The sequence below is a fragment of the Cupressus sempervirens genome, chromosome 3 (genome assembly GCF_028749045.1).
Source record: "Cupressus sempervirens isolate cs-2001-9-10 chromosome 3, ASM2874904v1, whole genome shotgun sequence".
In the NCBI taxonomy this organism is placed as follows: Eukaryota; Viridiplantae; Streptophyta; class Pinopsida; order Cupressales; family Cupressaceae; genus Cupressus; species Cupressus sempervirens.
Window position 1 is genome coordinate 583,422,194 of NC_143120.1, and position 72,089 is coordinate 583,494,282.

A 72,089-nucleotide genomic window follows, 5' to 3' on the forward strand; every position below is an offset into this window, starting at 1 on the left:
GTAATCATTGGATTGTAATAAGATCGGACTTGCTGTTTGGTGGACGTAGCCCAAGGATTGGGTGAACCACGTTAAATCTTGGTGCCTTGTGTTCATTTCTGTGTGTTCTATTATTTTTTCTGTTATTGGTTATATTTGCATGTAGTTTTTTATTTATGTCCATGGTTTATCCTAACAAGTGGTATCAGAGCCTGGTTTTGGCCTGGTCATGGGTTCAAATCTCCCCGGTGCCTTCCCGACCCGCGTAAGCACCTGGTATGTGCGTCGAGGGGGAGATTGTTGGGTGATGCGATGTCGCTCCCCTGCCCACAGGTGGTTAATTATGTGGTGTTCCATGTTCGCTGAAAGTCATGGCTTTTGGTGCAACGGCAAATGGGCCCCACAAGTGGTATCAGAGCAAGGTTGTATTTTAGTTATCCTCTGCAGGAAAGTCTCACGGTTGAGTGGGAGCAATGGCAGATGATGGTAAGCTGAGGGTTGATAGGTTTAATGGGCAGAACTTCCAGTTATGGAAGATGCAAATGGAAGACTATTTATATTAGAAGGATTTATGGAAGCCGTTGGAAGGAAAAGCCAAGAATCAGGGAACTATGTCAGAGGTTGAATGGGATCTTTTGGACAGAAAGGCACTCGGAAGCATTCGATTATGCTTGGCACCATCGGTGGCATTTAATATTACAAAAGCAAAGACGACAGAAGATTTGATGAAAACCCTAGCGACACTGTATGAAAATCCCTCCGCTTCAAATAAGGTATTTCTCATGAAGCGTTTATTTAATATGAAAATGGCAGAAGGTGGATCTGTTGCAGATCATTTAAATGAGTTTAATACTATTACTAGTCAATTATCTTCTGTGGGTATCAATTTTGATGAAGAAATTAGGGCTCTCTTGATTTTGTGTTCTTTGCCTAAAAGCTGGAATGGCTTGGTAATGGCGGTGAGTAATTCTGTTCCTAGATCTAGTACCCTAAAATATGATGATGTGATCGGTGTTATTTTAAGTGAGGAAACTCATAGAAAATCCTCAGGTGGATCTACATCAGGAAGTGCTTTAAATGCACAAAGCAGGGGCAGAACGACTGAAAGAGGAAGTAACTCTGGAAATCGTGGGAAATCAAGAGGAAAGTCAAAGGGGAGGAGGTCTCAATCGAGAGGACCAAATGATTGCTGGTACTGTGGGAAACCAGGGCACAAAAAGAAAGATTGCTAGACTCGAAAGAAAAATGAAGGAGATAAATCAGATGGAGACAAAGAGGCAAATGTGGTAAGTAACAAATCTGAAGAGGATGCTTTGCTTCTGTCTTTAGAAAGTGTTGATGATTCATGGGTTTTAGATTCTGGTGCTTCTTTTCATGGTACACCTCATATAGGTTATTTCATTGATTATGTCCAAGGGGATTTTGGGCTTGTTTATTTGGGGGATAATGAACCCTGTCAGATTGTTGGAAAGGGAAAAATTAAGATTAAGTTGCAGAATGGGAATCATTGGCTACTACATGAGGTAAGACATGTTCCAAAGCTAAGTAGGAATTTAATTTCAGCAGGGCAACTCGGTGATGAGGGTTGTGTAATTACTTTTAATGATAAAAATTGGAAGGTTTCAAAAGGTTCCCTTGTAGTAGCAAAAGGTGTGAAAGTAGGCACCTTATATCTTTGTACAGGTCATATTGTTCCTTCTACTTTGATTGTTTCAGAGAAAAATGAATATTCAGGAACAATTACTGCAGTTGAGCAGGGAGAACAAATAGCTGCTGTAGATTCTGATACAGTGCTGTGGCACAATAGACTTGGGCACATGAGTGAGAAAGGTATGAAAGTACTTCATTCAAGGAAAGTTTTACCAGGTCTAAAATGTGTGAATATGGATTTCTGTGAAAGTTGTGTGTATGGAAAACAAAAGAGAGTGAGTTTTGTAAAGACAGGGAAGGAAAACAAAAAGGAGAAATTAGAGCTTGTGCATACAGATGTATGGGGACTGGCTCAGGTATCTTCCCTTGGTGGCTCTCATTATTATGTTACATTTATTGATGACACAACTAGAAAAGTATGGGTTTATTTCCTTAGACAGAAATCTGATGTATTTCAAACTTTTAAGAAATGGAAATGCTTGGTTGAAAATGAGACTGGTAAGAAATTAAAATGTCTCAGATCTGATAATGGTGGTGAGTATTGTAGTCATGAATTTGAAGATTATTGCTCCACTAATGGTATTCACAGACAAAAAACTGTTCCAAGGACTCCATAGGAAAATGGAGTGGCTGAACGCATGAACAGGACTATAATGGAGCGCGCAAGGAGCATGAGGTTGCATGCTGGGTTGCCCTTACACATGTGGGCGGAGGCTGTCAATACTGCAGTATATTTGATTAATAGAGGTCCCTCTACTCCTTTGGGCTGTGGTATTCTAGAGGAAGTATGGACTAGTAAGAAGGTGAGTTATTCTTTTCTCAAGACCTTCGGTTGTGAAGCTTTTGCTCATATAGACTCTGAAAATAGAACCAAGCTAGAAGCAAAATCAAAGAAATGTGTCTTTGTTGGATATGGCATTAATGAATTTGGCTATAGGCTTTGGGATTTTGAAAATCATAAAATTATAAGAAGCCGGGATGTCATATTCAATGAAAAAGTGTTGTACAAAGATCTGTTGCAGCAACATGAGAAGAAAGAAGATGATTATGTAGTGCTGGATGATACTCCAAAAGCTAATGTTCCAGCCATTCCTCATGATGTGCAACAACTGCAGCAACAAATACCACACACACCAGTAAATGTTAGACGGTCAACAAGGCCAATTAGACCTCCACAAAGGTTTTCTCCCTCTTTGTATTCTATTTTACTTACTGATGCTGGTGAACCTGAAAGTTATGATGAAGCTGTGCAGGTGGATACTAAGATTCAGTGGGAGTCTACAATGAAAGATGAAATGGACTCTTTGCTGAAAAATAAGACATGGGATTTGTGCAAGTTGCCTGCAGGTAAAAAGGCTTTACAGAATAAATGGGTTTACAGGTTGAAAGAAGAGGAAGGAGGTAAGAAAAGATTTAAGGCCAGGTTAGTTGTAAAAGGATTTGCACAGAAAAAGGGAATTGATTTTGATGAGATATTTTCTCCTGTTGTTAAAATGACTTCTATTCGTACTGTTTTAAGTCTTGTGGCTATTGAAGATTTGCATTTAGAGTAGATGGATGTTAAAACAACCTTTCTTCATGGTGATTTGGATGAAGAAATATATATGGCTCAGCCACAGGGTTTTGAGGTCAAAGGTAAGGAGAACTTAGTGTGCAAATTGAAGAAAAGTTTATATGGCCTGAAGCAAGCACCTCGGCAATGGTATCTGAAATTTGACAGTTTTATGCATGAGCATGGATATAACAGGTGTCATTCAGACTACTGTGTTTATTTTAAGAGGTTGGATGATGATAGCTACATTATTTTATGTTTATATGTTGATGATATGCTTATAGCTGGGTCTAACATGGATCATATTAAGGGGCTGAAATGCCAATTAGCACATGCTTTTGCTATGAAGGATTTGGGGGCAGCAAAAAAAATCCTTGGTATGAAGATTTGCAGAGATAGGAAGAATAGAACATTGACACTATCTCAAGCTGATTATGTTGAGAAGGTGTTGCAATGTTTCTCTATGGAGAATGCTAAAGCTGTCAACACACCTTTACCTGGTCATTTGAAATTGACTAAGGAGATGTGTCCCAAGACACAGGAAGAGGAGGATAAGATGTCCAAGGTACCCTATGCTTCAACTGTAGGAAGTTTGATGTATACTATGGTATGCACTAGGCCAGATATTGCACATGCAGTGGGAGTCGTTAGTAGGTATATGAGTCATCCAGGATTTGAGCATTGGAATGCTGTCAAGTGGATTCTCAGATATTTGAGAGGAACATCCAATAAGTGTTTACATTTTGGGGGCTCTGCTACTGAGTTACAGGGCTATGTTGACTCAGATTTGGTTCGGGATATTGATACCAGGCGGAGTACTACAGGTTATGTCTTTACTGTTGGTGGGGCAGCCGTGAGCTGGGTTTCTAGGCTACAGAAGATTAATGCTCTCTCCACTACAGAGGCAGAGTATGTTGCTGCTACAAAGGCAACCAAAGAGATGATATGGTTTCAGTTCTTCTTGGAAGAATTGGGACATCCTCAGAAGGATAATTATTTGTTCACAGATAGTCAGAGTGCCATTCATCTTGCTAAGAATTCAGCTCTGCATTCTAAGACCAAACACATATAGTTGCGGTACCATTTCATTCGGTCAGTTTTGGAGGATGGACAGTTAAAGCTGGAGAAGATACATACCAATGAAAATCTAGTAGATATGTTGACAAAGGTTGTCACAAGGGAGAAGCTAAACTCCTCTTCAGCTTCAGTTGGTCTTTTAGACTAAATGTGAATAAAAGAACAACAGATTCCAGGGTGGTTTGATCCAGTGGGAGCCCCATGCGGTAGTTGTATTGCTACAGGATCAGTCTCCAAGTGGGAGATTGTTGTTTAGTGTGGAGCCTGATCAGTCCCCAAGTGGGAGATTGTTAGATTGTGGTGACTGATCAGGAAAGTACTGTACATACTTCATAAATAGTGGGGTTCGCGGCATCGCCCCGAAATTTTTTTTTTTTGGAAGTAGCCGACATGGTAGCCGACATATGGCCGACATGTTATAACCCTAAAGCGGTTTAATACTTGTATAAAGAGGGCTTAGGGTTGGGTATTTTTTATGTGTGGTGATACGAAATTGGTTCTTGCGGTGGTATTGAGCTGTAAGGGATTACGGATTGTAATCAAGTTGTAATCACTGGATTGTAATAAGATCGGACTTGCTGTTTGGTGGACGTAGCTCAGGGATTGGGTGAACCACGTTAAATCTTGGTGCCTTGTGTTCATTTCTGTGTGTTCTATTATTTTTTCTGTTATTGGTTATATTTGCATGTAGTTTTTTATTTCTGTCCATGGTTTATCCTAACACAAGGAATACAACTTACGAGGAATACTTGGTCAAATGGAAAGGGAGGTTAGTAGAGGATTCATCATGGCTAGCAAGGGAGGAGGTTAACCATCTTGGTTTTCCTTTGAACACTTGAGATGTGATGGAGTCACTTCTCAAATTACCCGGATGTTTGATGCAAGAGCATCCTGGGTGTAAGGGAAATCTCGCATCACCCAAAATTATTTTTCTTTACAATCGTTTCTATTTTAATAAGGACTAGCAAACAAGGTGGTTACTATTTATGGGAGCTTGCTATTTTTAGTAAGTTTTTCATACAAGCTTGGAATGTTCTCATTTTCTACATGAAGGTTCATTTTAGAGTTATAAGCCTACCATAAAAATCTCATTGCTCTAGCTTAAGTATCAAAGAAGTTATTACGGATTTTTTATGGAAAAAATTGTAGAAAAATCTTCAGGCTCACCATTGGAGGCCTTTGAGTGCCTAAACAAGGTCTGCAAACTTGATGGAATGTGAGCTTGTAGATTAGGAGCTGGCATTTTTGAAAAGTGGTTATAATAGCCAATCAGAGCAACGGTTCAAGAATTATGGCCTTTCAAAGTTGGGCTACTCAAAATTCCTAAAATAGTTGTTAAAGATGTATTTGGCTGACTCTATATGTATTGTTAGGGTCTACCAGCCTTAGGTATTAAGTTTCAATGTCTAGAAGCTTCTTGGGCAGCATAAAATTGCCTATTTAAGAAAGCTCTGAACATTGTCTAGAACAACTCTGGGTGATAGTTTGCAGTTTGTCTTGTAGATTATTTTAATGAAGGCACCCATAAGGGTTATACTATCATACTTGTGAATTCTATAATTCTACATTTGTGGTGCAAATAAGAAGTCCATATTTTGTTCTTGCATTTGCTATTGTTTCTTTGTTTTTTGTTATGGTTTATGGTATTAAGGGGAGCACCCTTCATCAAAGTATAGGAGTTCTTTCCTCCATCATGGATAGCTTGGGAATCAAATTTCCATGGTCTACTTAGGAGAAAATGACATGCATCCATAGGTAACATATCATATAAAAATTTATCTTTGTACCTTCCAATTGAGAACTCCAACCATGCTTGCTCATTTATAACACATGTTGGCCTTGTTTATACATGAGACCTTATAAGGATTAGTGTGGAGTTTCCTTTTTAGTTTTAGCTTGCTGACTACTTCCTCTAACACTATGTTGTCAGTAGACCCTAAGTCAATGAGGAATCTACACACTTTACCCATCATTCCACACTTTTCCTAGATAAAGATCTTCTTTGGTTTGCTTCCTCCTTCACAAGCTCTTTTATCAAAGTTCTCATCATGAGGTTTTTTCCTTCTTCTAAATTTAGTTGTACTTCAACATACTTATCTACTGTATTGGACTCATTTTAAACTAAGTTTTTCCTTTTGTCACCTCCTTGTGATGAACTACCTTTGTCTGGACATCTATAAGTAGGGTGCCCCATTTGATTGCAATGGTAGCACTTGAAATTAGCAAAGTAGTTGCCTCTTCCTCCTTGTCCACTACTCCTTCCTCTAGAGTTAGAGTTTCTTCCTCTACCACCTCTACTTGAGCTTCCTTCTTGATGTTCAATGAATTTTACCTCACCTTGAGCTTTTGAATCTAAAATTTTCCCACCATAGCCACATCTTTGACCTCTATTATCCTTGCTCTTAGTTTTACCTTTAGAGGTTTCTTGCTTCCTCTTGCTTTTGTCTTCAATCTTCAAGGCCATTTGATAACCTTGCCTAATGGTTTTGAAATTTACTAGGCTCTTCTCTTATTGAATAGATCGTTTGATGCCATTCAAGTACCTTACATGCTTAATGCTTTCCTCTTCAATTACCTTGGACCTCAAACACAATTTTTGAAATTCCTCAGTATATGTTTAGACATCCAAATATTTTTGACTAAGATTTTGTCTCCTCTTATGAAGCTAAACTTCATAGTCATTAGGAAGGTAGGTGTACTTCACCTTGGTTACCATGCCCTTCTAGGTAACTATGGGACCTTTCCCATCCTTCTCTCATTTAGTTTGCACAAACTTCCACCAAGTAAGACATGAACCTCTTAATCTAGACTTGGCCACCACAAGTTTTTGTGCCTCATAGATACCATCACATTCAAAATGGTTCTTAATGTTGTCAATCCAGTCCACAACAGAATCTAGATCCATTTGTCCACTAAATAGTGGTACTCCTTCTAGAACTTTTCCACTCAATGCTTTTAATGCCTTTAAGAATGACTCTTTAGGAATAATAGGGTCAAGGATTGGAGCTTCTTCTTCCAACTCTATTTCTTTCTCCCTTGCTTCTTTTTCTTCCTTTAGGTCATTCTTCTCTTTGACCCTATTAGCTTTGTCTTGGACTTCACCCAAGAGTTACTCAATTTGAGCTATTCTTTCCCTTAGTGACTTGTGGTCTTCTTCTTGTTCTTCAACATTCTTGGCTAACTCAATGTTAGTCACCATGGTTTTGTCTTCTATTGTAATGTCCCCACTATTAGGGTTAGATTGGAACATACAATAATAGTAAAATATTGATATGATCACAATAAATCTAGCTAAATATTTCATATCCTTAAGAAGAATTAATTATCATTTGCAATTCTCCACCAAGGAATTTAGATCATACATTGACATTCCTAAAAGATGCCCTCCACCAAGCTAGGCTTGGATTATTCTATGACATTCTCAATGAATGACCTCCACCAAGCTATACTTGGATTGTTCTACACCAAGGAAATTTAGATCATACATTGACATCCCTACAAGATGCCCTCCACCAAGTTAGGCTTGGATCATTCTATGACATTCTCAATGAATGCCCTCCACCAAGTTATACTTGGATCATTCTCCACAAAGTACACTTGGATGATATTATGACATTCATAGAAAATGTTCCCCACCAAACATAGTTTGGAGCATACTATGACATTCATAAGGAATACCCTCCACCAAACATAGTTTGGATCATACATATTATGTTCATCCAATATTTTATTACTTTAATTTTTAATTTGATCACACCATCATATATATACAATCTAAACTCACTAAAATGACTATTTATTACTTTAGCATTTGCATTATAAATAGATATTTATCTATTATATGATGTAAGAAATGAATATATATTGACCCCACAACCTCATTAGATTGTTTCATGTACGAAACCCTTCTTGTTTGCTTCCCAACTATTGGCATAGCTCCTCTTACCATGCGATATGGGATCACACTAAGTTAATTGATGGTGATGTTAATCACACCTTCTTCTACAATAATCTAATGTATTGGATTCCAACAATAATGTACTAGCTCCTATTTTCAAATGTCCTTCCCTTAGGTTCTTGACTTATGTGTTGACCTCTTCAAATGGTGTCTTGATTCTCTATCAAGTTTCTATGTGTCCTTTGTATATAGTACTATCAAATGCTACCCTAAGATATGTGTTTTTCTTCCTTTATTTATACCTCTTTTCATTTATACACTCATTGTATGGTTGGGGGTCGTGTCCCTTTGACTCTAGACTAATATATCAACTATATGATAACAATGTTATAAGAATACCATTTATTGAATATTATTAAATCATAACCATTTGTTATTACATAAGTATGATTATTTAAATGTTATAGTCATTTATCAAATATGATCATTTTTTTAATATAACAATTCAATATGATATCTTCTACTATGTTAATGTAACTAATTGGCATTATAATGATAAATGAAACACAATGATTTACTAAAAGTGAATTGAATACATATTTTTATAATAATGCTTAGTTTTAGATCCATTATATCTCATTATGGGGCTATGATAGTCCACCCTCCTTGAATTTTCTTGTCCTCAACAATAAAAATTCTTCTAATGAAGGTCTAATAACTTTTAAGGTGAACTCTTGATTTGAAAGGGGTTGTTTCCATCTTCTTGAGTGATAAATGTCACACACTCTTGCTCATCAAATCTTGTCTTTTTGTTTGGGTTTTCTTCATCAAATGTTATTTTATTCAATTGTCCTCTTTTATATCAATTATTATGCTCCCATGTTTCTTTACATTTGAATCATAATCCTTTCTTTAGTAGATCATCTCTTTTTGGAGACTGATGACCAACATCCCATGGTTCATGGCACAACCGACATTTTGTTTCCTAATTGTCCTTTCTTGAGTCCTTATTTTCAAAAGATGTTTTTAGATTCTTGGGCCAATTATATTATATCTTCTTTGCCTTTTGAATGGCTTCTTCTAAGCTTCAGGGTTCAAGGAGTTTTACATAAGCTTTAATGGTATCTTTAAGTCCTATAAATAAATGAGCGAGTTGACTCTAAGATAGGTTTGCAACCATTACAGATAGGTCTTGGAAATGACTAGTGAATTCTTCCATTGTCCTTGATTGTCTAAGGCTAGTGATCTCTTGGAAGTACCATTCAAGGTCTTATTGATCAAATCTATTCATTAATTTTTGTGTAAATTCATTATAGGTGGTAATCTTTTTGAGCCCTAATGAATTTTGGCCATAGTGCCACCATTTGTGGGTTGATCCTCTTAAATGAAGTATCACGAAATTAATAGCACCTTTTTATGTCATAATAATAAGGATAGATATGTATCTAAGTTTTGGACCCATGATTGAGCAGTGTCTTCTCCTAACCCACTAAAACACGATAATTTTACCTTATTTACCTTCTTCTCAAGGTCTTCATCTACATGATGTTTCTTTCTATTTTCCACAAGTTTAGACTTATAATACTCTTTAAAGGGAATAAGTTGTTGAAGATTGGGTTCCAAGTTGCCATACATTTGTGTAATTTCTTCCATGCTATTAGGGGTCATTCCATTATTTGCGACAAGTTCTTCTCTCAAAATGAATAGGGGAAATGTTTCCTATAGGACTGAACTTTTGCAATTAGGGTTCATTTTCCTCATGGCTAGAATGATGATCCCTCTATGAGTTAAGTCTCTCATTTTTGCTATTATCATTGCTTAATTTTTTTATAGCTTTGAGTAGTACCTTATTTGAGTGTTTAATCCTTTCAAATTTGTCATTAGTTTGTTCTATAAAGTTCCTTACTTCTTGGGCTAGTTCCCTTGCCATCATTCTTTAAGGTATGAGGATGCATGGACTAACTGGTTCCACAGGATGGAAATATTATGCTCTGATACCACTGTAATGCCCCCACTATTAGGGTTAGATTGGAACATATAATAATAGTAAAATATTGATATGATCACAATAAATCTAGCTAAATATTTCATATCTTTAAGAAGAATTAATTATCACTTGTAGCAAATGTTGTCCACCAAGGAAATTTAGATAATATATTCACATTCCTACAAGATGCCCTCCACCAAGCTAGGCTTGATCATTCTATGACATTCTCAATGAATGCCCTCCACCAAGCTATACTTGGATTGTTCTCCAACAAGGAAATTTAGATCATACGTTGACATGCCTGTAAGATGCCCTCCACCAAGCTAGGCTTTGATCATTATACGACATTCTCAATGAATACCCTCCACCAAGCTATACTTGGATTGTTCTCCACCAAGCGCACTTGGATCATATTATGACATTCATAGCAAATTTCCCCCACCAAAAATAGTTTGGACCGTACTATGACATTCATAAGGAATGCTCTCCACCAAACATAGTTTGGATCATACATATTATGTTTATCTAATCTTTTATTACTTTATTATTTAATTTGATCACACCATTATATATATATATATAATCTATACCCATTAAAATGACTTTATTACTTTAGCATTTTCATCTTATAAATAGATATTTATCTATTATTTGATGTAAGCAATGAATATATACTGACCCCACAACCTCGTTATATCATTGCATGTATGAGACCCTTCTTGTCTGCTTCCCAACTATCAACATAGCTCCTCTTACCATGTGATATGGGATCACACTAAGTGAACTAGTGGTGATGTTGATCACACCTTCTTCTAAAATAATCTTATGTATTAGATTTCAATGATAATTTATTTTATCCTATTTTTGAATATCCTTTCCTTAGGTTCTTGACTTATGTGTTGACCTCTTCAAATGGCATCTTGATTCCCTATCAAGTTTCTACGTGTCCTTCATATCTAGTACTACCAAATTTTTCCCTAAGATACATGTTTTTATTCCTTATTTATACCCCTTTTCATTTATACACTCATTGTATGGTCAGGGGTTGTGTCCCTTTGACTCCAGACTAATATATCAACTATATAATTACAATGTTATAAGAATACCATTTATTGAATATTAGTATATCATAACCATTTGTTATTATATAAGTATGATTATTTAAATATAATATATTAAATATAATTTTTATAGTCATTTATCAAATATGATAATTTTTTTAATATACAATTCAATATGATATCTTCTAGTGTTAATGTAAATAATTGGCATTATAATGATAAATGAGACACAATGATTTACTAAAAGAGAATTGAATACATATTTTTATAATAATGTTTATTTCTACATCCATTATACCTCATTATGGGGCTATGAAATCTACTGTTCAACTTGGTGTATTCTCTCCCACTAATTCTGTAGGCTTATCTACCACAAGTCTAATCAACTCAGGCTTTGATACCAATATAGTGCAAGTGTTCCAAGGGGTGCTTGCACTTCTCCTCAAGAGACCTAGCTTATCTCTTCTAGGCACCTAGTCCACCTAGGTCCTTGATTGGCTTAGATAATTAACTAATAAAAATCCAAACTCTTTTCCAAGAGTTTGATCATTTGTGATCACCCTCAGAAGACTAACACACTAGTTTAGTACTCTTCTCCACACACACTTAGAGAGCTCTAAGTGCAACTTGCTCACAAACTTTATCCTTCATTGTAGGGTCATCCATAAACATGAGATCACTCCATTTTCTTCCATTTGTGTCCATTTGGAAAGATCTTTAGGCCTCTTCCTTAATGATTTCAAGTTTTTGTCTCTAAGAAGCGTAATTAGACCTAGTTTCAATTAGCCATTGGAATTGACTAATTCCTCTTTTTGGTAATAATTCTCCAAAAAAAGTAGTAAAAAAATTCTAGTTTTGAGCACCCTTTTGGATTTCCTAAAAGATTATGTAGGTCTTGAACTCCCAATTTTTCTGTACACCTAATTCCCATTATGTAGTTCAAATAGGATTAAAAGGACCATTTCCTAGGACTAGACTATAAACTTGTTTGGAAACTCACCCAAATGGATTGATAAGACCTCAGCCTCTAGGATATATTAAGAAGATGAAAAAGACCATGAGCGTTAAGATCAAATATCCATTTTAAGAAAGTTTAAGCACTAGAGACATAGACAAAGTAAAATGTTGAAATTCCCCCTAGCAAGAATCAAAAGAAAAATGTTTCAACTTGATGTTTTGACTCGAAGAAAAATGTATTTTTTTTGAAATTTTGATTTTTTAAGTTTTTTTGAGATTTTTTTGTATTTTGGAATGAAAACACACGATGGAAGCATGCAAAAGGAAAAATTCCTACGACTTAATTTGATCGATGTGTCCCCTTTTGTTCCAAGTGGGGAAGATTTTAAACATTCAAACACATTAAACATACCAACAACCTATTCAGGTTTCTACTAGGATGCACAAGCTCAACTAGGGGTTGTCCTCGATATATATAAGGTATGTGAGGCCTAAATATACAAATGAAAGAGAATACTACCAAATAGTTGGGAGGATACAATAACCCAATCTCCACCTTCACTTACCAAAGGTATAAAGTTCTTTGGGGCTTAGCTAAGATTGATAATATTACTACTTCCAAGAGGAATTTCTTTAGATTCAAGCTACACTATTTATACTCTGGTAGAACATGAGAGTTGGAGTCATCCTTTGGAGTCATCCCCTAGAGTGATCACTTCTCTAGGTAGCCCCCCTAAAAATAAAAATAAAGATCCCTTATTTATGTTCCCCTCAAAATCCTTAACAAGGATTCAAGAAGAAAATATAAATAAGATAACCTTAGGTATTAAAAGACAAAGGGGTTTTTTTAAAGCCCAAATCCAAATGTGAATGATTGATACTAAGCCCTCTTTCCAATGTTGGGAAGACAAACCAAACATGTTGACAAAAAAAAGAAAATGATATACTCAATATTTACAATGAAAACAAGAAGATTTAGAATGTATTCACCTTGATTTCATGCATCACAATTTTTTTTTCCATTTTTTGCTCCTTTGACCTCCAAATTTCCTTCACAAACTTCAATCAAGTCCATGAAATCATGAAGAAATATGGAAATTCAAAATAAAAAAATTGAACTAGTTGATTCCATACAAAATGACAACTTATTTCATGGATTTGACTTTGTATGCTATGCTTTTGGCCCCAATTATGAAAATGAAAAGAAGATAACTATAGTAAAAATTAGAGAACTTTTCCAAAATGTAAGAATTCTAGCAATATCTCTTAACTTGTGCCCTAGGGACCCATTTTCCCAAAAGAAACTACTTTTTGCAAATCAAGATTTTGATTTATTTTATTGCATATAAATTCAAACCACAAAGGAAAATAACCTTGTATAATTTAGAGGCATTTGAAAAATTTGTTGGTTTGTGATCAAAATTTTTTTTTCATTAAAAATAAAGAAAAATTTATAACTCAGACAATCCAACTCAAAAAATCTAAATTTTGCTTGATTCGTCTCTGATCGATCACCAACCTGTAAAAAAAATTCAGATTTGAATCCCAAGCCATTTGGACGATATGATCAAATCTTTCAAACCCTAGGATTTTGGCATTCAACTCCACAAGGTTTAGCCTTAAAAATTATGTGAGAACCATACAAAACCACTTGATTAGATTTAATAAGTGGCTTTTTATAAAAAGAATTATTCTTATCCTTAAATCCCACTTAATCTAATTGTGCAAATAAAAAAAAATTGTTCTTATTATTTTAAAAAGGGAAAATTTTTGTCTACACTTGAAATCACACTTTCCAACTACACTTGAAATCACACTTTCCAAGGTGGGTGGAATCTTTATTCTCTTCCACACATCTTTTTCCTCTTAAACATCACTATTGATCTTTCTTAAGTGATATTATTGTGCAAAAAGTAAATATGAGATGCATTCTCCACCCTTGATTTTTCATCTTAATCTCTACCATCCATTTATCTTTAAAATGAGGCCCTCTCCTCACTATCTCATCTCATAGTCTTTTATGATATTGTTATGTTACAAGTTTTCTTGGCAATTATGGAGCACTTGGAGCATTCTTTCATTCTTGCATTTTAGCTAGTCTTCATTCTGTTGGAATACTTTAGCTAGCCAATTTGGGAAAAATCTCCAGTAACATGTTACCAATTTTTAATCTTCTAAAGTGAGCCCTATGAGGAGCCAATCTTATTAAAGGTTACAATGCACACTATTATATGTGACCTAGTTAAAGGATTTCAATACCCTATAAGGAGTGAGCCTTGTTAGAAGACTTTAGGACATTCCATTAGAATGCCACCCTATTAAAGGATTTACTAATGGTTGTTAGGTTAACCTTTGTTCAAATTATTTATCCAAATTGATACAATTGTTAAAGAGTAACATTAGGACTTGATCTGATAATGAAAATAACTCACTTGCATATTATAGATCTCACATTTTGTCCTCCATTTTGCATGGAATTCATCCTCTTCATCTCTAATAGATTGTTCACCCTTCAAGAATTCATCACCTTAAGCCTTCTTTCTTTGTATGCCAACTGCAGACTCTTTCATTCGACCACCATATGAAGCAACACCCTAGACTTCTTGTCTTTTTTAGGTTCTCGCACATGACACAGTTGCTTCTAGCCTACTATTTCCTTATCTAGAGAATTTAGGTCTTTTTTTGCTTAACCACAATCATCCATTCTAGGGTTAGGTTAGATTCATTGAATCTACCCATCTTTCCATTTTGTTCCCTTTTGGAAACTTCCTCTTCAATCCTCTTTGAATTCACCTCAAAATGGTTTGCCTTGGTTTTTGTGCTACCAACTCATAATAATTATCTTCCACATGCTTCACACAATTCAAGAAATTAACTTTTTCAGCTTAGATTCATTAAATCTTTGATCTAACTCATTTTATTGGCACTTAGCAATAACATGTTGTTTGCTTGGAAAAAACTAACTTCTGATGCTCGGTCAATACTAGGTTGCTCAACATCCACTAAGTCTTTACTGGTGCTTAGTACATACTAACTTTCTTTACTTGGCACCAACTATATTTCACTTGCTCAACACATCCTGAACTTACTGCTTGACCTACACTAACTTTGTTCAGTTTGCACTATTTGCTCAGTTAGGTTTGGCAAACACATTTCTTTACTTAGCCTTCTTCAAGTCTTTGTTCAAGTACCCTTTCATTATATCCTTAAGTAGATAAATAATACACTATATCATCAATGTCTTGCTTGGTCTTAGTGCTTCTTTTATACACCATGTAACTCAACCTTTCTCTAATTTCTCTTATTATCCTTTCTTTTCAAATCATCTTCATCAGTCAAACAAATGATAACATTCAGACCAAAGTAAGCAATTGTCTTACCAACAAGTAGTAAGTTTGACATTACTAACAAAATAATGATTGTTCCATGATAGGTTTCACCAATCTTCTTCACTCCAACAATCTCCCCCTTTGGAATTGATGGAAAACTAATACCAATAACAATACCAAAAAGAAACTTAATACCTTGTATTGAAATCTCTCCTTCTATTAGTATGTGTGCCTTACTCTATATACTTTGATCTCTTCCTCATATTTCTCACTCATTTGGTCTTGTTCCTCTTTGACAATCTTTCTGCTTCCTTCTCTAATCTCTCTGATATTTCTTTGATTTCTCTGATATCTCTCTCTCATGTATATTATTTAGGTACAACTCTCTGTCTTTCTCCCTCATTGACAACAATTCAAAAGACTTGTCATCTATAAATATAGATATAATCAATTTATGTTCTCCCTCTGTCACCTTGCCTATGACTATAAATCTTCTGTTTCAACTCATTCTTTACTTTAGGTAGGTCCTAAAGTAAGATCCATTGCATCAAGTTGTAAAATATATCATTCAACTCAGTTGATGCATGGCACTACTCTTTCTTCTTAAGTATCCTTGGACAGGGGTATCACCCCTAGTTTACCTCTAAGATATTCATGTGCATCATTAGGTAAAGCCTTCACGAATATATTAGCTATTTTTTCTTTTGTATTCACATATTCCTTTCTCACTTCTTTGTCTTGAACCAAATCTCTCAAGTAATGATACTTTATTTTAATGTGATTTTTCTTTGTATGCATTATAGGGTTATTTGATATGTTTATAACACTTGTATTATCACAATAGAGTACCATAGGTTTAATGATTTCTTCCTTCATTCCTTTGAGTAACTATTTAATCCATACCATATTTTATGCAATTCACTACAACAACCACATATTCAACTTTAGTAGTCGATTGTGAAATACAATTCTATTTCTTGCTAGTCCAACAGAATAATCTTTTTCCTAATAAAAATGCTCCACTACTTTTACTTTTCATGCCATCAATGTTTCCAACCCAATCAGGATCTGTATAGGTTCTCAATTCAAACTTGTCATTTTTCTTATAGTATAGACCATAGTCTTTTGTCCCTTTCATGTATCTCATAATCCTTTTAACAAACATTAAGTGATTCTCCTTAGGATTTGTAGAAAACCTTGCAACAATCCCAAAAACTAGTGCAATATTAGGTCTACTATGAACTACATATTACAATTTTCCAATCATAGACCTATACAATGTTTGATTTACTTTAGCAGAATCATTAGTTTTGGATAGTTTGTCCTATCACCATAGGAGCACTAATAGGTTTTGAATCTTCCAAGCCAAAAGTTTTCAAGATTTCCTTCACATACTTGGATTGAGTGATGTAAATACCATATTTCATCTGATATACTTGTAGTCCAACAAAGAACTTTATTTCTCCAAACATAGACATCTCAAACTCTTTCTTCATTTCATTTGCAAATGTCTTACACAATGCATTTTGTTTACCAAATATGATATCATCAATAGATATTTTAGCTAGTAAACTTTCTTTACCTCCCTCTATCTTTAAATATAGATTGTTGTTATCATTAGCCTTCTTAAAACCAATATTCACACAATAGTTGTAAAATCTTTCATACCATGCTCTGTGAGCTTTCTTCAAATCATATAAACCTTTGTGCAATTTGCACACCATGTTATTATTATTTGGATCAACAGATCCTTTAGGTTGTTCTATGTAGACCTCCTCTTCTAGTATACTATTAAGAAATGCTAACTTAAAATCCATTTGGTAGAATTTAAAATCTTTGTAGGAAGAGTAAGTAAATAGAGTTCTTACTCCTTCTGATCTTACAACTGGGGAAAATGTCTCTTCGTAGTCAATTTCTTCTTCTTGTGCATATCCTTTGCAAACTAATCTTTCATTATTCCTTGTGACTTCAACATTCTCATCTAGTTTGTTTTTGTACACCCACTTGGTTCTAATAACATTCTTGTTCTCTAGCCTGGACACTAGTGTCCATGTTTTATTCTTCTCAATCTGATCAATTTCTTCTTTCATGGCTTGATTCTAGTCTTCATTCTCTAATGTATCCTTTACTAACTTAGGCTTATGTATACTTAACAAACATGTGTCATTTATCAACCTATTCCTTTTCACTGGTCTATCTTCTTTATCTCCAATTATCTGTCGAGTAGGATGATGCCTTCTGACATACTTTGACAACCTTGGGTCATTTCTCCTTTCTATAAGGGGTCTTTTAAGAAGTTTAATTTTAGATTCACCGTGCACTTCTCTATTAGGTAACTTGTCATTCCTTTCATGTAAAATGATCTTAGTATCATAATGTACCTCAGATTATGACTGCAACTCAACTCCTGAATGCAACTTGACACCCATTGTATGTGACTTAACAATCATTGATTATTGTTGATTAATAACTTAGTTTGCAGATTTATCAGCCTCAATAGGCATGTCTTCATAGTAGCACATAAAGGTTTGATAATTTTTAAGTTCCTTCTTTGGTTTATCTTCATGCACTTTTGTATATTCATCAAACTTTACATTTGCAATTTCCACAACTTTGTTAGTGTTAGTATTTAAATAATTATAAGATTTACTTCTTGTGGAATAGACTAGGAATATAACTTCTTCACTTTTAGCATCAAGTTTTCCATTTTTGTTATCCTTATGAAAGTAACACTTGCTTCCAAATACCTTAAAATATCTAATAGTGGGTGAGTATCTATAGCATAATTCAAAAGGTGTGAAATTTATACCTTTCTTGACTTGTACTTGGTTCAAGGTATAGATAGCTGTACTAACAACTTCTCTCCAATATTTAAAAGCAAAATTCTTCTCCATCATTAGTGTTCTAGCATAATCCATTATAGATCTATTCCTCCTTTCAACATTCCCATTTTGTGGAGGGGTCTTAGATGTAGAAGTTTGTCTCTTGATTCCTTTGTCCTTATAGAAGTTTTCAAATTCATTTGATGTAAACTCTCCACCTCTGTTAGATCTCAGACATTTCAAGCTTTTACTAGTTTCCTTTTCAAATCTTGCTAGATACCACTTAAACATTTGAAAATCTTTATATTTTTCTTTTAAAAATATTATTGTCATCATTCTGTAGTAACAATAAACAAATAGGATAATATACTTGTTATCTTTGTAGGTTTGCACATCAATTGGTCCACATAAATTAGTATGAACTAATTCCAATTTTTTTTTTGAAGTACGAGTCTTATTTTTTAAACTAGACTTTGTCATCTTTCCCAACTGACATTTTTTGAAAATCACATTATGAGGTTTCTTCAGTTTTGGCAAGCCTTTGACTCTTTTCATCTTACTGATGCTAACCAAATTGTCAAAATTTACATGACATAACCTCTTGTGCCATAGCCACACATCATCAAACTTTACAACAAGATATGTAGCATCATTCATATCAAGATAAAATAGATTACCTCTAGTTTGATCTCCACTTTCAATTAGTTTTCCATTAGTGTCATAGAACTTAGCCTTTTTGTTATCAAATTCAACTTTGCATCCTAAACTATTAAATCATGAGACACTCAACCTACTATAGTTAAGTCCTTCCACATAGCTTAAGAATTTTTACACATGATCTTGTTTGTCAATTTTATTGATCCTTTTCCATTTATCAAATAGGGTGCATCATTACTGAGTCTAACACTATTTCCAATGTAATACTCAAGGGTAATGAAATTAATTTTGTCTCTGGTCATGTGATGTAAACATCCACTATCAATGATCCATATATGACTTTTGTTCACATAGGATATCAATGCAGTTACCTCATCTTTATCAGAATCATCCTTCATAGCAACATAGACAACTTCATCATCATGATCTTTAGATTCTTCATTGGATTCTTCTTCAACATTGTAACAAGCCTTATTTCCCTTGTTCTTGAATCTTTTGTTACTGTCATCTTTCCTACCTCTCAACTTGTCTTCATTCTTACTGTTTGACTTATTAGGACTTCTTGTTACAATATGACCAACCTCATTATACTTAAAGCATATGATAGGTAAATTACCTTTGTATTTTCCTTTGCCTCTATGAAATTTCCTAGCCAACAGTGCTTCTAGTTCTTCTAGCTCTTCATCATATGTATCATTGTCACTAGCAGTAGGTTTGACCTTTTTCTATTTTCTATCTTTAGGCTCTTTTAGTGTTAGCTTAGCTTTGAAAGAAAATTCAACATTCCCAGATTTGAAATTATCAAAATTTGAAAGTTCAAAAGCAGTGAGTCTACCAACCAATCCTTCAAGGGTCAAATTACTACTAGGGGTACACCTTAGTTCTTGTATATTATAGACTGTAATAGCATAGATAGGAAGTAGATTTCTCAATACTTTTTTGATCATAGTCTCATCTTCGATTTGTCCATTAGATCCTCAAATTTCATTAATAATAGCTTTGACTCTTCCACAATACCGGACTACAGTCTCACCTTCTTGCATTCTCATTTCATCAAATTTTCCTCTCAGGCTTTCTACTTTGGCTCTCATCACATTCTTGTTTCCTCCATAGATCTTCTATAGGGAATCCCACATATTCTTAGCAAAATGACATACTTTGATGTCATCAAACTTTGAATAGCTTAGGGCAAATGCAATCTCCAACATTGCTTGATTGTGTTCCTTCTTTTGTTTCAATTTTGTAGCTCAGCTCCAAATGCATCAACATGTTTAGTGGTAATAGCTGACTATGCATAATCTCCAAGCCCTCCTAAATGTAGCTTCATCAAAATTTTCCATGTAGGAAATTTTTCCTTGTTTAACTTGAACCTCTGTTTTGTACATCTTGATCTTTAGCTTTAAGTACCTTCAAAATTTTTCTTCACAAGTACTTGATGCTCTGATACCAATTGTTGGAATACTTTGAAATAAGTAAGAGGTGGGGGGGTGAATCAATTATCCAAGGTCCAAATGTACAAATAAAACTTTTCAGTACCTCAACTTATACTTATGCATGTATTGATCATTCAATGTCTTAAACATACACATATTGTTGTCCTAGGTCAAAATAACTTTGCAGAAATGTAAACTTGCAATACCAAAAAATAAATCACACATTTTGACACAAGGATTTTATGTGGAAATGCAATTTGGAAAAAAACCACCAGTAACATGCTACCAATGTTTACTCTTCTGAAGTGAGCTTTGTGAGGAGCCAACCCTATTTAAGGTTACAATGTACACTGTTAAATGTGACTTGGTTAAAGGATTTCAATCACCTTGTTAGGAGTGAGCCTTGTTAGAGGACTTTAGAACATATGTCATCCTTTTAAATGATTTACCAATGACTGTTAGGTCAACCTTAGTCCAAAGGATTTATCCAAACTAATACAATTTTAGAGAGTAGCAACAGGACTTGATCTGATAATGAAAACAACTCACTTGTAGATTATAGATCTCACATTTAGTCCTTCATTCTACTTGGCATTCATCTTCTTCATCTCTAATAGCTTGTCCACCTTTCAACCATTCATCACTTTAAGCCTTCTTACTTTGTATTCCAACTATAGACTCTTTTATTTGGCCACCATATGAAGAAATATCCTAGACTTCTTGTCTTTTTTAGGTTCTTGCACATGACACAATTGCTTCTAGCCCAATGTCTCTTTATATAGAGAATATAGGTCTTTTTCCACTTAATCACTGTAGTGTCTGCCCCTAAGTCGCATTTTAGTTATCATTGCCAAACTCTTTTAGGCCAATTTTATGTTTGATGATTAGTAGTATTATTTTAAGATTGTCAGATATTGTTTTACATTTAGTTTATTATATAGTGAGATTACTTGGTACTCTATATTTCATGTATGTATGATGATTATTTAGTGTTTTCAGTTATTGATGATGATTAGTTAGATGGTTTATTATCACATGTGTTTTCTTATGGATACTTACCCCATACTGCATGTGTATGGTGTGCGCGTTGTTTTCTTTATGTATGGTGTTTCTGATGTGGTTAAGGAAGGGAGTCATAGTCACTTGCCAGTCGGGATCTACACAATGCACCACTTCTTGCCATTGCTTGTTTAGCTTAGAATATTGTGTTTGTACATGCATGGATTTTATGCAGGTTGCAGGTACTGGGTATCAACTTTCCTGAATTGCCAGGATGAGCGTACCCTATCGCATTATCTCAATGGTAAGAGAGGCGAGGTAAATCTTAAGTCCAAATCCTAAACCTTTAAGCCATTTGTACTAATTGAAAATTAGGACAAGTATCTGAGTTGAGTACCCTCCGAATGCATCAAATGATGTAATTTCATGATTATAACCCTTTTGTTGATTTAGTATGTGTTTTTCTATGATGGGTTTTCGTATGTTGTTTTTACGAGTCTTGGTGTATTTTTCTATTAATTAAGTCTAATTAAAAGATTAATTAATGATTTAATCTAATAAAAAATTAATATGATATCTTTAATATTTAATTATATTTAATTAATTGAGAAATTAATTAAATAAAAAGAATTAAATTTGGAGATAAAAGTTTAAGGATAAATTTAGAACGTGATAATATTTATTTAATTTAATAATAATATTTTTAGAGTTCATTTTTAAATAAATGCTAAATAGTATTGTTATTTAAGTTAATTAAATATTTTATCAATTAAGTTTCTAAAATAAATTAAATTGGAAAAGATATTAAATTGTTAAAAGATTCTAGATCGCATGATGTATGCATGAGGTTAAAATATGAGAAATTAATTAAAAAGATAAAATAAGTGAAAATAAAAATGTTATTTTAATTTCATAAAGTGCACATGAGATTAAAAGTAATAAATTAATTAAAAATAGAAGTCAAGTGGAAAATTAAATAAAGTTATTCAATAATTCATTTAAGGTGCATTAAAAGATAAATCAAAGATTAATAAAGTTAATTTGGAGTTTGAGTCTGGTGAGCAAGGAGTCCTCTCGGGTGAACGCACAATCAATGCCTTGATTTGAGGAGAAAACTCCTTATCACAACTTTGGGGTTCATTTTGAGGGACGACGAATTTGGGAAAGAATTTTGGGAGACATCTTTTGGAAGCGAATTTCAGAAGGGGAATTCTAAGAAATTTTTTCAGAGGAAAGTTATTGAAGGGGAGCAAATTCTCTCATAGGTTTTCAAGGATTTCATATTAGCATCAGGATCAGGTAGGGTCTTGTGTTTTGATCATTGATTATTTACGCAATTTTCCTATTTCTCGTCTTCTTCGTGTCTGTGGATTGTAGACCTGAATTCTCTATGATGAATGTTTAAACATTTCAATATTGAAATTTATCAGATGCTTGTCAATTTAACTTCTGTATACATAGCATTTAAATGGGAAGGGTTAAATCTAAGACTGAAATTCTAAATTAAGAATTTGGATGGTTGATAGTATTTTCTCTATCAGAATAAAGACAGAGACAATTTCAAAATAAAATTATATATATTTATTTGAGGAAAAGATTTGCATTATAAATTTTACATATATATAAAATCAATCATAAATTAATAGAAACAAATATATTTTTTTAAAACAATTAAACCTATGCATGTAGTGGGGGGTGAGGAGATTGATTTAATAAACAAAATTATACTATTGAAGGTATGAATTTAATATAAGTTAAAAGTTCTTAAAATAATAATAAAATATATTATATTGGGGGGGGGGGGGGGGGGGTCGTTGACCCACGCCCCCCTACCAAACTACCGGGTTGCGTGTCGCAGTATGTACTGCTGCGACAACAGGTACTATTGATGCAATAGTACCTTGCGCAGCAAACCCTGTGCTATGCATGTCACAGTCATCGATTTATATCGCTTCAACATTTTATTATATGCCATCCAAATATAATTGGAATTCAATTTTTTTTACTTAAGTTTGAATATTATAAACTTGCATGTAATTAAGTTTTAAAAATGGTTAAACTTTGATTATATTAAACCTTTATTTATTAAATTTATATTATTAATGATTTTTAAATTTATATTATTATTAATTATTAATAGATTTTTATTATCAATTTATATTAATATACAATTATTAAAAGAATTAATAATGAATGTAAGATAGTTTTAATATCATTAATTATTAGTTAATTTAATTAAATTTGATTTAATTAAAATTTACTAATAATGGGATGTAATTAATGAAGTTATAAATCTAACTATTATTGTTGTAAAAATAAAAAAATAAAAAAAATAATAGTAGCAATTTTAATAAGATCATAGTCATTTTTATTTGAAATCAACAATGGTTACTTTTATAACATAGATAATTAAATGATTACCCTTGAATCATTCTTTTAGGAGATTGACTTATATCATGAGGGTAACTTTATATATATAGTTGAGTCAAATAAATGGATGAGATATTCCAAGGAATAAACTGAGAACCCTATGAACCAAAAATGTACATTGAACGCAAACTGAAAACCTTTATCTTTAAACAAATCATGTGAATTAAAATAAGCCAAAACATGAAACTATAATGTTTTGTTGTACTGTCTATGCTTTTGGGGTTTTGGGGTTGATTAGATGTTGACTAGTTTAGGTTGTTACCAGAGGCTCAGGGTTTGTGAATGTGATACTATGATGATTTGTTCTCGATCTTTCTAAACCCAACCATGGTGATGTATTGATATGCTCTATGATGGATGTGTTTACTAGTTGTTATTGCTTTCTAGCTTCTTGAGAGGACTGAGGTGTTTTAAGTGATTTGTTCTTGATGATGTCATGTTGTGACATGTTTGACTTGACCATTTTGGAGTCTTTGATCAGTATTGTGATTTATTTTGGGATACTTCCTGGTTGCTCATTGAGAACCATTGGATATTGTGACTTATCAATGATGCCTTCAATTGCTGAAAGAGAACTGTTGTGATCATTATGATTATCAATTGATGCTTTCCAATTTCTCATGGAGAACTGATGTGATTATTGTGGCCTATCTTTTAGATGCTTTCCAGTCACTTGTATAGAACTAAGGTGATTTTGTGATTTCTATTTTCATGAGCCTAGGGTAGGTTATCTATGTGTAGTGTCGAGAAGTGGCTTGCAATGAGGGACGAGAGACCTGAAGTGGCTCTGGGGATGACTCATTGTAAGTTGTTTGTTTTAATAAGTGAAAACATCTCACCTAAATATTGACATAAATGAACCTAATAAGATAACTATATGTTCTCTCCCATGCCTTGAGTGCTAGTACAGACTAGGATGGGGTAGAGAGAATGCTTGGTTGCAACCTTGCATTCTATAGTATGCCTCATCAGTACGAGAGGATACTAGTGGCTGCAGGATTACTAGGGACCCAAGATTCTTGAGGGATTGCTCGGGTAACTTCCAATGTGATTCATGTGATGACACTTTCCCGCTTGCATAGTAGGTTTCCTACATGTCGTTGTGTACCTCTTGGATTAGATGTCTATCTATGTTGGAACTTTTGAGTTAGTATACTTTTAGAATTTTCTAGACTTAGAGAGTACTTGTGTTTTGTGTTTTGATATCCTGTTTGGGACTTGAGACTATCTCCTCAGTGCAGTGGGAGTGGACCATTTAGGTTCCATGTGGTTAGGTGGTAGTGCTTTTTACTCTTACCATTGAGATCCATCTGTGGTCATCGTGGCTAGAGCATTCTTGTTGGCATTTACCTTCATTATGTTTCAAGATTATTATGATGGATGTTTTATCATTATGGATGTATCATGTATGGTGAATGATTTCATTTATTTTACTGTACTTTGTATCATGGATTTGAGGATGATGTATCTTTATTTCTACACATGTATATTCTTTTAAGACTTTCATACCCTGTGACATGTACAGTGGATGATTGAGCATTTCGAATTGATTTTCCGAATGGCATTTGGAACAAATGTATATTATATGGACATTTGACTTTTTGATTATTCTTTCATGTGGATGTAGTAGTTGTTAGACTTAGTTTTAGATTAAATTTAAATGTGACTCAACGTCTTGGGATCCTTAAGGAATGTAACCGATTATGTATGTTTGTTGATGATTACATTTTATTGCTTCCGCTACTATGTGTTTGATGTGTATGTTATACTTTCATACTTCAAAATTTTTTTTTTATAGCAAACTTAGTAAAACTTTATGTTAATTCTTTTGGATCCCTTGGCGGGGTGTTACAATCACAATTGTCCATTCTAGGGCTCGGTTAGATTCATTGAATCTACCCATATTTCCATTTTCCTCTTTTAATTTACCTCAAAATAGTTTATCTTGAATTCTATGCCACTAGTTCATCATAGTTATCTTCCATACAATTCACACAATTCAAGAAATCAACTTTGTCAGCTCATATTTGTTAAATTCTTGATCTAACTCATTTTACTGGAACTCGATAATAACATGATGTTTTCTTGACAAATAGTATCTTCTGATGCTCGGTCAACACTGGGTTGCTCAGCATCCACTAAGTCTTTAATGGTCCTCGACACATACTTTCTTCACTTGGCACCAACTAAATTTCTCTTGCTCAACACATACTGAACTTATTGCTTGGCTTCGACTAATTCTTTTCTTGACTTGCACTATCTTTTTTTGGCTTGCATTGTTTTCTCGGTTAGGCTAGGTAGACACATTTCTTTACTTAGCCTTTTTCAAGTCTTTTCTCAAGTACCCTTTCACTATAGCCTTCAGTAGATAAACAATACACTATATCATCAATATCTTGCGTAGTCTTAGTTCTCCTTTTATACATGATATAACTCAACCATTCTCTAGGTTCTCTTGTTATCCTTTCTTTTCAAATCCTCTTCATCAATCCAACATATGATAGCATTTAGACCAAAGTAAGCAATTATCTTTCCAAAAAGTAGTAGGTTTGACATCAATGAAAAAATAATGATTGTTACCTCATAGTTTTCACCAATCTTCTTGATTTCAACAATCTCCTTTCAAAACATTCTACTTGCATTACAACATACTTTCTATCTTAGTTTCATTTATGCTCTAGCTTAGATCACATAGCTTAACTAGGAGAATTTGTAATACTCTCACTCTTGTTAGCTCTATCATGCATTTGAATCTTTTAGCTTAGTTCTTGCATATCTCATTTAACTTGCATTTGCATTGCACTTCACTGATTCTTGGATATTGGTATGCTTGCCTCTAATCTTTGAATCTCCCTTTCTATGGTGCACCTTGCAAGGGTTTCTTTAGCTAGGTTCATTTGAGAACCACCATCTTGTAGCTCTTGCACGTCACAAATAGGAAGTTGTAAACTACTTCTTGAGACTCCCTCTTCCATGGATTATATCAAGTGTAAAGGTTTATAGAAGTGTACCCTATTTTTGGTATACATTTTTGGTGCCCATTGTGGTGCTTGAACAAGTTTCTAGCTCCATTTTCTTGCATTTTTTTGAGTCTAGTATTTGAAATTGCTTGTATTTTAGTTTCATTTCTTATTGCTAGTTTTTTATAGCCACTTATTGAATTTAATCAAGTGGTTTTGCAAGGTTTTCACTTTGGTTTTAACCCTTGTGCAAGTTTAGTTGAAGGTCAAAACCTTAGGTTTTAGAAGATTTAATCATATCTTCCAAATGGCTTGGGATTTAGATCTATTTTTTTGCAAGTTGGTGATGGATCAAAGATGTCTCAAGCAAAAATTCAATTTTTTGAGCTAATTTGTGTGAGTAATAATTTTTTCTTTGTTTTTAATGAAAAATCATTTCTAATCACAAAATATCAATTTTTTCATAATACTTTACATTTTTGGAAATACCTCTGAATTAAACAAGGGTTTTTTTTCTTTGTGGTATGAATTTATATGCAATAAAATAGCTCAAAATTTTGATTTGGAAAAAAATAGACTATTATGGGAAATAGGTCCCTAGGGCACAAGTTAAGAGATATTGCTATAATTCTTGCATTTTTGGAAATATCTTTAATTTTTTATATAGAACTCTTCTTTTCATTTTCATATTTGGGGCCAAAATCATATCATACAAAGTCAATCTTGTTGACTAGGTTAAAAAGAAAAATAATGTATTTTGTGATTTGCTTGCACTTTATTTTCACAAAGTTCAATGCATGAAATGAGTTTTTATTTTGTATGGAATCAACTAGTTCAATTGATTTTATTTGAATTTTCCCTTTCTTCATGATTCCATGTGCTTGATTAAAGTTTGTGAAGGTAAAGTGGAGGTCAAAGGAGCTAAAAAGTGCATACATTCCAAATATTCTTGTTTTCATTGTAAATATTGATCATTAGCTTCTTTTTCGTCATGAAATCATTTTTTTGTGTCAACTTGTTTGGTGTATCTTCTCAACATTGAAAAAAGGGCTTAAAATCAATCATTCACATTTGGATTTGGGCTTAAAATAAACCCCTTTATCATTTAATACCCAAGGTTTTCTTATTTGTGTTTTCTTCTTGCATCCTTGTTAAGGAGTTTGAGAGGGTCTTCTTCTTTTTCTTTTTAGGGGGTCTTCTTGGAGAAGTGATCACTCTAGGGGATGACTTCAACTCCTATGTTCAAATAGAGTATATATAGTGTGGCTTGAATCTAAATATATGCTTCTTGGAAGTATCAATATTGTAAATCTTGGCTAAGCCCCAAAGAAATTTATACCTTTTGTAGGTGAAGGTGGAGATTGGGTTACTATCTCCTCCCAACTATTTGGAAATATTCTCTTTTATCTATAGATTTAGGCCTCACATACCTTGAGAATATGAGGACACCCCCTAGTTGAGCTTGTGCATCCTAGTAGAAATCTGAATAGGTTGTTGGTGTGTTTAATGTTCTTGAATGTTTAAAACCTTCCCCATTTGGAACAAAAGGGGACACATCCATCAAATTGAGCCTTAAGATTTTTTCCTTTTACACGCTTTCATTGTGAGTTTTTATTCAAAAAAATCCCAAACAAATTATAAAACTTAAAAAAAAATTAATTAAAAAAAAAAAAATAATAAAACTTCAAAAAACTAAAAAAACTCAAAAATATTTTCCTCCAAGTCAAAACATCAAGTCTAAACATTTTGCTTCTGTTTCTTGCTAGGGGGAGTTTCATCCTTTGACTTTTCTTTGTTATGTCTCTAGTGGTTGAACTTGCTAAAAATGGTTGTTTGATCTTAGCACTCTTGGTCTTTTTTATCTTCATGGTCTATGTCAACATACCGAGACATTCTTTTTGCTGAAATGATTACCTTGATCTCTTGTTACACTACTTGATTGGGAGATTTATTCACTTGTTTTTTCTTATCAATCAACTTGGATTTTTGGTTTCTCACCTAGCTCTTAACTTAAGTCACTGGTGTTGTAATATGCTTAGACACTTTACTTGACAAGTCACTCTCATTTCTACCTCTCTTTTTCAAGTGAACACTCTACCTCTCTAGTTTGGACATCCCATTATCTTGTGTCAAATTATTAGCTTCTTCTAGTCTCCTTCATGATTCACTTTCCATCTCTCACTATGGGGTCCAAACCTTGTGCTACCAAATATCAACTACCTCTAGATGATCCTGAGTTGCTTGATCTCTCTAGGAAATTGCAATGCCTATACACTCAATACAAAAAAATTAAAGTGACCAATAACCCAACCTATCTTACTTTCACTAAGAACCTAATAAAATCATATTCTCAATTTGAAAAAAATGGCAGAGAAAAAAATTGCATCATCACATGGTTCTTTCTCAAGTCTTCCATATGCATATGAGCCCTCTTCTTTAAGGTCATTATCCTCTTCAAGGTCTACATATTATACTCTAAGACAATAATTTTCTTCATCTATTGAATCCAAATACCTCTCTAGAAAATAAGGAAGTGATACCTCCTTTTAGCCTATGCAAAGATTTCATGATGGACCTATCTTTGACCAAGACAATTATGAAGACATGGATGCATTCTATACACTTAAAAAACAACAAAAAGAGCCTAGGCATACTTTTGAGAGGAATTTTACTCCCTTGGAGGATTCTTATGATTCCATATTACAAACACATCTTGACACTAAGATCATCACATTACCCAAGTCTACGTGATAGAAAAACCCATTCTTGGAAATATATTGTGCTTATCATTGACATAATGATTATAATACTTTAGATTGCATGGAGTTGAAACATAAAGTCAAATATATTATTGATTGTGGGATCATTTATTTTGAAATCTCTAATGAATCATGTGATGAGGATACATCTCTTGAGAAAGATTATGTTGATGAACCTATGTCCAGTGACGGGTTCCTTGACACCTCTACTTCTTCCAACACACATGAAATTTCTAAAACTTCAAATCTTTCCAAAATGACTCCATCAAAATAAGAACCTAATTTTTTTTATTGACCATGTGATCCCTCAAGGGATAGCTTTAAAGGAAACTTAAGTTAACCATTACTTTGTACAAATCTTTTGCATACTACTAAGACTAAAGATCCCCAACATTCATGTGATGTTATGCTTACTATTCCCACTTCAAATAGTCCTTTTTTGCCTCTTGAAGATCCTATTACAAAAATATAACATCTTCCCTTGTCCTTATAAGTGTCAAGAAAGATAAAGATCAAGCACCCTTTTAGATCCTTCAAGATGTCACCTTTTCATATCTGATGTCTTATCGACCTCCTAAGTATGATGAAGATACCAATTCTATTGAGATTTTTAAAAATAATGATAAAATCACTATATCTGTTCTATCCAAAGATAGTTTTCAAGATCAAAGTATACCTTCTTGTTCTACTTCTCCATATCCACTGCAAAACTATGTTCAAGCTTCAAACTCTCCTATCAAAGGTATTGCTCCTATCAAAGCTACTCATGAGTCTATTGATGGCCTTGGTCACATTAAACACTCTAAAGATGCTAATATCCCTACTCAATATCTATTTTCATCTCCTAATTCTATTCTTGGTCCTTATCCATCTAAGCTAAATACTTCAAACCTTTCTTCCATATTAAGACCTTATGTGCATCTGTATCCTACTTCCACTCCTAGCTCATCACCTACTTCTCTCATTATACCTTATAATTAATAAGGACATTCATCCTTGAAAAACACCCATCATATTCACCTTCTTCACCCACAAACCTAAAGTCTTTTGGAAGTAATTTGGATGTACAAAATAAGGAGAAACACAAGAGTCAATTTATAAATAAAGATCATTATGTCCCATCTAATCGATGATGGTATAACTAAAAAAAATGACAACTATCTAGCTTTGATACCACTTGTTAGGATTAACCTCAGGCAAAAAATAAAATTACATTCAAATATAAATAATTTCATAAAATAATAAATTGAATAGAAGAGAACACAAGACACCGAGATTTAATGTGGTTCACCCAATTCCTAGGCTAAGTCCACCAAACAACATGTCCAATATTATTATGATCCAGTGATGACAACTTGATTACAATTTGTAATCCGTTACAGCTCAATACCACCACAAGAAACAATTTTTGCATCACACCTTATCAAAATCCCTAACCTTAAGTCATTTTATACAATTATTTTTGTCACTCTAGGGTTAAAATTATTTACAACATGTTGACCTAAAAATGCTAATAAAATAGCCCCCAAACCCCTACTTGGGGCTTGGCTTGGCCCTGAACCCCATTGAGGAATTATGGATTCAATACCATACTTCCTTGATCAGTCACCACAAACTAACACATGTGAGCACTAGTACTAGAAGTTCCAGTGGTAGGGATAGCACCAAAAATACCAGTAGCATAGCTAGTATAGTAGTAAGGCCCTCATCAAAGGACTACCTAGGTACAAATTTCTCCTTGAGTTGTGATGATAGATCCCAAAGTGAGGAGTAGTGGAGCAGGATAGAGGTAGCCCTAGGGAGAGATGGACAACTTGGGTGCTATTGGCAGAGATGTGTAGAGGTAGAGAGTGGAGGATCATTCACCACAATAGATAGAGCAGGGGGACCAATAGTAGATGGGTGTGGGAAATGAGGAGATGCCTAACTAGCCTCCATAGGGTCCTATAGTAGGGAACTTGTTCACAAAAAAAAACTATTTCCTTCAATGGTATAGGGAGAGAGAGTGGAAAACATAGAGACAACTAGGAGAGATATAGATTTAGGTGGTAATATTACACTTGTCTGGTAGAGCATGATTGGGAGAGCATGAAGTTGAAGGGGCAACTCAAGAGACAATGAGAGGAGACTAGACATTACACTTCATAAGTAACATACTATTTTGGTATATATATACTAGAGGAATTCTAAGGTAGAGTAGGTGCCCTAAATTTCTTAGCATTCTCATGGTTCCAAGGGTGCAATACCTCCACTAAGAGAAAATGCTCCTCCTCCTCCTCCTCCTAGGGACAAGGGAGAAGGATGTAGTGACCTCACTCTCTTCTTGTCATGTTGTGATGTATATCATGTTGTATCAAATGTATCAACATCATGTTTTTTTATCATTTTGAGATATCATCACTGATAGTGCTTGAGTCATACACATTTTTCTGTCAAATATGTATATATGTATGTATGTATGTATGTATGTATGTATGTATGTATATGAGAGCTCTTTTTGATATCAGTTCATGTGCCATGCTTTTTTTTATAATGCTCATACATTAGATGTAACCTAGATGGATTTTGATTATGGAGATGTTATGGATTTTGATTATGTAGATGTTATGTTGTATGGATGGATAACTTAGATTACATGAGATGTATATGCATATATATGAAGGTGTATAGAAAGGTGTAGGACATGATTGATTACAAATAAAGTGGATCATATGGATTGGTAAACAAGAATGCACAAAAAAAATGAAAGGTGATCCTTGAGGATTAACTCCTCAAGAGTTTCCAAGCTATGTAAAACATCCATATGAAGCAATTTTTGGACAAGCCAAGGAAGCCATGAAAGGAGATATCATGTAGGATATGAAGATAAAGCCAATAAGTGAGATAGACTATAGGATAAGTAGTGGAAGACAATGAGTGAGATAGCATATAGGATGTGAAATGGAAGCCAATAAGAGAGATAACATATAGGATAAGAAGTGGAAGCCAATAAGTGAGATAATATAAGCACTTGCCCATGGGAAAATCCAAACCAGTATTGGAGTCTGAACTCCTATTTTTAGAGCATCCCAAACATATTTTAAGTGTCAAGTAAGATTGCTATTGATTCAACATATGATCCTTTTGTATTTTTTGGTTAAGCTCATCTGGTTCATGGAGTCTTCATAAAAAAGAAATATAGAACCTATAATGTTGATGTCTACTTATTTTTAGACTGAATTCAAGGGATATTAAATAGATTTAATAACATGGAATCTGACAAAAATATTGTCGATGTTTCTTAGCCATGATAGTGTATCAATCATGCATAAACAATTATCTCATCTCAGATTTATTTACATCCATTTATATCTCACAAAGGTGAAAATGAACTCTATTCCAACCTTTGAATTATTGTAAGACTTTGTTTTTAAATATATATAATGACGGGTTGTATTGAACAAACACATCTTTTATAATTTGCACCTCATCCATGTAACTCATCATTTAGTTAACTAACTATTCTTCTCCTTGGGTGGCAATTATGAAAGGAGTGCCATTACCAATGCTGAAGTGTAAGTATTATCTATTGTATGTGTGTGTTTTAGAATGATGAATTGCTGCCTTCTTCAAGTGTATGCATTGGTTCTCTTCAATTGATGTAATGATAGTTCATGATAGTACAATGCTAATTTTTATCATCCCATGTTTGTTACATATGAGTGCATCAATTTTTGTTATTGTCATGTTATGTAGGGTTGTTTAAATGGTTTCCAATATTAGGTAAAGTATTGCAATTCTTGATTTTTTTTCACCGAGTATAATATCTATTTTCAATTAGTACATAATGAGGGGTTAGAGAATGAATCAAATATGTTCCAGCTCTTTTCTTTTCAGATTGGAAATTCATCCTTAGCTGGCTAGGCATAATAGTTGAGAACAATATATATACTAGTTGTTGGTTTCCTGATGAATTCAAATAGTAGTGTTTCAAAACCTGATTGATTAAGAGAATCAACATGCTATCAAATTTTTTTGAACATATCCAAAATACTGTTAACACCGAGGAATTCACCATAGAGAAGCCATGAAATGGTGAAGAGGTGGAGTTAATCTGCAAGAAAGCAAAAAATAATTTAGTTATGATTAATTTTATTAATTAAACATTTGATTTTGAAATCTTTAAAGAACATAATTATGTAATCACAAATTGTGAAACACTAGATGCATGTATAATTGATAGAATCAATTGATATAATAATTCCTAACACCTAGGATTCACCCAGCTGTATAGCCAAGAAAAGGGGTGACGAGGTGAAATAGAGGAATCTATAATAATATGACTCAATATCAGCTATGAAATAACATTGTTTATCATTTTTAATATGAATCAAGTATATTCTTGTTATTGTGATCTCTTGTTGCCAAGTCGTATGGTGTGTTACATACTAGAATGCCCAGTGAATGGTAAGATGATCCCTGCTAATTCTAGGTAGGGAGGGCCTTACTTGTTAGAGATCATGTGGGGATAAGTTGTGGTCTGAGGTTGGGTGGTTAAGCCCTTGGCAATATTTTACCTCTCCCCAATATGTCACTTGTGCGTCAAACAGAGATAAGCTATGCATTCAATTGTTTATCAGAAACATGTATTATCATTTTTATTTAGGAGGTAAGATTAAATTGAGTTATTCCATTGTTACCATTATTTTACACCTAGATGCAAGAAATAGATTTATGGATTGTTTTTCATTTATATGAATAATGAATATAAGTATATTTCTAATCTTGAGATACTATCATACTTGAGCAATCAGATGGAAAGGAACCTGAAGCCCTAATTGATTCCATGGTAGCAGAAGCCCTAATTGAATCCATCATAGTAGAAGCTCTAATTGAATCTGTGGTAGTGAAACCCCTAATTAATACAACAATATCAAAAGCCCTAATTGAATCAATGGTAAATGATGCCCTAATTAATATAGTGGTATATGATGCCCTAATTTTAAATATAGTGGTATTTAATTATGATCATCATTTAATTTTGATATAGTAGTTTTTAGATGATAGTCGTCATGTTTAATTGTTATAGTGTATTTGTGGACTAACCTAAGTGGTTGTAGAAGCACCCCTAGTTTGATTTTGAACCTAGTTTTCTGAGGTATGTGGTTTTCAATTTCTATAGTATTTTAATTTGATGGTATTTTAGGTTATTGGTTAATAAATTTTGTCTAACTAATTTTAATAATAAATCTTATTTATGTGAACATGAATGATATAACTATCTTCCTATAAAATGAAGTAATAATTGTATTCTTTGAGTATGTGGTTGTTAATTTAGACCTGAGAAAATTGGATGTTAAAGAACCCACAAAGAAGAGGTAGAATGATTGAGAGAGGAAATAATTCTAGAAATCATGAGAAATCAAGAGAAAAGTCAAATGGGAAGAGGTCTCAATCTAGAGGACCAAGAGATTGTTGGTACTATGGTAAACTAGGGCATATGAAGAAAGATTGCTGGACTCAAAGAATAATGAAGAAGATAAGCTAGAAGGGAATTGAGAGGCAAATGTAGTAAGTAAAAAATATGAAGAGGATTCTTTAATTCTTTCTTTAGAAAGTGTTGATGATTCTTGGGTTTTAGATTTTGGGGCTTCATTTCATGCTAAACCCCATAGAGGTTATTTTATTGATTATGTCCAAGGGAATTTTGAGCTTGTTTATTTGGAGGATAATGGACCCTGTTAGATTGTTGGAAAAGGAAAAGTTAAGATTAAGTTGTAGAATGGAAATCATTGGCTACTACATGAGGTAAGACATGTTCCAAGGCTGAGTAGGAATTTAATCTCAGTAGGGAAACTTGATGATGAGGGTTATGTAGTTACTTTTAATGATAAAAATTAGAAAGTTTCAAAAGGTTTCCTTGTAGTGGAAAAAGATGTGAAAGTAGGCACCTTTTATCTTTGTACAGGTCATACTATTCCTTCTACTTTGATTATTTTAGAGAAAAATGAATGTTCAAGAACAATTGCAGTAGTTGATAAGGGAGAACAAACAGTTGTTGTAGACTTAGATACAATGATATGGTACAATAGACTTAGGCACATGAATGAGATAGGTATGAAATAATTTCATTCAAAGAAAGTTTTACTAGATCTAAAATGTGTTAATATGGAATTCTATGAAAGTTGTGTCTATGAAAAAGAAAAGAGAGTGAGTTTTGTGAAGAGTGGGAAGGAAAATAATAGTGAGAGATTAGAGCTTGTGCATGTAGTTTTATGGGGACCAACTCAAGTATCTTCCCTTGGTGGCTCTCATTATTATGTTGTATTTATTGATAATGCAACTAGGAAATTTTTTTGGGGCTATTTTATTGGCATTTTCAGGCTGACATGTTGTAACTAATTTTAACCCTAAATGAACAAAAATACTTGTATAAAAGGGCTTAGGGTTAGGGATTTTGATAAGGTGTGATGAAAAAGTTGTTTCTTGTAGTGGTATTGAGCTATAAGGGATTATATATTGTAATTAGGTTGTAATCATTGGATTGTAATAATATTGGACTTGCTATTTGGTGGATGTAGCCTAGGAATTGGTGAACCGCATTAAATCTTGGTGTCTTGTGTTGTCTTTTGTGCAATTTTTTATTTTATGATATTGTTTATATTTACATGTAATTTTTATTTCTATCTGAGGTTAATCCTAACACCATCCTTATTAGATCTATAAATCTTAGGAATGGATGGTTCATAAAGTGCTCTCTAAATTTAGGAGTAACCACACCATCTATGACACCTAGTAAGTACTCCCACCTAGCAATAATGAGACCTCATGCATCTATCATGCATCAGCTTGGATCCAACCTTGGTGACCAACCCTTTGTCACCTCATCGGTAAAGTAAGAATATGTGTAGTACTCCTATAAGATTTCCTATAGATGACCAAACTATATCTAGACCCGAGTCAAGGGAAACCTCTCAATCTTCTGAATAGATCACTCACTCAATGGTCATGAGATGAACATGTATCCTAGTTGTGCCTTGGCATTGTCCCATGCCTCTATCTCCCTCTAAGGTCTCTATCTCACTACTATTATGTCATCTAATTGGACTCTCTAGTGATCTATCTTATCCAACAAAGGCTAGGTCATATCTTCTCTATACCTATATATGTATGGCACCTATGAATGTCTGAGAACTTTATGGATAGGCATCATCATGGGAAATTTCTCCAATGCCCACACCTATAGTATAAACACTCATGCCACCTTGATCTTTGCCTCTCTACAAGAAATCTCATGTATCTCATGGTATATATGCACCTATTGACAATTTGGATAAGTTAGACAGTGTGATGTTATCATTTATTGAAACATATATTCAACATAAAGTGAGAAAGATGTGAGGATATAGTTTTGGCAGATAAACTTAGAAAATTGTCTAAGTGTTACTCAGTTTACCTATCAATAGAGGTAAGTTTGTTAATGAAATCCATAATTGGGGAAGAGTTTGTAAAATATTGATTCACCTCCCCCCGCTCAGTATTTTGTATATCTAACAATTGGTATCAGAGCTCAATTACTCATAGAAGGCCCAAAAACCTGAGTAAGATCTCTATGGATATGGATTAGTTGCAATTTTTTTTTGAAGATCTTGAGAAGACTGATATTCTTACTAAATAAAGAGATACTTTGAAAGACAAGTATAAAGATGCAAAATACTACATTGAGAAGTTGAAAGATAAGATAGATTATGTTAAGTCCAAGAAAGAGCCCAAAGATTAGATCAAGGATGGTGATGAAATTAAAAGATTGGAGAAAGTGAACAAAGCCCTAAAGCATGAAAATACAGATTAAAAATCTAAAGTTGAGCTTAAAGGATGACGATAGTTAAATTGAGTCAAATTTGAAAATTTGAGAATGTAGATTTGAGATCTAACCTTACTAAAGTACAACTGAGCTTGAATCTACAAAGTTGCAGTATGCCAAACTTGAGAAATACAATATAGTTGTGAAAGGAGAATTAACTCAATCTAAGCTACTGTTGGATACAATTGATTAATTATGTGTTATCCTTAATGTTACACAAATGTCATATTATTATCAGTTAGTATATGCTTAGCTCACTTGGGCAGTGAAGATAGTTCTCAATGTCTACCAAGTGTTCCTGTGTTGCCTAGTTCATAATGTAGTGTCTACCTAGTTAACTCAGGCATCAAAGGAAAAGTTGTAGAAAGTGAGTGTTAACTAAGCTCACTTAGTTAATGAAGGATAGTTGTGTTGGCTCCTAATTTAATAGTGTTTCAATAACTAGGTATACAAGGTAAGATTGCATCTATGGGCAGCTATCTCTAATAATGAACACAATTCACCAAGAACCCAGACCAACTATAAGGCTACACTCCTTCTTCACTTTAGGCTCTACAAAACCTAGGTAGGTGAGCCTCTTAAGATCTGATTATGTGACTAGTGTAATGAGCATAATCAAGATCTAGAATAATAGATGAAACCCCTAAATCTTCTATACTTAACTGAGAAATCACAAGCATGAAATAGCTAAAAACATGACTCATGAGACTGGCAAGCTAAGTGCAGGTTAAACTTTGAACAACTTTCAACATAAAAGGGAAAAGATGATTTAATATGTTGATATCAGCAAGACCCAGGTATGAGTAGCAACAAAACCTAATGATCCTATCTCTGATCACTGCCTTATCTATTGGGAAATTGGATGAATTACAATCGTACATATAATTGAAATCTTTGACATAATTCCTACATCAAGATCCCTGATCTATCTTTCACCTTGTGAATAGACATCTGCTTCAGATTTGAATCTCATACTCAAATTATCCCATCATGAAATCTATAAACCCTATGATAAACACTAAGCAATTACATGGCTCTTTGTTCCACCAACAAGACATTTTAACCACATACATTCCAAAATGAAATGCAACCTAATTTATGCTCTTGGTTCACAAATTAGAAAAGATTACATATCCATGAGTAGGAGACAAGATTCAAACTGAACTTAAAACCCTTTGTTGTACTTTATTCATTCTCCTTGAAAACAAATACATGAAAGATGCACATAAACTAACTCACAAATCTCCTTACAAACTAAAGCTATTTGCATAAAACATAAATTGATGTTCAATACAAGAGAGAATGTTGGGTGTGTGGCTTTCATAGCTTGAGCAGAGCTAGAATTGGAAATTGAAAAACCAACCAACCGCCTTTTTCAAAGAAGAAGAAAGAATATGTATGAAGAGGGAAATTCTAGGATTGAATTTGCAATCGACATGTGTCCCTTCAGAATTCCCCTTCAAGAAGCTCAAAAGAATCTCTCTACCTTCTCTCTTCAATTGATAGAATCAAATCCTTCTATTTTACCTCTCAAAGGCATCAAATATCTAAGAAATTTGGTAGAACAGATAACTGATCTCTGATGTCAAATTTGAACTCAAAGTAAAAAGAAAAAAAAATAGTTATATGACCTTTAGAAGCCAAGAAAACATCTTAGAATTGATTTTCTTCACTTCCACATTTCACCAAGCCCTCATATCTATCCTTTAACCAAATCTAATGCTTAATGATGAAAAACACTCATTTTGCTAAGAACGCCCCAAAATTTACAAAATGGCCTATAGTGCGAATTGGTGAATACCTGTGCACAATTTGACCTCATATTCAAAAATTTCATCTTGTTTTGATTCTAGTGGTATATTGGAGTGCCCATTTTGGATAAAAATTGCTCCAGTTATGGCCATTTGAAGATCAGGCCTCTGCTCATGGCTTTCAAAGCAATACAATTACAAAAATCTATCCCTTTTCAAAAGTCAAAACTATAGAATAATCTATAATTTAATTTAAAATATGAATTGCACGTACTTCTAAAAAGGAAAAATAAATTTTTAATTTGAAACCTTTAGAATTTTCTTTCTTTTTCAATCTAGGTCAACCTTGGTTTGACCAAGATCGCTAAGTGTCATCACATGATTGGCTTGGGCCTGTATAGCTGTTGAACCCCTCCAACTAGGCACCACATGTCAGCATGAGATTTTTCCACCTCACCACCATGTTAGTGCTATGTGTCATCTTCCTATTGCGATTCGTTATGTCACCATGTTATTTGTTGAGCAACTTTCTCATCACGACATAGTGACTACCCTTAGATCTACCACATGGCATGATCTAGCACATCGCGATATCTACTTGCCATTTCATCCTACCTTGACATCCATGCCACATGGAATCTTGTGATTGGTCTAAAATTCCACTTCATTATCGCTATTGTGCATACTGCCACTTGTCACATGTTGGTTCATTGGCGGATTTGCAGGCAGGACCCATGTTGCTTCTACCTTGGATATTACTTTCACCTAGTTTCGAAGGTTTTTCGGTGACTCGCTATGTCGCTAGTTGAAAAACCTTGGATTTTCCAACTAGCGAGATGGTGAATTGCTAGATCTTAGACTTTCTCGATGACCTACAACATTGCTGACATCATCTCCTTTGATGTGTGTGTTAGTTTAATTTTTTTTTTGTCTCTGGCTGATTGGGACCCTCCACCACACACTTGCCCTTTTTAAAAGATGTGTCTCTTAAGACACACTGGACAGTGCCTATTTTTGTATTTAAGATGTGAAAAGACTCTCCCACGGTGAATATGGGATAAATGACCATGTCCATTTCCCTATTCTACGCTCTGTTCATGCATGAGAGGCTTCTTTTAGGTTGCATGATCTGCTACTTTGCTTATACATAGTGCCTCTATTTTTAGTGCTTGTGTGAGCTCTTGCTATGGCATGATATTCTTGTCTACTACTGCAACCTTCTACTCTGATCTTCTTGACTTTAACGCTGGTCTCTCTTTTTAACAAGGTGTAGATCCTATCACATTAGTTGCTTCCTTCTACACATTTGACAGGGTCCTTTTGATTGCTCCCTATTTTCTTAACACCTCTGCATTGAGATCCCTATATTTAGCATAAATGCTCTTTGACTAAGGTTCTTCCTAGCATCTTATGCTCAAAAGATGCCTCATTTTCTTATCAATTTCTTAATGCAAAAGCTCCTAGTAAATCAAAACAAGAATATTCTTAAAGTATCCACAGCAGTGAAAGAAGAAGCAAAAATGAAGAGAAATTATTCTTTGTCTTTCTTGTCTTAGTCGCTACCCTTCACTCTCCATACGCATCTCTTTTGGATGGGTCTTCTATTTTAAAACATGTTGACCATTCTTCAGTGCTGGGCAATGGCTTCTTACAGCTTCTTTTAAATGTTGATTCCTTTCTTCAAATCGTGAGCCTCTCATACTCCCTTGCTTGTGCCTTTTATCAATGACTTTTTCTTGAAGCTTTTATACATAATTTGGCATCTCTAGCATACTGTAGGAAGCTCTTCTCAATGCATGGAGAGGGAATTTCTTATACTGGCAGATTCCCCCTTTGTTGTCACTGCCTCTTGGTGGCTTTGACTATTTGTGTGGGAGCCCTCTTATATTGCATGGAAAAATCTCCCTCTTTAATGCCATAGTCCCTTGTTTTGTCTTACATGGCATCAGTGTCTTCTTGCCTACAACAACTAAGAAATTTTGTGAGTTCGTTCTATTCCTTTATTGTGGCATTGATCTCTTTGCATTTGGCATGAACCTCCCTTGGATCTATGACTTCAATTAAAACTACTACTCCCTTTAAAAAGTCGTGGGTCTCTTTTAATACAGGGTGTCCTTCTTCTTGGTGTGCATGGGCTTGTTTTTAATGGCCTATGTATTTGAATAAGGCTTCTTTCACGTCTTGTTTATTTTTTAAAACTCCCCTATGTCTTCAAATGCAAATTGGGTGCACAAGAGAAAGTGATGATAATGGTGCAATTACCGGATGAGAAAAAGAAACCACCCATGGTGTATCTGCTTCATACTCTCAATACATGGTTTTCTATAATCGCTCCCTTGCAAGAGGCTTTTAATTGGTGTGGGGCCCCCAATTTTAACATCAAGTATCCCTTCCTTCGAAAAAAATTCTTCACAAATTTTCGTTAAACCTGGTAGTTGTTCATTGGGTACACCAACATCAACATTTGACACACCCATGTTTATTCCATCTGGAGGCATCAATGTATCCAAAGTCTCAAGCAAAGGATCATCTTGAAATTTTTTGATTGATAATTCCATCCTTGACCTTAAAATTAATTGCTAATTCTAATGATTCTTCCTTTTCTGATGATGTCATGATCTTGGGAATCTTGATGTGCATGGTGATAACCATTTGCTACAATTGTATGTCCACAAGAATTCAACCTATAGAACCATAGCTACTACCACTGCTAGAACTTTACATGAGGTTCACAACTATATTTAGTACCATCCATTTTATATTGAGTACTTTCATCTTTACATTGGAAATTCATAGTTTTAGCACCTACAAGACTTCCATGGAAAGAAGATCTTCATCATAGAAAGGAAACATGCCTCCTTTGTGCTACGATGGTTAGTGTACTTAGCATCCCCCATCACATCATCATTTTGAAAGTAGATTTCATAGCCATTTAATCTTTGAGAAAAATACAAGTTCACCCCAAAACTCATAGTGATGAAAGCATTATAATCCTCTCATGGAAAACTTTAAAACCTCAATTCTTATCATTCTATAGCAATCAGTCAGAATTAGCCAGGCCCCAAAGTGGGTCCAGCTAAAAAAATATTCATTTTCAGACAATAGGACTGTCAAGTAAATCCCTTAGAACATCTAACACTGATTTGATGGAGGATCAATAAATTTGCATCACTTTTTAACATTTCAAAACTTATTTCACTTCTTTATGCAAACTGTCAATTTCATGCCAGGAGGTCCTTTGACTAGCCTAAAAAATTGATCCAAACCTCTGATCAAGCTCTAAAAACTGGCATATTGACTCTTTGTTTTGCATTCTTGCAACATGTTGAATCTTTTCTCATGAAAAATTTGGGATCAAAAGATATTCGCCATCAAAGTTGCCCTTTTAAAATTGCCTAGAAACAAACATGTCAGAAAACAATAAATCATGTTCAGATTTGGCTTCAAAAACTGGGTAAACTGACACTTTGGGGCATGAAAACTGGGGTGCTAATTCTTTGTCAAAAGGAAAGTATGAATCTTCATTTTGGGCTCATGACAAATAATTGGGCACAAATAGTGATCAGTCAAAGTAGGCTACTTGGATTTTGCAGATTGAAACAATGGCAGGAAAATGATTTTTGAAAATGGAATTGACCTAGTAAAGTGTGCAAATGGACTTGTAAAGATGTGAAAATTGGCACACTTAAAAGTATTTTTAGAGGAAAACACAATAATACAATACATTTGATCTAATATATCATAGATTTTGAGATATAACATCATGAATAGGGTTCCAACAAATCTGCACATGATGACACCAGTAAAAGATAGAAATCCCATTTGGAATCACATTTGAAAACTGATCAAACAGATTCATCATAACTTGAAACTTGAAACATAACAAGTCTCTAATGTCTATAATGCAATAGAAAAGGAGATTTCACATGTTGGTCAATTGGTCAAAAGTTATAACATGTCAAACAAGTTCTTCCAGAATTATGCACAATTTGCAAATGCATGAAAACAATAAACTACCAACTTTGAGGGATTCAAAACCTAGTCAAATCGACTCAAAATGACTCAAAATATAAAACATAGGTTCTTAACTATAGACACTAGACACTCCCAAAGTGGAAAATCATAAAACATTTCTGGGTGCGAGATATTTACTAACAAACACAGGTTCCTGTCATTGTTTGACACTAGAGCAAAAATGTAAATTTCATACTAGCTCAAAGCAGGACTTCACAAACTAGCTTGAAATGACAATGTAACTTCATGGAACACTTAGACAGGTTGAATGAAATGTGCTAGAAGCATTGAACACCTCTTAGGGCTCAAAGGTACAGTTGGGTACATGTGTTCTTGAAAGCATTTATAGGGCTCAATTTCTTCTATGGTGCTCAAAATCGAGCCTTCAATTTTGAGAACCAACAATTTGGATGGAACCAATGCTAATTGAGCTCACTCAGTTGTTAAAGGATTTTTGCAAGTCTGCAATGTTGACCGAGCTTTTGTTGGTTAACAAAGGAAATCATTTTTGAGTTAGTTTCTACCAAGCTAGGTCGGCCAATGAAGAATTTTTTTTTTTTTTTTTTTGTATTAAGCTTAATTGTTTTATTTGTTGATTCCTGCCGACTAAGGTGATGAATATTGATTATTCTAAGTTGTATTTGAGCTGACTTGACAAAGTGAAAGATATAAGTATAAGGTCAAGTTGTGATTTCAAAAAGTGTAATTCATGATGATATAATTGAAGAGCTAGTAATGAGAAAAGGTAGCAAATTTGAAGGATAAGTAGAATATCCTTGTGGAGCAACAAAGATATATTTGATCAAGAAGGATCAAGTGAAAGCTAGAATAGAGATCTATAATTAGAAAATTAGTTGCATTTAAATTAGGTCATCTCATTGTTACTCTCTAACCATTGTAGCAGTGATCTAAATCTCTTAATAGAGTTGTCTTAACAACCATTTGCAAATCCTCTAACAAGGTGGCAATTCTATTAAATTGTCTCAAGACCTCTAACAAGGCCACTCCTAATAAGGTGATTAAATCTTTTAATAGGGTCACACTTAACAGTGTGTTTTGTAAACTTTAACAGGGTTGGCTCCTAATAGGGCTCACTTCAAAAGAGTGAAAAATAGTAACTAGTTGTAATTGGTGGTTTTCCCAAATTGGCTTTCCATGTTAAATCTTGGTGTCATATGTGTTCATGCTATTTTTTTGTTATGTGTTTGTAATTTACTTAAAGTAATGTTAATCATAGACAACATATAAAGGTTTATATATTAAGTATTTACTGAGCCAATTCAATTATTACTGAGTTACAACATTCTGTGTGTTTACTAAACTTAAACAATATTCAATTTTTCAATTTTCATTTTTTGTATTGACATCTAAGAGATTTGGGATTTATTTTAGTAGTAACTGATTCACCCCTCCCCTCTCAGTTACTCCTCTTATATTTCCAACAATTGGTATCAGAGCTTTTGATGATTGTAGAGAAGGTTTCAAGGACCTAAACTAAAGATCAAGATGTCTTACAAAGAGAGATTTCCAAGCTGAATAGAGACAATTTTGCAGCATGGTAAGGACTTATGAGGTTACATTTGGCTACCATCAGTGATTCAGGCTACAAGTATTTGGATATTGAATACAAGACTCCCACTGGAACTTTATCAATTAAAGATATTTCTACAAAGAAGAATCATAATATCATGATAGATATTGCATCTACTCTCAATTATGCTAAATTTGATGAGGTAAAAGATTGCAAAACTGCTTATGAAATGTGGAACAAACTAAATGATCTCTATCAAGGAGATGAAAATGTAAGAAGAGCCAATGTAGAAAACCTTAGAGGAAAATTTGATCAAATGAGAATGAGAGAAGATAAAAACATTGCAAAATATGTGGAAAAGATCAAGGCCAGTGTAAGTGCAATCAAAGCATCTGGAGGAGACATTAAGGAGGAAACTATTATAAGTGCTTCAAACTCTTCTTCCTATTTATGCAATTAGAGTGTCTAATATTTAAGAAAAGAGATATGATCCAAATAAAAAATTAGGCTTGGATGCTCTAGTTGGAAGATTGACAACTTTTGAACTACATAACTATGATAACTATGTTCCTGCTTCAAAGAATATTGAATCTACATTTAAAGCTCAACTCACACTCAAAGAAAAAGGTAAAAAGTCAAAGTCCAATAAATTAGGAAGTGAAGAAGATGGAACATTAGAAGAAAGCTTAGACCATGATTTTGAAGTTGTTGAAGCCCTACTTGCAAGAAAGTATTCCAAAGGTAGAAGAAAGTACAAAGTTAAATTTCCTCTAATATACTTTTCTTGTGAAGAAGTTGGTCACATAGCTACTAGGTTTCCAAACAAGGAAATCAAGGATGAGAAGAAAAGAAATAAGCATAAAGGTAAGAAGGACTCTAAGAACTACAAGGACAAAGGTAAGAAATCTTGTTTTATAGCTAAAGATTTTGATAATAGTGAAGATGAAATGGTATATATTATTGTGAAAGATGAATTTGATGATTAAGGAGATAAGATGGCACTTATCTCTCATGTTAGAAAAAATGATATATGGATTATTAACAGTGGTTGCTCACAACATATGACTAGAGACAAAACAAAATTTGAGCACATGGAATATTATGATGGAAGTAGTGTGAGATTTGGAAACAATGAACCTTATAGGATAAAAGGAAAAGGATGTATCTTGTTGACTAAAGAACTTGTATGTGACAATTCGTATTGGGTTGAAGGACTAAAGCATAATCTACTAAGTGTGGCATAGTTGAACAACATTGAATTTAAGGTAAAATTCATGAATGGATAGGCCAAACTTCTAGATGGAAAAAGAACTCTGGTTGGATATGGCAAGTAAAGAAAAGATAATCTATTTTATCTTGATCTCAATGATTGTTCATGTTTTATTAATCAAGTAGAGGAAAGCTAGTTATGGCACAAAAGGCTATATCATGTGAACTTTGATAATTTGGTTAAGATAAGTAAACATAGAAGAGTAAGAGGTATTCCTAGTTTGAAAATGCCTGACATGGGTTTATGCAAGAATTTCCAAATTGGTAAGATGGGAAAAACTAGCTTCAAAAGAAAAGACTATTAGTCAGAAGAAGTCTTGGAAATTACTCATACAGACTTATGTGGACCCATTAGAATAGAAAGCTATAGTGGAGAAAATTTTTTCATTCTTTTTGTTCATGACTATTCTAGAATGATGACAATAATGTATCTAAAAGATAAATTAGAAGCCTTTCAAAAATTTAAGTGGTATTTGGCAAGATTAGAAAAGGAAACTGGAAAGAAGTTGAAATGCCCAAGATTAGACAGAGGTGGTGAATTCATCTCCCATGTATTCAGTAATTTCTACATTGAAAGAGGAATCAAAAGATAAGTATCAACCCTTGGTACACCACAACAAAATGAGATAGATGAAAGAAGAAATAGATCTATCATGGATTGTGCAAGAACCCTAATGATTGAAAATAATGTTTCTCTCAAATACTAGATGGAAGCTATCAACATTGCAGTATAGACCTTGATTAGAGTACAGTTGAAGAAAGATTCAAACAAAACACCTTACCAGCTATGGTATGGCTACAAACCTAATGTAAGTTACTTGAAATTATTTGGCAGAAAACATTATATATTGAAAGGAGTGAGTAAAGAATTTGAGATGTCCATGTTTGGTGAGATAAAATTCTTTGTTGAATTGAAGATACAACAGAAAAAAAATGTTATCTACATCACTCAATCTAAGTATATCAAGGAAATATTGAAGAAATCTGGAATGGAAGATTCAAGACTAGTTGGAACCCCTATGTCTATTGAACATAAGCTCTCCAAAATTGATGATTCAAAAGAAGTAGATAAGACCATATACAAATCAATGATTGGAAAATTGTAGTATGTAGTATACAAAAGGCCTGATATTGCTCTAGTAGTTGGAATAGTGGCAAGATTCTCAACAAATCCCAAGGAAAATCACATAATGGCAATCAAGAGAATCATGAGATATCTAAAAGGTACTAAAGATTATGGTTTATGGTATAAACTTGGAGGCAATTTGGACTTAAAAGTGTTTATTGATGCTAATTGGGCAGGAAGTCTTGATGATAGAAAAAGCACTAGTGGTGGAGCCTTCTTTATTGGTAAAAGACTAGTATCTTGGACAAGCAAGAAGCAAAATTATACATCTCAATCCATAGTGGAGGTAGAATATGTAGCAGTGGTATTAAATTGTTCTAACATTGTTTGGTTCAAACAACTATTGGAAGGAATGAAGTTAGAGATCAAAGATCCAATTGTCATATATTGTGATAACATTAGTGCAATCAATATTATATCAAAGAATCCAGTAATGCATTCCAAAAAAAAGCATATTTCTATAAATTATCACTTCTTAAGAGAGTTATTGCAAGATAAAGAAGTCATATTGGAATATGTAAATACAAAGGAATAGATTTCATACATATTTATCTAGCCATTACCTAAGGATTAAGGAATAGATTTCATACATATTTACCTAGCCATTACCTAAGGATGCATTTCTATATCTAAGAGGTAAGATGGGGTCATTCCCCTATCTGAAATTTACTAAATGAAGTTTAGTGAATACTTCAACTAGAACCTATTGAAGATCAATCAGTTGGTGCAAAATTAGCAAGGGCACATTGTAGATGAATTAGTACTTAAGGTACATTGATATTAATAGAATTATTATCTTTGGCATATATTGTCAAAGAGGGAGAAGTTTACTGTCATATCTCTAAGAAATTTTTGGAACTAGAATAAAGTAAGGAACTAGAGAGGGGGAAGTTTTCCAAAGATTTTTTTTGAAAGAGGGAGAATGTTCTGAATGAACTTGATAGTAGCTATTGTAGACAGAATGTAGTGAAAGGACAAGTTCATATTGATAGAGGGAGTTCTCAAGTCTATATCCAAAATTTCGTTATGTTATGACATGTTGTGTTGCCATCAATGTCAAAGAGGGAGATTGTTGGATACAATTGATTAATTGTGTGTTGTCTTTGATGTTGCACAAATATCATATCATTATCAGTCAGTATATGTTGAGCTTACTCAGGTAGTGAAAATAGTTCTTAGTGTCTACCAAGCATTCCTATGTTTTCCTAGTGTAGAAGGTAGTGTCTACTAAGTTAACTTAGGCGTCAAAGGAAAAGTTATAGAAAGTGAATGCTAACCGAGCTCACTTGGTTAATGAGGGAAAGTTAGATGGAACCAGTGCTAACCAAGATCACTCAGTTGCCAAAGGATTTTTGCAAGTCTGTAGTGTTAACCGTGCATTTGTTGGTTAACAAAGGAAATCATTTCTAAGTCAGTTTCTACTGAGCTAGGTTGGCCAACGAAGGATTTTCTTATTTTTGTTGTATTAAGCTTAATTTTTTAATCTATTGATTCTAGCTGGCTAAGGTGATGAATATTGATTATTCTAAGTTGTATTTGAGCCAACTTGAAAAAGTGAAAGATATATGTATAAGGTCAAGTTGTGATTTCAAAAAGTGCAATTCATGATGATATAATTGAAGAGCTAGTGATGAGAAAAGATAGTGAATTTGAAGGATAAGTAGAATATCCTTATGGAGTAGCAAGATATATTCGATCAGAAAGGATCAAGTGCAAGCCATTACATAGATCTATAATCAAAAAATTAGTTGCATTTAAATTAGGTCATCTCATTGTTACTCTCTAACTATTGTAGCAATGATCTAAATCTCTTAATAGAGTTGGCTTAACAACCATTTGCAAATCCTTTAACAAGGTGGCAGTTCTATTGAATTGTCTCAAGACCTCTAACAAGGCCACTCCTAATAGGGTGGTTAAATACTATAACAAGGTCACACCTAACAGTGTATTTTGTAACCTTTAACATGGTTGGCTCCTAACAGGGCTCACTTCAGAAGAGTGAAAAATAGTAAGTAGTTGCAATTGGTGGTTTTTCCAAAATTGGGTTTCCTTATTAAATCTTGGTGTCATATGTGTTCATACTATTTTTTATTATGTGTTTGCAACTTAGTTATAGTAATGCTAATCATAGACAACATCTAAAGGTTTATATATTAAGCATTTACCAAGCCAATTTAGTTATTACTGTGTTACAACTTTTTGTGTGTGTTTACCGAGCTTCAACAATATTCAATTTTTCAATTTGTATTTTTTATACTGACATTTAAGGGATCTAAGATTTATTTTAGTAGTAACGGATTCACCCCTCCCCTCTCAATTACTCCTCTTATATTTGCAATAGCTACATCTTGAGAAGTTATTTTCTAGCAATGAAAAGCTTGATGGACAAATCTTTATATAAAGACCTTCTTATGATGAGAAAGGTCTTGGATACCTTGGAGAAAAGTCATCTAAGAAGTCTGAACAAAGTAAAGAACCAAATCTTATGATCTAATAGCCTGAGAACAAAGAAGAAAATCATAGCAAGGTTGAGTCTAATCAATCTAAAGATGTACCAAAGTAGCCTAAGTAGGTTGAATCACCTAAATAAGTGAGGAATGAATTTAGAGGTAGATTTTATGCATGCAATGAATTTGGTCACATGAAAAGGAACTTTACAGGTAAGTCATTTAAACCACTTTCTGGTTATTGTTATAATTGTCATGGTTTTGGTAATAGAGCTATTGAATGTTGGAAACCTAGATTTAATAATGATAATAATAGAATGTTTAGAGGTACTAACCCTGTAACAAAAAGACCTATTGAATGAACCAATTCTATAAAGAATGACATTATGTATTATAACTGCAACAACTTTAGACATATTGCTAGATATTATAGAGAAAATATTTGTCGGATAGGACCTAGATATGGAAATAATATTATAGTTTGTAAAATTTGTAACAACACAGGACACAAAACTACATATTGTAGGATGAACAATATGAGGATACCTAACAAGATGAGGAATAACATGAGAAATCCAAATCCTTGAAGGAATGTGAACACCAATAGAAGGAATGAGAATAATAACAACAATCAAAGAGAGAATATGAAAGATCTTGTAGGAAACTTGATGAATATTTTTTGAAGATAAGCAACTAGAAAGTTCATTTATTATGTTGGAAAGTTAGTCAAGTGATGCATTTAAGAACCAATTTAATTCAATTATAGTTTCCAACCAATCAGAATTTGATTAAGTTTATCATTTCATTAATAAATATGATTGAATTAGCATCAACTTAGTATATAAAAATTTAGGATGAGAATTGTGACTTGCAAAGTTAGCATGAGATAGAAAAAGTTGAATGGAAGCCGATGTTAAGTGTGCATATGATTCTAAGTTGATATGTGAGTGTGCAAAGTAAAATAAGGTTACATGTGAAATAAGAACAACTTTCTATTGATTGTGTACTTGTGCAATTAATGAAGTAGGTAAAGAAAAGGATTTAAGGATATAAATTAGATTAAAGAGTACCATTTGAATGTGTGAACAATTAAAAAGAAAATTAAGAGCGAGTCAAAGGATATCAAGGCAAATTTGAAGTGGATTCATCGATAAACCCTGTTTCATTGAAATTGAGGTATTTTACAACTTTTCAAAGGTTAAAGTTATGAAATTGAGTTCAATATTTAGTTTAGAGATGGATAAATATCTAATTCACAATGTTGATGATGAATCTAAACCTAAGATGAAGATAAACCCTATAAAACCCTTGGAAGATGATCCTTTACTTGCATTTTTGATAATTCCAAATGGAACTTTGTATTTAGAAGATATTAAAAGCTATACTAGGAGCAAGTACGAATTAGTAGGAGAAGGAAACATAAATAAAGAGTTTGAATTCATATACAATCAAGACATGAGTTTCAAACATGGATATGAATGCTTAGGAAAAAATGACCTAGTCAAGTACTTATTTTCCCATGAGTTTGATAATGAAGAATGGACAAAGTTCATATTGAGTAGAATTCATGATGGGAAATTTTTGTTAGGTGGCAATGTGATAGAGATTTTGGATAACCTCATTTATGAAGTCACTAGTCTAAGCAATGAAGGTTCTATACCTATAAATGAGAAGAATGTAAATAAAATTATGTTAGAAAATACCAAGTATGAGTCTAATGGAAGAGGAATTATGATAAGAAAAATCAAACAATGTGATGTAAGGCTTGTCAGTAGAATCATGACATCAACAATATGTTCAAGTTCTAGAGAAGATGATATGGCAGTGTGTTTCATCCAGGAAACCTATATGATGTGTGTTGAGAAAGCCAAAGTGAATCTAAGTGAAATACTAAAAGTGCACTTAGTTGAGAACTTGGAGAGGATAAATAAAGTAAGAGACACTTACTTTAGGTTCCAATCATAAATTATATACATATTTTTCCACCTGATAAAGAGATTTCCATTCATGTCTATATTCAATTTGATAAATAATGGTAAGAGTACTATGGAAAAGATAACATATTTGAACAAAATGTACCTTATTGAGAAGATTGAAAGTAGCATAGACTTGATAATGAAGACATTCAAAAATGAGATGAAGTGGAGACACATAATCCCACCATCTATAGTCAACAAATACAAGAATAATTTATTTATTTATGGTTGACATTGATTTCACTTACATAGAAGTAGTTGAACCTAGAATCATGTATGTTGAACCTCTTGGTTTTGAATTTGCAAAAACTAAAATTGAATGATACGTGGAATTATACTTAAGTCTAATAGAGATGAGGAGTTTGATAGACTTGGTACCTTTGATGATTTAATGCAACTAATTTATGAAGAAAAGCTTGAGAAGTCTGCTTAGAAGAAGGTAGAGGAAACCATGAAAAAGATCATGGAGGAGGCATATATGATACTTGAGGAATCTTTAGAAGTAAAGAAAAAAATGGAAGGTATATGAAAGAGTGGAAAAGAAGGTATAATGTTTGTTACTCCACTAGAAGAAATAGGACCCTTGCAAGCACATCCTTTGATAAAAGGCATAACTGTAGTAGATTCACATGCCAAAGAATCAACTATACCCTATGTAATAGTTTTACAAGTATAACTATAGGCTACACCAGTCATTCCATTAGTACAAAAAAGTGAATAAGAAGAAGAGGTAAGAGTTGTGTAAGTTAAGGGGAAGTCTACTAGATTAGTAGAAGTAAAACAAGAAGCAATAGAAGCCCCAAAATAGAAGAGAGTAAAACATATGGTAACTAGTCTAGGAAAAATGCATAAGGTTTTGATGACATATGAAGAGAAGAAGGAGATGAGAGGTGTTAGTTTGTGGTGACTAATCAGGAAAGTATTGTACATACTTCATAATTTCTTTGGGTCTTGGGGCATCATCTCAAATTTTTTTTGGGGTACTATTTGTAGATTCACCACTAAAGTAATGGCTAATTTATGTCCAACATGTAGTAACCCTAAAGTGGTTTAATACTTGTATAAAAGGGCTTAGGGTTAGGGTTGTTTCATATTGGTGATGTGAAATAGGTTCTTGAAGTGGTATTGAGCTATAAGGGATTACGGATTGTAATCAGGTTGTAATCACTAGATTGTAATAATATCAGACTTGCTATTTGGTGGACGTAGCCCAGGGGATTGGGTGAACCATGTTAAATCTTGGTGCCTTGTGTTCTTTTTTGTTTGATCTATTATTTTCTATTATTGGTTATATTTGCAAGTAATTGTTATTTTCTATCTGTGGTTTAATCCTAATAATTGGTATCACAATGAGGTTATTTTTCTATTGTCCTCTACAAGAAAGTCTCACGGTTGAGTGGGAGCAATGGAAAACAAGGGTAAGCTAAGGGTTGATAGGTTTAATGGGTAGAACTTCAAGTTATGGAAGATGCAAATGAAAAACTATCTTTATCAGAAAGATTTATGAAAGCTATTAGGAGGAAAAGCCAAGAATTAGGGATCTATGTCAAATGACGAATGTGATCTTTTAGATAGAAAGGCACTTGCAAGCATTCAATTATGCCTGGCACCATCGATGGCATTTAATATTACAAAAGTGAAGATGACAGAATAATTGGTGCAAACCCTAGTGAAATTGTATGAAAAGCCCTTTGCTTCAAATAAGGTATTTCTCATGAAGCATTTATTTAATATGAAAATGGAAGAAGGTGGATATGTTGTAGATCATTTAAATGAGTTTAATACTATTACTAGTTAGTTATCTTCTATGGGTATCAATTTTGATGAAGAAATTAGGCCTCTCTTGATTTTGTGTTCTTTGCCTGAAAGCTAGAATGGCTTGGTAATGGCTATGTGTAATTCTATTCTTAGATCTAGTACCCTAAAATGTGAAGATGTGATTGGTGTTATTTTGAGTGAGGAAACTTGTAGGAAAACCTCAGGTGGATCTACATTAGGAAGTGCTTTAAATGCACAAAGTAAGGGTAGAACGATTGAGAGAGGAAGTAACTCTAGAAATCATGGGGAATCAAGAGGAAAGTCAAAGGGGAGGAGATCTAAATCAAGAGGACCCAATGATTACTAGTACTGTGGGAAACTAGGTCATAAAAAGAAAGATTGTTGGAATCAAAAGAAAAATGAAAGAGATAAATCAAATGGAGACAAGGAAGCAAATGTGGTAAGTAACAAATTTGAAGAGGATGCTTTGCTTCTATCTTTAGAAAGTGTTGATGATTCATGGGTTTTAGATTCTGGTGCTTCATTTCATGCTACACCTCATAGAGGTTATTTTATTGATTATGTCCAAGGGGATTTTGGACTTGTTTGTTTGGGAGATAATGAACCCTATCAGATTTTTGGAAAGGGAAAATTTAAGATTAAGTTGGAAAATGGGAATCATTGGCTACTACATGAGGTAAGACATGTTCTAAGGCTGAGTAGGAATTTAATCTTGACAGGGAAACTCAGTGATGAGGGTTGTGTAGTTGCTTTTAATGATAAAAATTAGAAGGTTTCAAAAGGTTCCCTTGTAGTAGCAAAAGGTGTGAAAGTAGGCACCTTATATCTTTGTACATGTCATATTGTTCCTTCTACTTTAATTATTTTAGAGAAAAATGAATGTTCAAGAACAATTGCTATAGTTAAGTAGGAAGAACAAATAGTTGCTATAGATTCTGATACAACACTGTGGCACAATAGACTTGGGCACATGAGTGAGAAAGATATGAAAGTACTTCATTCAAAGAAAGTTTTACCAGGTTTTAAATGTGTTAATATGGATTTCTATGAAAGTTGTGTGTATGGAGAACAAAAGAAAGTGATTTTTGTAAAGACTAGGAAGGAAAACAAAAAGGAGAAATTAGAGCTTGTGCATACTGATGCATGGGGATCGGCTTAGGTATATTCCCTTGGATGCTATCATTATTATGTTACATTTATTGATGATACAACTAGAAAAGTATGGGTTTATTTCCTTAGACAAAAAACTGATATATTTCAAACTTTTAAGAAATGGAAATGCTTGGTTGAAAATGAGACTGGTAAGAAATTAAAATGTCTTAGATCTGATAATGGTGGTGAATATTACAATTATGAATTTGAAGATTATTCCCCCACTAATGGTATTCATAGATAGAAAACTATTCCAAGGACTCCACAGGAAAATGGAGTGGCTGAACCTATGAAGATGACTATAATGGAGTGTGCAAAGAGCATGAGGTTGCATGCTGGGTTGCCCTTACACATGTGGGTGGAGGCTATCAATACTACTATATATTTGATTAATAGAGGTCCCTCTACTCCTTTTGGCTATGGTATTCCAGAGGAAGCATGGACTAGTAAGGAGGCGAGTTATTCTTTTCTCAAAACCTTTGGCTATGAAGCATTTTCTCACATAGATTTTGAAAATAGAACCAAGCTAGAAGCTAAGTCAAAGAAATGTGTAATTTTTGGATATGGCATTAACAAATTTGGTTATAGGCTTTGGGATTTTGAAAATCAAAAAATTTTAAGAAGCAAAGATGTCATATTCAATGAGAAAGTGTTGTATAAAGATCCGTTGCAGCAACATGAGAAGAAAGAAGATGATTATGTAGTGCTAGATGATACTCCAAAAGTTGATGTTCTAGCCATTCCTCATGATGTGCAACAACTGTAATAAAAAATATTGCACACACCGGTGAATATTAGATAGTTAACAAGGAAAATTAGACCTCCAAAAAGATTTTCTCCCTCTTTGTATTCAATTTTACTTACTGATGCTGGTGAACCTGAATGTTATGATGAAGTTGTATAGGTGGATACTTAGATTCAATGGGAGTCTGCAATGAAAGATGAAATGGACTCTTTGCTGAAGAATAAGACATGGGATTTATGCAAGTTTCCTTCAAGTAAAAAGGCTTTATAGAATAATTGGGTTTACAGGTTAAAAGAAGAGGAAGGAAGTAAGAAAAGATTTGAAGCCAGGTTAGTTATGAAAGGATTTGCATAGAAAAAGGGCATTGATTTTGATGAGATATTTTCTCCTATTGTTAAGATGACTTCTATATGTGTGTTTTAAGTCTTATGGCTACTGAAGGTTTGCATTTAGAGTAGCTTGATGTTAAAACAACCTTCCTTCATGGTGGTTTAGATGAAGAGATATATATGGCTTGGCCACAGGGACTTGCAGTCAAAGGTAAGGATAACTTAGTGTGCAAATTGAAGAAAAGTTTATATGGCTTGAAGCAAGCACCTCGGAAATGGTATCTAAAATTTGATATTTTTGTGCATGAGCATGGTTATAGTAGGTGTCATTCATATCATTGTGTCTACTTTGAGAGGTTGGATGATGAAATATACATTATTTTACGTTTATATGTTGATGATATGCTTGTAGTTGGGTCTAACATGGATCACATTAAGGGGCTCAAATGCCAATTAGCACATGCATTAGCTATGAAGGATTTGGGGGCAGAAAAAAAAATCCTTGGTATGAAGATTCATAGAGATAGGAATAATAGAATATTCATGCTATCTCAGGCTAATTATGTTGAGAAGGTGTTGCAACATTTCTCTATGGACAATGCTAAAGATGTTCATACACCTTTACCTAGTCATTTGAAGTTGACTAAGGAGATGTGTCCTAAGACACAAGAAGAAGAAGATAAGATGTCTAAGGTACCCTATGCTTTAGCTGTAGGAAGCTTGATGTATGCTATGGTATGTACTAGGCCAGATATTGCACATGCAGTGGGAGTCGTTAGCAGGTTTAGGAGTCATCTAGGTATTGAGCATTGGAATGTAGTCAAATGGATTCTTAGATATTTTTGAGGAATATACAATAAGTGTTTACACTTTGGTGGCTCTACTACTAATTTTTAGGACTATGTTGACTTAGATTTGGTAGAGGATATTGATACTAGGAAGAGTACTATAGGTTATGTCTTTATTGTTGGTGGGGCAGCCATGAGCTGGATTTCTAGGTTACAAAAGGTTAATGCTTTATCCACTACAAAGGCAAAGTATGTAGCTGATATAGAGGCAGCCAAGGAGATGATATGGCTTCAATTCTTCTTGGAAGAATTTGGACATCCTCAGAAGGATAATTATTTGATCATAGATAGTCAGAGTGCCATTCATCTTGCAAAGAATTCAACTCTGCATTCAAAGACCAAACACATACAATTGTGGTACCATTTCATTCAGTGAGTTTTGGAGGATGGATAGTTAAAGTTGGAGAAGATACATACAAATGATAATATAGTAGATATGTTGACAAAGGTGGTAAGAAGGGAGAAGCTAAACTCCTCTTTATCTTTGGTTGGTCTTGTATACTAAACATGAATAATATAACAACATAGTCTAGGGTGGTTTGATGTAGTGGGAGCCTCATGGAGTAGTGACATCACTATAGGATTAGTCTCCAAGTGGGAGATTGTTGTTTAGTGGAGCTTGATTAGTCCCCAAGTGAGAGATTGTTAGTTTTTGGTAACTGATTAGGGAAGTACTATACATCATAAATTCTTTAGGGCTCAAGGCATTGCCTTGAAATTTTTTTGGGTACTATTTGCAGATTTTTAATTCGTAGATTTTCCACTAAAGTAATGGCTAGTTTATGGCCAACATGTAGTAACCCTAAAGCAGTTTAATACTTGTATAAAAGGGCTTAGTGTTAGGGTTGTTTCATAGTGGTTATGCAAAATAGGTTCTTGTGGCAGTATTGATTATAAGGGATTACAGATTGTAATCAGGTTGTAATCGCTGGATTGTAATAATATTGGACTTGCTATTTGGTGGACGTAGCCCAGGGGATTGGGTGAACCACATTAAATCTTGGTGCCTTGTGTTCTTTTTCATGTGATCTATTATTTTATGTTATTGCTTATATTTGCATGTAATTGTTATTTTCTATCTGTGGTTTAATCCTAACAAGAGAACCAATTGATGTCCCTAAATACACTGAAAAAGAACTAAAAAAGACTAATCAACCAAAAAGTGTGATCAAAGGAAGGAAGACATGGAGGCCTAAAGTAGAAAGATTGAAAAACTCAATCATTAATGATGATAACTTCATTTAGTTAAACAATTTTTATGAATTATATAGTAATTTTGACAAGTGATAGTTAGAAAATATAGTAATAAGAAATATGATATTGGCTAAATAGAAGTTTGGTGACATACAAGGATATATTCCTAAAAATATGTATGAAATACTGATTAATAGAAAGAAAAATGTACATAAAGAAGACAAGAAGATTGGAGCGAACATGATCCTAAAGTTATGCCTGGTTGACAATGAAGAGCACTTGGAGAATCTATTGAAAATTCTTGAACCTTATCTAAGGTACAAGACAAGAGAAATATTAACCATGGAAGGAAACTGCGAGAGAGTAAATAAGGAAATTGAGCTAGCAATAGTATAGATGATGAAGCGTCTTAAACGTATAGTAGCAACACCATTAGAGCTATCAAATTTCCACAATTCATTAGTCTTGTAATTTGTTTTATGAATTTGATTTTGTGAACAATCTTTTACATCAACATTTTGGATCACACTTTGTGATCCATCATTAGGATCCACGCAAAAGAAGAGAAGGAGAAAGGAGATATATTCCTTCTTTAGTCTTTTTAAAAAAATTTCTTAATTAATTAATTAACATTAATTAATCAATTATTTAACTTAATAACTATTTAAATACTTAGCCACATATCTTTTTCATTTATAAATTTATTAATTAATCAATTAACTTATTCATTAATTAATCTTTTGATTTTTAATTTTCAATTTTATTTTAATTTTAATCAGGGTCTTTGGTTGTTGGCTTTTGTCTTCTCTATGTGCCTTTCTTATATTAATTCTTGTTCGTTTATGTTTTGACTTTATTTTATGATTTAGGGGTCTTCCTTTTATTGATTGTTGTCCTCGTTTCATGTTCAGTCTTCCTCCTCTCCCCAAACCCCTTTTTATTGGAAGTCTAGTCTGCTATCTATCTCCTTTCTCCTTCTCTTCTTTTACATGCATCTTGATGATGGATCATAGAGTGTGATCCAAAATGTTGATGTAAAAAATTGTTCACACAATCAAATCCAGAAAAAAAATTACAAAAACATCACTATCAAAAGCTCCATAGGTAACTATAGGTGTGGACACCATACAAATAGATAACACAAATGACACTATTGATACCATAGAGGATCCTTTTAAGGATTATAGAGAAAATATTGACAATTTGATAAGTTGTGAAAGCTTTGATGAAGAGAAAGTGGCAAAAGAGAAAAAGAAAGAAACTAAAGCAAAAGAAAAGAAAAATGAAGAAAGAATAAAGGTAAAAAAAAAGAAGAGAGGAGGAAGAAAAGAAGATAAAGAAGGAAGAAGAAGAAAAGAAAAAGAAAGAAGAGGAATGAAAAGCTAGCAGGCAAGCAAAGACAAGTGAAGCTAGTTCTTCTAGGTCACCGCTTGAATCTACATTAGTGACTTTGTCAAGAAATAAGTTAGATGATGATGATAAAGTTGAATTGATATCATCATTGAGAAAAAAAAAAGGTAAAAAGTCTTCAAATCTCATTGATGGAAGTGACAGAGAAATTATAGAACATCATATCAAAAAAAGTGATTGAATCATAAACGTAGGATAGAGAAAAAGAAGTGATTAAAGCTTTTTCCATTGAATTTACACATTTATCAGAAGTGGTAACAAAAAAGGCACAAACTCTGCATGATATATAAATATTCACAAAAGTTTGTGAGAACATCAGGGGAGATCAAAAAATCTTGATGAGAAGATCAAGGAATTGAGGAAGGTTTTAGTATAAGGAAAATAAGTGTATGATAAATGTTCCCTTTCACACATATTTATCAAGGATATTTCAAATGAACTAAATGTAGAAATAGAATATTTAAAGACTCTTGTAAATGAATTGCAAAATCCTATTGTACTAATTATGGACATGGAAAGTAGAATCAACAAGGTACCTAATGAAATTGGGCTATTAGAGATAGAAAAGGACATGAGAATGAAAATATTTTCACTTTTAATGGAGTGTCTTACTCTAAAAAAATAATCTTGTACAAAGATAGTTAGAGGTATGCCTATCAGCCAAGACATCTTATGAAATTTTTTCCTACACCGACTCAGTGGTAGTATAGATTTCTTCATATGCATTATGTGTAGTACTCAACATATCACATGTAGTAAGGGAAAAATGGTATATGGATTTTTCCATTTTTAAGAAAATCTTTATTGATTGTACCTCATGGGTATCTAGTCAGCCTTCATGAAGGTAAAAGAATCAATACTTTTGACTTATATATAGTTTTTGACACCTTTGTCATTGATGTCAAAGGAGAAAAGATATAAATAAAATTGTTTATTTGTATATATATGTAAGGAGGATTAATGTAAAAGAGAAAAGGGTTATAATCAAAGGGGGATTAATATTGTAATGAGGAGATATAAGAAAAAGATGGCATAAATAATGATAATCCACAAATTTTGAAAATTTTGTAATGACCATGTAACTGATGTTACAAGTTTCTGAAGTTTTGGTTTTGGGACTTAGCTAGTCATCCCACATGTTGCCATCAATGTCAAAGGGGAATGCCATTGAAAAATTTGCTAAGTTAGATAGTGTCATGATGCCATTTATGGAAACACATATTCAACATGAAGTGAGCAAGATGCGAGGATATAGTTTTGGCAGATAAACTTACAAAATTGTCTAAGTGTTACTTAGTTTACCTGTCAATAGAGGTAAAAATTTGATTGGTGAGATTCATTGGAAGAAGATTAGCATGTGTGCACTTACATGGAGGTAGTATAATATGTTAGGATGGCATATGTATGAGAATAGGACTATATGGTTAGTCTAGGAAAATTTATTAAAGTTCTATAGTGACAGTGTTGAAAAGACATAACATGGTAAAAGATATGAAATCAAATATTTTGTATTAAGGAATTATTTTGTTTATCAAAATAATTACTTTTATTAATTAGGGATGAAATCCTAGATGTTAAACCTAAGTGAGAAAGAGTTAATTTTATGATTTGGCAAGTGTGTGAAGTAATGAAGGTTGACATAACAAAGAAATAAGGTATAAAAGAAAAATGGAAAGTTAAGTGTGGTTTTTGTGATAAGTATGAGATTGATTTGAGATGAAAATTCTAATTTTAGATCAAAGAAATGTGAATTTTTGTGAAGAAAAATGAAAGGAAAAATTGGATATTAAAGATATTAGTAATAGTGAAGAGGTTTTTGTATCTATCTCTTATATTGAAGAATATTATTGTATATTGCATGTTTGTGTAGTGGGTTCATCTTGTATTCTTTGTATAATTGTAATAACAACTATTAATAGTGTTGAGGCTTCTAATAATACCTAGTCCTCTAATAAGGATCGAGACACTATACAGATGTAATAGACTCCTAATAGGTTCAATATCTTTTACAAGATACTTTTAATTCATGGATCATTTTATGGGTACCATCCCCACTGGGGTTTTCCCTTGGCTTGGGTTTCCATAGTTAAAAAAAATTCCCTAGTTAAGAAAATATGGTTTTATGTGTTACTTTACTTTATGGTTGTGCTTACTATTCAACATAATCAATTTACTTTCATATGAAAGTTATAAGTTTGTTAATGATATCCATAATTGGGTAGAAGTTTATGAAATATTAATTCACCTCCCCTCTTGATATTTCCTATTTCTAATATTGTTAGCATACATAAGCCCCATCCAAAGTGTGTTGTATGTTCTAACATCCATTGTAGCACCCTACCTTCCATACTCTATCTCATGCTACTCTTTGTCTGGCATTGAGTAGCATTTGATAAATTCTACTAGTACCACTGCAAGTCAGTGCCTCTATCCATGTTAGTGAATCAATTCATCCCATGGGATGACACCTCTTAATATGATGTCATCCTAGAAAATGTCTTTTAGTGCTAAAATCTTTGGTCTTAGTTGTGTATCATACTAGATCTGTGGGCCATAGAAATGTATCTGTAATATCCTATATAAAAACACTCTACTAATGGTGTAAGGAGACCATGATTCACCCAAATATCGAGGATATCATGGAGATGTACTAATCCCAAATATTAGGATTAATCACATACATAAATAAAAATTAAATGAAAACATAACCAATATCAAAAAATAATTAATCACATAGAAGAGAACACAAGACACAAGGATTTAATGTGGTTCACCCAATCCCTAGGCTATGTCCACCAACAACAAGTCCATTATTATTATTATTATCATCTAGTGATTACAATCTATAATCCCTTACAACTCAATACCATCACAAGAAGCTACGATGTCATCATACATCATGAAATCCCTAACTCTAAGCCTTTTTATACAATCTTTTACCACTTAAAAAATGAAGGCTAGAATAAATCATCCAATAGAAAAAATAATAGCCAACACTTTTTACAATAGTGGAGTCACTTTTGGCTTTGGGGGTGCTGCCCCTAGACCTTTGTAGAAATTATTTGGGGGGAAACCTCACCAAATTAACCTTAGACTCTGATTAGGATCCACATCACAACACCAAAGTATCTAGATGCGCTACCTCAACATCATCTAAACGTCTAACTAGGCCTTTGATATATGGGTAGTGAGATCAGAAAGTAATATCTGGGAAATCAACCTGCACACATTCAAACAACATAGCACAATCAATACTTGATCAATCAAAATGGTATCCAAAACACTAAAAAACAACCTCCGAAGATGCCTAGACATAAAAACCAAAAAAAGTTGACCTTATGACCAAGAAAACTAGCCTTTTTTTCTATGTGAGAAAATAACATAAGCAAAATAGATGTTAAGTCTCACACAAGACTTTTCCAGTTGTGATGTGACTATCACCAATGTTTTAGGGTTTTCAATGTGATACATGGGTCCCATTGAGATGAGAAATAATCCATTTTGATGTGAGACATTTCCTTTCCAAAAAAGTCTTGCATAACATTTCTTTTTGGATCATGCAAGAAAATAGTCTCGGGCATAAGATACTAACATAACCTACTCTAAATTCAAGTGAAAATGTGAAAAAATTGATCAAAATGTGTAAAATTCAAATTGAAAGGGAAAATTTTTGATCACTCACTAGTGGTCAATAGTCTATTGGCTAGTTGTAATGTATAGATTTCTTGAAATGGTGTGAATGAATAGGGACCATCGTGATGCTTAGAGCTCCTCTCCACCAAAGATAAAAGTACAAATGATTTGAAAATAATATTTTGGGGCCTTACATAGGGTTTGACCTAATTTTGAAGAGTACTCTAATTAACGTGAAAATCAACATGCTAACTAATTTGACTGTTATGAATTTGTTTTGAGCTCAAAATAAAAATTGACACTCATAAATAGCTAAAAATGCATTTTTAAAAGTTTTTGGGACTGACATGATCGAATGCTTGTTTAGTTCATCTTTATAATGCAACACTCATCTCAAACTCTCATCATGTCAATATTTTCTCAAAATTTTCAATGTTTTCATCAAAAGTCAACTCTAGTCAATCTTGGTCAAATTTGGTCAAACAGATATCAAAATCACTCTAAATCAATTCAAAATCTTCTATGATATATTTTGATCTATTCTACATTATTTTGAATCTCTAATTACATCTTCATCTTCAAATATACTGCTCTTCATCATTGTTTTGATGTGTCATCTTTTGATGTGTCATTGCATCAATTCTAATATGAATTCAATGTCCTCATTACTAGAGGTTTCTCATCACTACAAAATGAATATTCCCTCTATTTGACATCATATGCTATCTTGTGTTAGAAATAGAGAATACTAAGAGGAGGGTGAACTAGTATTTTACAAATTTTAGCCAAAAACTAAATATTGTTAATTACTTTATAACATGCATATGAAAGTAAACTAAAAATGTTGAAAAGTAATACTGACCATACACAAAGAGAACTCATAATGCCATATTTTGTTAACTAGGGAAACCCTAACTAGGGGAAAACCTCGGTGGGGATGGAACCCACAAAATGATTCACTAAACAAAAGTATCATGTGAAGGATGTCAACCCTGTTAGGAGTCTATTAAATACATATAGTGTCTTGATCCTTGTTAGGGGAATAGGCACTATTAAAAGACTTGACCTTGTTAGTAGTTGCTTCAACCTTGTTAGGAGTTAGAATATACAATTACCAAATGTATGTAAGATGAGCCCACTACCCAAACATGTAATTATACAATATAGTTCCTTGATACAAAAGAGATAGATACAAAAACCTCTTTACTATTGATATCTTCAATATCTAATATTTCCTTTCCTTCTCTTCACATACCTCTAATCACACGTTAAAGTTCACATCAATATCATTCACATATGATTTTACACACTACTTGTAACATCAACATCACTTCGCATAATACAATCTTTGTTGGAAATATAAGAGGAGTAACTAAGAGGGGAGGAGTGAAGCAGTTACTACAAAAAGTCCTAGATCTCTTAGATGTCAATACAAATCAATACTCTGTATAAACTATATTCTAGTGTAACATGGAAAACATGCATGCACTCGGTTTACATTAGCAAATGTTGTAACTCGGTAAACATTGAAATAACTTAGTAAATGGTTAACATGAAAATCTCTAAGATATTATCTATGATTGATCTCACATAACTTAGTTGCATACATATAAAAGAAATAGCATGAACACAATTGACACTAAGATTTAACATGGAAACCCAATTTGGAGAAAACCACCAATTGCAACTAGTTACTCAATTTCACTCTTCTAAAGTGAAAGCTCTATTAGAAGCCAACCCTGTTAAAGGTTATAAAACACACTGATAGGTGTGACTCTATTAGAGGATTTAATCACCTTGTTAGGAGTGGCCTTGTTAGAGTTCATTGGAAAATTCAATTAGAAATGCCACCTTTTTAGAGGATTTGTAAATAGCTGTTAAGCCAACTCAGTTAAGAGATTTAGATCATTGCTACAATGGTTAAAGAGTAACAATGAGATGACCTAATTTCTGATCCACCTGAATTGCTGATTATCGATCTCAACTCTAGCTTGCATACTTGATCCTTCCTGATTGAATGTATCTTTGTAGCTCAACAAGGATATTATGCTTATCCTTCTAAGTCAATTCCTCTAAGCATCATCAAATCTTCTATTTGCTTCCACTTCTAATTCTTCTAATTCTCAACTTGACCTTATATTTATATCTTACACATTGTCAAGTTAGCTTGAATACAACTTAGAATACATTATATTCAACTTCTTAGTCAACTATAACAAACAACTAAATCAATTAAACTCAATACTCCAAAAGAAAATCCTTCATTAGCTGACCATGCTTGGTAGACACTAACTCAAAAATAATTTTCCTATGTTAACCTAGTGAACTTGGTTAACACTGCATATTCTCAAATTTCCTTTGGTAACCAAGTGAACTCAGTTAAGACTGGTTCCATCCAATATTTTATTCATTAATTGAGTGAGCTCAGTTAACACTCAACTTTTCCAAACATTCCTTTGATGACCGAGTGAACTTAGTAGACACTATCTTCTAAACTAGGCAAACTCTGAAATTCTATGCAAACACAAGAAACTATCTTCATTGCCCGAGTGAACTTGGCATACACTAATTGAAAATGATATGACATTTTGTGTAACATCAAAGACAATACATAATTAACTAATTTTTTTCACTAATCTCCCTCTTTAGCATTGATGGAAACACAATATGTCATAATACAATGAGATTTTTAGAGCAAGAATAAAGTAAGGAACAAATCCTTAGTTTCATTTTAATTCTCATCCATGGGAACTCAACTCCCTCTATCAATGTGAACTCCCTCTACCTTTAGTTTCTCCCTCTGTCAGTAAAGCTTTTCTTTAAACATCTTCTTTTGATAGAAAAATCTCCCTCTTTGACATCTCATGCCAAAGACAATATTTAGTGAATATCAATATACCTTATGTACTGGTTCATTTTCAATGTGCCTTTTTCAATACTGCATCAACTATATAATCTTTAATATGCTTTGGTTGATGCATCACTAAACTACATTTAGTGAGCTTCATATAAGGGAATGACTCCTAACTTACCTCTTAGATATAAAAATGCATCCTTAGGTAATGGCTTAGTGAATATATCTGCAATTTTCTCTTTTATATTCACATATTCCAATATTACATCTTTATCTTGTACCAATTCTCTAAAAAAATGATATTTTATAGAAATGTATTTGGTTTTGGTATGCATCACAAGATTCTTTGATATGTTAATTGCATTAGTGTTATCACAAAAGATAACCAATGGATCATTGATCTCTATCTTCATACCTACCAATAGCTATTTGAACTAAACAATAGTAGAACAATTAACTGCCACTACCACATATTCTGCCTCTGCTATGGACTAAGAATTACAATTCTACTTCTTGCTTGTCCAAGATACTAGTCTTTTACTAAGAAAGAATGCCCCACCACTTGTGCTTTTTCTATCATCAACACTTCCTACTCAATCAACATCTGTGAATGCTTTTAAATCCAAGTTACCTCCTTTTTGGTACCATAATCCATATTCTTTAGCACCTTTCAAATATGTTATGATTCTCTTGATTTCCATCATATGATTTTCTTTAAGATTTACTAAGAATCGTACTACCATACCAACTGCTAATGCAATATCAGGCCTGGTGTGTACTACATACTACAATTTTCCAATCATTGATATGTATGTGGTTTGATCTACCTATTTTGAATCATCATTTTTGGAAAGATTATGTCTACTAGTCATAGGTGTTCCAACAGGTCTTGAGTCTTCCATCCCAAACTTCTTTATTATCTCCTTGGTATATTTGGATTGAGTAATATAGATACCATCTTTCTTTTGCTAGATCTGTAATCCAATAAAATTTTTTATCTCTCCAAACATGGACATCTCAAATTATTTACTCATATCTACTAAAAATGCCTTACATAAGTCATCATTTCCTATAAATAAAGTATCATCCAAAAATATTTCTACCAAGAAAATCTTCGTGTCTTGTCCTTCTTTGATATATAGACTGCTGTTATCATTTATTCTTTGAAAACCAATCTTTATCAAGTAGTTATGAAGTATTTCATACCAAGCTTTGGGAGCTTGCTTGGGACCATACAAAGCTCTATGCAGTTTAAAAACCATATCTCTTTTGCTAGGATCTACAAAACCTTCAGATTGTTCAAGGTATACTTTCAAATTAAGAATTCCATTCAAGAATGCAGATTTTACATCCATTTGTTAAACCTTAAATCCTCTGTATGCTATTGGATACAATTGTTCAATTGTGTGTTGTATTTGATGTCACACACATCAGATAGTGCCTACCAAACTCAAAAGATCAGCCAAGCAAAGGACAGTGTCTACTGAGCTCAGAAGGTCAACAAGGCAATAGATAGTGTCTACCGAGCCCAAAAGGTTAGTAAAGATAGCTTGCAATGTCTACCAAGTAGATAGCTGGTTATCGAGCCTTCAAGGTAATCAAAAAAATTTAGTTCTTACTAAGCTCACTCGGTAATCGAAGAAAACATGACAAAAGAAATTCTTACTGAGATCACTCGGTAATCAAGAAAAAAATGACAAAAATAGCTCTTACTGAGTTCACTCGGTCATCAAAGGTAATTTGGTAAAAGTAGTTCTTACTGAGTAAACTCTGCAGCCAAAAGATTTTAAGATATTGTAATGTTAACCAAGTCAAGAAGGTTAACTCTGGAAATTCTTGGAAGCAGTATTTACCAAGCAGGGTCAGCCAGTAAAGGACATTTATTTATTTAAGAATAATATATGTAGTCGACTGATGAATGGTTTATTGGTAAATGTAACATGTAAATGAGCCGACTTGACAACCTGAATGATATAAGTAAGAATTCAAGTTGCGAATTCAAAGTAGTATGATGTGGAATTAATATGATATGAAGACTGATTGTTGTGGAAGTAGATTTGAAGGATGATCAGAGAACATTGAGGAGCAACAGAGCCATATTTGATCAAGGAGGATCTAATAATGTTGAACAGAGACTTGTATCTAGCAAATCCAGTTGCATTTTGTTTAGGTCAATTCATTGTTTCTTTTTAACCATTGTAGTAGTGATTTCAAATCTCTTAACAAAGTTAGTTTAACAACCATTTTGTAAATCCTCTAACAAGGTGACAGTTTAGTTGAATTGTTCTAAAGACCTCTAGTGATTAAATAAGCAAAAAAAAGATGAGAGGAAAAGTCACAAGTACAATGGCAAGAAAGACTTCTAATCATTCAAGGATAAAGGTAAGGAAACATGTTTTATGGAAAAAGATTCTAATGATTTTGATAATAAAGAAGAAGATAAAATTGTCTACATTGTTGTAAAAGATGAATCTGATAATGATGAGAAATGACACTAATTTCTCATATGAGAAAAAATGATACATGGATCATAGATAGTGATTGTTCTCATCACATGACTGGTGATAAAACTAAGTTTGAATACTTTGAAGACTATGATGGTGGCAGCATAAGATTTGGTAACAATGAACCTTGTTGTATAAGAGGAAAATGAAGAATCTCTCAAACCAATGAACTTGTGTGTGATAATGCATATTGGGTAGAAGGACTAAAAAACAATTTTTTGAGTGTGGCACAGCTACTCAATAATGGATTCAAGGTAGAATTCATGCATGGAAAAGCAAGATTGCTAGATGACAAAGGAAAGCTGATTGGATCTAGCACTCAAACAAAAGGTAACTTATTTTATCTTGAACTTAGTGAATTTTCATGTTTCATTGCTCAAATTGAAGAAAGTTGGTTATGGCATAGGAGGTTGTGTCATGAAAACTTTGACAACTTAATAAAGATTAGTAAATTCAGGAAAGTAAGAGGTATTATTGACATAAAGAAACCTGAGGTTGGTCTATGCAAGAATTGTCAAATTGGTAAAATGGGAAAGACTAGTTTTAAAAGCAAGAACTATTAGACTGAAGAAGTTTTAGAAATTGTGCATACTGATTTGTGTGGACCTATTGGCATTGAAAGTTATACTGGTGAAAAATTCTTCATTCTGTTTGTTGATGATTATTCAAGAATGATGACTGTCATGTACCTTAGAGAGAAATCATAAGCATTTGAAAAGTTCAAATGGTATTTGGCCAGAGTAGAAAAGGAAACAAGAAAAAGACTAAAATTCTTAAGGTCTAATAGAGGTGGTGAATTCATTTCACATGAGTTCAATAACTTTTGCATTGAAAGGGGAATCAAAAGATAGGTTTTAGCACCTAGAACTCCTAAACAAAATGGAATAGTAGAAAGAAGGAACAAATCTATAATGGATTGTGCAAGAACCTTAATGATTGAGAAAGGCATTGCTATCAAATACTGAAAGGAAGCTATCAACACTGCAATTCATACCTTGAACCGAGTACAACTAAAAAATGACTCATTCAAAACACCCTATGAATTATGGTATGGCTACAAACCCAATGTAAATTATCTGAAGGTATTTGGAAGCAAATGTTACATTTTGAAAGAATATAGAAAAGGTATATTTGATGTAAAAAGTGATGAAGGAATATTTTTGGGATACTCTTGCAAAAGAAAAGCATATAGATGTTTGAACTTATCTACTCAAAAAGTTATAGAAAGTGCACATGTCAAAGTTGATGAGTTTGTAGAAAGAATAGAAGAAGAAAGAAAAAAGGAACTTGAAGACTATAGAAGATTTGTTTGCATTGAACCTGATACAATACCAAGTATACCAATCAATCAAGAATCCTCAACTCCAGAGTCTTCATTAACTGAGTCACAAGAAGTTCAAACTGAGTTAGCATCTACCGAGCTACAAGAAATTGAGCTGCAAATAGAAGCTACCGAGTTAGCATCTACCAAGCTTGAGCAACTTGAATCATAACTAGAAGTTGAGAGATAAAAGGATAACAGTGCAAGTCATTCAAAAGGTAAGGAGCCTGTGTTAGCCAAATACATCAGAAAGCATCATGCACCAGATCAGATCATTGGTGATAAATCAGAAGGAACAATGACAAGAAGTAAGTTGAAAGACACTTGTTTACTTGCTGATTTTGAACCTAGAAATGTCAAAGATGCACTAGACAATGAAATTTGGATTGAAGCTACGAATGAAGAGATAGAATAGATAGAGAAAAACAAAACATGGACTCTTGTACCTAGACCCAAAGATAAGAATGTGATTGGAACAAAGTGGGTATTCAGAAACAAACTAAATGAAGATGGTAAGGTATCAAGGAACAAAGCTAGACTGGTATGCAAAGGATACTCTCAAGAAGAAGGTGTAGACTATAGAGAAACTTTTTCTCCTATTGCAAGATTGGAAGGTGTCAGAACCTTACTTGCATATGTTGCATACAAAGGATACAAAGTTTATCAAATGGATGTCAAGTCAGCATTTCTCAATGGCATATTTTTTGGAAGAAGTTTACATTGAGCAGCCTGAAGGTTTTGTTGATCCTGACAAGAAGGACATGGTTTGCAAGTTGCATAAAGAATTATATGGTCTAAAAAAAGCCCCTAGAGCATGGTATGAAAGATTGCATAACTATCTTATTCAAATTGGTTTTCAAAGAACTAATGACAACATTAGTTTGTACATAAAGGAAGGACCAGATAATAAGATTGTTTGGTGAAATAAAATTCTTTGTTGGTCTTCAAATTCAATAGAATAAGAATGGCATCTACATCACTCAATCTAAATACATCAAGGAGATACTGAAAAAGTTTGGTATGGAAGATTGCAAACTAGTTGCGACTACTATGTGTACTGGATTAAAACTCACCAAGGATGATGAATCAAAGGAAGTGGATCAGATATTGTATAGATCTATGATTGAAAAGCTGCAATATGTAGTGCACACAAGACCAAACATTGCCCTTGTAATAGAAATTATAGAAAGATTCTCAGCAAAACCAAAAGAAAATCACACGATGGCAATCAAAAGGATCATTAGATACTTAAAAGGAACTGAAGATTATGGATTATGGTATAAAATTTGAGGAAAACTAGATTTAAAGGTGTTTACTGATGCAGATTAGGCAGGAAATATTGATGACAAAAAGAGCACAAGTGGAGGAGCTTTCTTTCTCGAAAAAAAGTTGGTTTCTTAGACAAGCAAAAAGCAGAATTGTACATCTCAATCCACAACAGAAGCTAAATATGTTGTAGCAACAGTAAATTGTTTAAACATTGTGTGGTTTAAACAATTATTGAAAGGTATGAAACAAAAAATCATAGAACCATGTGTTATGTTTTGTGATCACACAAGTGCAATTAACATCTCCAAGAATCCAATGATGCATTCAAAAACCAAGCATATTGCCATAAAATATGTGCATAAGATTGGAATATGTGCATACAAAGGAACAAATTGCTAACATATTCACAAAGCCTTTACCTAAGGATGCATTCTTGTATCTAAGACGTAAGTTAAGTGTCATTCCCCTATTTGAAGCTCACTAAAATATAATTTTACTGATGCATCAATAGGAACATAATTGAAGATCTATTAGTTGATGCCACAAATCAATGAAGACATTGCATATGAATAAGTACATTAGGTACAATACTATTCATTTGTTTTGAGTTGTCTTTGGCATGTGTTGTCAAAGAGGGATAATATACTATCAAATCTTTTTGAAATTTGTAAATAATAAGAATTTGTGTAAGAGGGAGAGATTATTATGAAAAAGGGAGTTTTGTATTCTGACATTAAAAGACTTGTTTTCAAATTTCATTTTTCTATGACATGTTGTGTTGCCATCAATGCCAAAGAGGGAGATTGTTGGATATAATTGTTTAATTGTGTGTTGTCTTTGATGTCACACAAATGTCATATTAGTTATCAGACAATGCCTATCGAACTCAAAAGGTTAGCAAAGCAAAGGATAGTGTCTACAGAGCTCAAAAGGATAGTAAGGCAATAGATAGTGTCTACCAAGCCCAAAAGGTTAGTAAAGATATCTTGCAGTGTCTATTGAGTAGACAGCTAGTTACTGAGCCTTCAAGGTAATCAACAAAATTTAGTTCTTACCTAGCTCACTCGATAATCGAAGAAAACATGACAAAAGTAGTTCTTATCGAGATCACTCAGTAATTGAAGAAAATATGATAGAAACAACTCTTACCGAGCTCACTTGGTCATCAAAGGTAATTTGGTAAAAGTAGTTCTTACCGAGTAAACTTGGCAGCCAAAAGATTTTAAGATATTGTAATGTTAATTGAGTCAAGAAGGTTAACTCTAGAAATTCTTGGAAGCAGTATTTACCGAGTAGGGTCGGCCAGTAAAGGACATTTATTTGTTTAAGAATAATATCTATAGCTGACTGATGAATGGTTTATTGGTAAATGTAACATGTAAATGAGCCGACTTGACAACTTGAATGATATAAGTAAGAAGTCAAGTTGCGAATTCAAATTAGTATGATGTGGAAGAATGTGGAATTAATATGATATGAAGACTGATTGTTGTGGAAGTAGATTCGAAGGATGCTCAGAGATCATTGAGGAGAAATAGAGAAAT